General features: G+C 34.7%; 1 protein-coding gene across 1 annotated transcript; it reads right to left on the bottom strand.

Moving 5' to 3' along the window:
* Positions 1-27,539: 27,539 nt before the first annotated feature.
* LOC131858404 (vegetative cell wall protein gp1-like) lies at positions 27,540-65,843 on the bottom strand. Its single transcript, XM_059211636.1, has 2 exons — positions 65,658-65,843; positions 27,540-27,929 (listed from the first exon to the last, which is right to left on the bottom strand). The coding sequence occupies exons 1-2, from the start codon at positions 65,841-65,843 to the stop codon at positions 27,540-27,542; spliced, it is 576 nt and encodes a 191-aa protein (XP_059067619.1).
* Between the last annotated feature and the right edge of the window lie 6,246 nt (positions 65,844-72,089).

Below are 72,089 nucleotides of genomic sequence, written 5' to 3'. Positions count from 1 at the left end.
ACAAGCCTCCAGTAGAAGAGAAGAAAGTGAAACCAAGGAGGAAGCTAGTAAGAAAGGTAACAACAACATCCACACCTCTGGCAAAGAAACCTACTCAAAAGAGGAAGCCTGCTCCATCCGCTCCTGCAACCCCTAGCAAGAAGAAGAGTAAGAGTGATGAAGCAACTGAATCTAGTAATATGACTTATGTAGAGTTATTTGACGAGGTAAGAAAAGATGGAATTTTGAAGAATGTGTCAAATTTATATGAGCATTTAGATGACAATGAACAAAATGAAATAGAAGAAGCATTTTTGTTACATTTAGACATATATAAGAAGGCTTTGGTAGAGATTTTGAATGAAATTCCTTTATCATTGTATAATAAGTTAGATGCAAGGAGATTAGATGCAATCAAGAGGGATAGAGAGATTAAAGAAGTTGAAATTTTGAGTATGTGTGGTTCTATAAATAATGAGGAAATGAAAAGATGTATAGAAGTTACAAATAGAACAATCTTTAGCAGCAAACCCCGACAAATAAGCTTAATGATGGGCATAGTCAATGAAATAATAAATGAGACTAGAGATGGTTGGGCTAAATTCTTCCAAAAGAATCTTGATTTCCTTACTTCTCAAGAAGAATTTTCTAGGGAAACAACTCGCACCATTCTGGATAAATCTAAAGGGAAAGGAATTTTGGAAAGTTTAGATCAGATTTTGATTGAACTGGTAGATAAACCTAAAATTGATGAGAGTGTACAAACTAAATAGATGAAGACAACATTTGTATAGTCTAAGCAAGGTAATATAGGTAATGTACATGATACTGATAATATTGTGGATAATACTCCACCGACAGTAACAGATACTGCACCAAGTGGCGAAGCCACCGGTGCAAAAGAGGATGAGAAAAGAGATACACCAGGAGAGGATAAGGAAAAGGAGACTGATAAGACACCCAGTACCATATCGATAGTTGATTCCCCAACAAAATTTTTAGCAAATGACACTTCTCAAGTTGAGAAGAAATCAATCACAGAGATGAGTCCCACAGAGCTAATGAAGGAGGGATCTACAGACAAAGGAATAATAAACCAATCAATAACAGTTTTGCACAAATTGTTTCTTGATTGTATGATTGAAAATCAAGCAATCCCTTCTGACAAGCTTAAGGTATTGACAGAGAACATATATAAAAACTTTCAATCATTACAATAGATTTCCGACCAGCAAGCACTTGGAAAGATTTACTTTGGCTAAGAAAGCCGCTTTTGACCAGATTATTGCGACATAAAAGAGAAAGGTTGAAGAGAAACTTATACTTATTGAAAATTATTTGAAATAATGTACTAACATCTATAGGGTTTGTTGTAATATAGAGATTATTACAAAAAATGTAGATAAGAGGATAAAGGAGTTACAAGAAAAGATTGCTAATATTGCAAATTATTTTAATGGACTAACTTCACTCACAACATCCATTGATGGATAAATTTTGACTTTGGAGAACCAAATTTTTTCTTTGAAAAGGAAAGAGACAAGATTATTCGGAGAGCAAGAAGTCTCATAGGTTTGGTGAGTCCAAGATTGGATTCACTTGGTGTACATAAGAAGGAATGCATAGATATGCTTGCAAAGTCCACACCGACAAAAGTCACTGAGAAAGAAACACTAGCACATTTACTGAGTGGACTTGTATCCATATCTGAAACATTCAAAACTGTCTAGGATACCTATATATAGTTACTAGAGAAATCTTACCTAGAAATATTGAAATTGGTCAAGCTCCGGTAAAGTAATCTATAATTATTCTTTCAATTCTTTCACTTTTCTTTGGCATTGATGCCAAAGGGGGAGTATATGTATGTGAAAAATATGTATATGTATATAATCCTAGGGAGAGGATATCAGACAGAGAGTATATTCCAAACATAGTCAATCAACTCAGGGGGAGCATGCTTTCGTTGAACCGCCAGGGAATCCATTTTTCACATGAGTGTTGCCATCAATGCCAAAGGGGGAGATTGTTGGCAATTGACACTCATTGGATTCATATGTTATCATTGATGGAAACAAGATTCTATAGAAGTCATACATTGACAGATACTAGCATTGGAGGCATACACCGATAGATATCAGCATTGGAGTAATTAGGGTCAACACCGGCATCCAACACTTCAGTGAAGTCGACATCAGTGTGGGATCTGAAAAATTTTTATTTGTAAAATCATTTTGTAATTATTGTATAGAGCAGACATTGAATAGCTTTTGTATTGTAAGCTGACATAAGGCTTATTGTTTGTAGAGGGTATATAAGTCAGTTTGTTAGGTCATTTTGACATATGACAAGGTAGTAGAATAAAGTGATGCGAAGGGTATGTATGTAGATCATTTGTATGAGAAAGTAATGTTATGCAATGATCAATAGATGGTTTGTAAAGCATTCTTGGAGGAAAGGAGATATCGGTAAAAGGGTTCAAGGTTTATGAACCGGTATAGAACAGATCTATAACAAGAACTCTTTTTGGCATTGCAGATGCATTTTGTGAGTTCACCATTATTGTTTTATCTCAGCAGAACCTTGTAGTCAGTGAGACTCTTTTGTGTTGAGAAGTGTGCTCTAGGAAGTGTGCCTTTTTGCATGTGCAGGCCCCCATGCTATGTAATCTTTCATATGGCCAGTGAATTGATATTGTGGGTCACAAATCCCACCATATTTTTTCCTCTTTGAGGTTTTACACGTATAAAATTCTATGTGTTATGGTGTTCATTCATGTGGCTAGTTTATTTACTTTATGTTATATGTTTCTTCATTTACCGGTTTATATGTGCATGTTATAAAAGGTTAAAATATTATTGTACCAACATAACACTGATTCACCTCCCTCTCAGTGTTCTTGGATTCATTGTATTCAAATAGACCCCACTATATCCATGAACAACTCATGGAGATACAACTTCTCACATCAAGTCTATTCTTGACACCAACTCTCATGCAGTCACCTATAGATAACTTGGATTGCAACACATCCACCATTGTAGAATAGGTATGGACCCTATATAACCTTTTGTATAACCCTAGTAACATTTATTACAACTAAAACAACACCCTTTTGTTTGTACAAATGCAATCAAGATGATTGCCCTCTACAAGGCGCCTACTTTTAGTAGCCCTATTTTGAACTTTTAAGGCAGAACTCGGAAATCCTCCTAATGATACCAAAAAATATTGAAAATTTTTTATGCCTCTAATGATGACACAAAACTCTTCCAAAAATTAGAACCCAACTCTTGCATTAACTGGGTCAAACAATGCTACTACAAGTGGGCTACAGGGACTTTTAGGCCACTTTTACAAAGAAACCCCACTCCAAAGGTCTAATCCAAAGATACCAATGGAATAAAAAGGTATAAACACATCCAAAAACATCAAATCCACCATTATATAGGGTCCAACACACTTATTTTTACCCCTGCATAATTTTTAGTAGTCAAACAATCTAGTCACATGAGGATGCCTAGCCTAGGGCTTGATCCCAAACTCCACCAATTCAACAACCCACTTAGAAACCTCAAGAATATTAAAGTAAATTTTCTCCCCTACCATTCATCATGATTTGAGCCAATTTGGCCAGAGGAATGAAGGGTTAAGAAGAAATTTCCTCAAAAACCCTGGTTTTGGAGGGTTTTCAGACTGCCTATTACAAAAATGCAGAAATGTTGCTTATTACACATAATTTTATTAACAAATAAAATCCAAGTGAATATTAACACATATTAATATTCAAATAAATAATTTAGGCTACACATGGAGTCCGTACAATGGTCATACAAAGCACTGCTACAACAAATTTATGAAACTTTTTGAGTGTTTATTGAATCTGATCACAATCTTACATCCAAACTTCATCATCATCATTCTTCTTGAACTCCAAATATTTAAAGAAGGTTTAACCAACCCCCTCAACTGAATCCAACTGAAATTTGAATTAGGTAGCCATTGGAGGGAGATTAGTTACAATTTGACAACACAGGTTGTCATCAAATTTGACAACTTTGCACAAACTTCACAACCTATGACTTTTACCTATGTAACCTATAAGGACACATCATAAACCTGACAAATAGGCCACATAGAAGCCATAATACATTTCTTGCCTCATTTAGGCATGTTGGATGTCATTTGACCATGGTTGACCAAATTATTAGGACCCGAAAGGCAACTGAGAGGGGGGGTGAATCAGTTGACTATGAATTTCAACCCAAATACAACTTAATCAAACTTGATACTTAATACCAGTAAACAAAAATTCATGATTGTTGAAAAATTAACAGTTAATATCAATACCAGTGAAACTTAATGCATGAAACTGAAAGAGAAACAACATCCACAACACATAACACAAAGATTTTAACGTGGAAACCCTGTAAGGGGAAAAACCACGATGGAAAACCTTACCCACAATCAGATGATACTACTGCAGATAGTATGTGTATACAAACGGAGTTTGTACATGCAAAAAGGCCAACCTCCTAGAGCACACTACTCAAATGGGAGTCACAATGACTACAGTAGGATGGTTAAATCCTAGAATAATGTACTGCTCAAAATAGCATCTCCAATGTTGGATTCAGTACTGGTTAAGCTCTGATAATCACCTTCAAACCTTCCTTGAACCTTCTCTATGGTCTTCTCATATGATCTTCAATATTTGCACATTCCATGTTACAATACCATAAACTTACATACCATGTCCCATCTCCTATATCTCATCAATTGAGATCTTACATATATACAAAACCTAAGACCAAATTTGTAGGTTGGCTCACTAAGAATATTACAATAAAATCAATTACAAAAAAGTTAGGATGTGATGCATCATGTCGGCTCAATACATTTACAACAATATCCAATCAATAAATCATCTCCATAATGTGTCGTGCTGATCTGGAATAGATAATGCATACCGGTCCATAACCTAGACCAATTTTCTGGTAATAGCAAATATGTCAACCCAATTAGACCATTAACCAAAATAGCAAAACCAAGTATCCAAACCATGTCTTCGACATAACCAAGTGATCTCTAGATGATAACAAGTCATCCTTAGTGCCGGTGAACAATATAACCTACCGCTGAACAATATACTGGTGACTGTGCATAAGTCACTGAACATGTCGGTGAACACAATGTGCTGGTTTAACTATTAGTGAACATATTTTGTCTTTCTTTTAATTGAATTAATTCAAAGCTCTGTTACCCTCTTTGAAAAACAAAAGTTCAACTAAACAGTTGGGTAAGTGTGACATACATCACTTCCCTTTGAATTTTAGATAGGTACAACTCCCTCCATTAGTTATTCAGAGAATAACCTAACTAAATAAGACTGATATGCTTTTAACCTGAAAGAATGTAAGCCTGCCTACTTCATTCTTAGATGAGAGGCTGGTAATATGCAAATATTTCTAGAAAAAACAAAAAAAACATTCTTCAAGATGCTTCACCACAAAAATCAGAAGTAATCAAAGCAAAGTTCAATAACACCGATTTCAACACTTCATAAAAATAAACAAGAGAAACAAAGTCTCTTTTCAACCAAATATCTTTCTAAACAACACAGAAAGAAGCTCCAGATTAATAATAGCATTCACCATCAGAAAGATAATCACATATAATTTGATTGCATTAATATTTGCAAAGAAACATTAGTCCATGGATTCAATCTCAAAGATTTAAAACCTCAAAATGTATATGATCTTTATATGTATATTCCATGCAACAAAGACATAAAGATACAAACATAAGTTCCTTCCAATTTTAGATTCTGAAAAAATTGATCACTTCCTTCAGACAAACAAAATTTTCTAATTTCTAAGTCTACTGTTCCAACCCCCTCTAAATCTTTTTCATCTAACTTATAGTAGTCTTTTTGAAGAACAGAGGAGGTCTCCCTGAAAACTCGACCTCCTCCGAAACAGTTATAAAACTAACAGAGTATTTAGGGGACAAATGTCTCGAAGTAATTGCAAGGTTTTTGAAAAGAATTTAAAAATGAAAACAAAGCTTAAGCATCAAATTATGCTTCATCTCCAAGGTCATCTCCTCTACCACTTTTCCAAGCATCATGGGTAGTTGTAAGCTCTTGAATCATAGACTGACTCAGATTCTTCATGGCATTAGTTTTCGCCTTTGCAACTTCCTTTTCCCACCCATGTTTTACCATTTTCTCAGCATGTTTAGGTAACTGATCATTGCTAATGAATGTCATGGATTCAATTCAGGCAATCTGTGTTATATCTTCAGAAGTAAAGTTTCCTTTGGCCCTAATTTTCTCCATGTGCAATTTAAATGCCTTTACCACGTCTTGTGTATTCATCCCATAAAGTCCTAGTTGCCAGTCATGATCTGGGCTAACCACTTTATTATCATTGACCAAGCTATATTGAAGTTCCTGGAGCTCGTAAATGGAGGCTTTGGCATCACAGATTACAGCCTTGAATGTAATTACCTGCCACGCTATGGTTTTCTTTAACACAAAGAGTTGGCACTCATTCATTACAAATTTTATTGAGATTTCTGTTAAAAACTCAGTGGCTCCATATTTTTCTATCTTGGCGTACATGGGTAATATGTTTTCCCACTTATTCTCCTCCTTTTCCCATTGCACAACCTAATTTTGGATCTCTGCAATGAGGTTTTGAATTTCATCGCATAGCTTCCTGGAATCTGTAATATATCTTTCGCCATCCTTGATCACCCCTTCAATCCATTTTTCTATAGCCCCCTACAATGTTCTTGGCTCGCTAAACTTGATTCATCAGTTTCTTGTTCTTCGGTGAAGTGGGATCGAATTTTTCTGAAGCTTGTGATATAGGGAGTGCTCCAAAATAGCCTAGGCTATCAATGAATTGGGCTAAAACTTTGATGTGCTATTTCACTTCCTTTTTCTCTTGTCTTTCTATCTCTGACCTAGTGAGAATTTTCTTAGTTGTCACATTGAAAAGGTGGTTATCAGAGTCCCTGCTCATGTTTCCCATATCTACTTTAGTGACTTCAAAATCTTTTGCATTAATTTCTTTACTTTCATCCTTGGGTTTATATGAAGCAATTTCAGCAACCCATCTCCCGGTCTTTTCATCAGTGCCCAACCTGGTGGTTGTTTTGAACTTCTTGTTTAGGACCTTTTTCCATGTATTTGACCACTATGTCTTGAATTGGGATAGACACTGGGATCGAGCTCCATTTCTTACTTACGGAAGTAGTTAACCATTTGGGAGTTTTGATTGAACTAGCTGTTCCTCCAGTTACTTTAGGTGGCGGTGTCATGGCTACAGTGATTGCATGGGAATCCGTGGTGTTGGCAATATCACTATCAAGGTCCTCAACCTCAAAAATTTGAGGGTCGAGGGTCTTGTCTTTCACCTTTGTGTCTCTGACCAGGTCCATTTTCTTCTGTGCAACGTTCCGTGACCTTGTAAATCAAGGAGCAGGATAGTTCAAAGCAGGATTAGGCTCGTGCTTGGTGTGAGATGACTTCTTATTTTTACCTGCATTAACAGACATAGAAGTGGGGTTAGAAAATATTTTTGAAGAATGTAGAGAAACCACATTATCTGTTGTAGGACTGATCCTGCTTGATTTCATTGCTCTTTTCTTATTAACCCAATCTGCAGTTCTCTCCAAGACTCTTTTTGTTCTGAGCTGTATATCATCTTCTTCTTCCACATCCCAATTAATAGAGAATATTTCAAGTTCAATTTGATCTAGATACCTAGGTTCAAATAGCTGTAGATTATCTTCTTTGATCCCATTTATATCAATTTTCACCTGCAGTAAAACTATCTGTCCTAGAACCATTCTCATATTTTCTCTCCTGAACACTTCGTGTTCATCACAACAATCTTCTCAAAAGTCTTCCAAGTGTGAGGTAGGAAGGTACACCATCAAACCAAGGCCCCGTGAAAAACCTTTATTATCAAAGCCATTCCTTCCTTGATATAGTTTAAAATTAAAATTCTTCAAGTCAGATCCTATACTCAATGCATCTGACATTGAACTACAAGATAAAGCGCCTAATTGAATACATAAATGATCTTCCCATTTATCTTTGGGTTGAGCTTTCTTAATTATAGAAGACAACTATCTACAAATCTCAGCAAGGACAAAGCAATCTAAACAAAAATGAGGAAGTCTAAAAGGTTCTTCTTTGAAACCACCTATCCTTATATAATAGAAATGAGGAAATTGAACAAAGAAGCTACCATATCTTTTCACCAAGGCCCGAGCGTCTTTATTCTTTTTGATTTCATGTTCTTCAATTCATAGCACAAGTCCCCTAGGAAAGTGTTATGCACTCTCCTAAAATCTTGGAATGCATTATCTCTTTGCAGCATGGGGTAAAAGTCATATACAAAAATATCCCCTTTAGCAGGTTGCCTAGGAATTCCCATTATCTCTTTGGTACATGCCAAACAATATATCAAATAAGAAGACATGAAGAAATTTTGTTTGAACTTCTCTGCCATGCTCAGCTGTTCTCTCATAGAGTCAACAATAAGCTCTGCCCAGTAAAGGAACTACTTTCCCTCCAACACCAGTTGCACATAACAGTAAATCCAGTCATCAAGACTATAGGCTTCAGCTGAACCTCTAATTCGGTGTAACAACAACATAACATCATGAATATGGGGAAGAATGTGATTTTTGTTGGGATGTTTAGGTAACCTAGAGCCACCTTTCTGAGGAACTATCAACCAATTCTTCGCTATATTGTTCCGGTGTCCACTCTTGTCTACATTGAACTCGGTGATTGATTGGTCAGGGGAAAAATTTGAGAACTTGTAATCTGGCAATTCGAAAATAGAAGAAATGACTTCCCTATTGATCACGAGGAGGGTTTCACCATCTCCCCTCTTGATAGTTTCAGAAATAGGGTCATATCGCACAATACACTCCTAACTAATTCTGGGCAAGGAATAGCAGGTGGGAAAGCTACTACCTCTATCAAGCCACTACTTAGAATTTATAGACTAAAAGAACTATCGATACCTTTAAACGTCCTTTCCTTCAAGGGTTCCAAATTCTCCCCTTTCAGGTCTGTGTCATTGACAATGGGTTCTATGCAAGCAAGATTGAAAATATTTCCAAAAAGATGCAGAGTGGACTTCATAATTTATAACCAACAACCCTTATCTCTCCAAGTAATTTTATTACAAGAGAGAAAAACAACTAAAAATCACTGAAGAAGATAGGAATCAAAACTCACCTTCACGATTGAAACCAATCGAATGACTACTAGCAGAAAAACCTTCGACTAGACACTCCACAAGAATGAAGAACAGGTTTCAAAAATAAATCACTTCATACCTTATAACAAATGGAGCACCAAAAACTCATTTAGTGCATTAATTTTGGCCATCAACTCAAATGTGTTGAGCATTGGGATTTGACATCATGTGTGTGTATTGAATGCACGATAGCACTTGTTGGCGTAACTACCAATTCCCAAAGATGATTACTTGCCTTCGAAAATCGGCTGGTTGACGTCACCCGAGATATGGCCAGATCTTCATCACACTTAGCAATAAATGCACCATCATGTTGTTTAGTCTTTTCTATGGGACCCACCTGATTTGAACATTCATGAACCATTTGAACTGACTTCATGAGGGTTTAGGTAGTTCAAAGCATATGCTACGCCAAGGAGATTTTCCTTTGGAAAAGATTAACTTTGTTGATTGCCCTTGGTCCTTTGAACTTCATCAAACATTTTGAACATCACTCAACTATTTGAACTAGGTTCAAATGGTTCACAGTCTGGAGAAAGAGTATATGAAACATCATTTGCGGCCATTAAATAGAGCTGTTGCAAAACAGTTGAGTGAACGTTAGCTTGAAAATGTCTTAGACACAACTCAGAACCTGCGGTACCTAAATGAACACTATGAACTCTTTTTAGAATGGTTTGAGGGGTTCATGAGGTTCAAACAGAGCATTGAAGCGTAATGCTAAGGATTTAGAAATGATTTACAGGAGGATTAGAAATTGAACCAATGAACTTTTAACAAGATTTCAGAAAAAGAGGGAGAAAAAGACTCAACTAAAAATTTTGCAAGGCAACTCACTCTTGTTATGAGGGACGAAATGACAAGGTAACATTAACATAACCATAGATTTCCAGAAGGATAAGTGTTGACATCAATGACAAAAGTAATGCAACACATCCATAATACCAATAATATCCCCCTTTGGCATTGATGACAACACTAGATGGAAAAACATATAAGTGCCAAAATAGAATGCCAAAAACCAAAAACCATCAATCTCCAGAATAAATCAATACCAGAAATCAAAATCAAAATGTAGAGAGTATATGTCTCTCCCTCAATGAATAATCTCTCCCCCTAGGATAATTTTTGCTAAATACAAAGTTTTTCCATAGATATCTCTCCCCCTTTGACATCAAATGCCAAAGAAATACAAATATCAAAACATACAATCAACTCATTTAACCAATTATAATAACCAATTGTTATAACCAACTACTCCCCCTGAGAAGTATCTCTCCTCCATCAAAGCCAGAAAAAGGTTTCTCTGTTAATTTTTGCCAGTTTGATGCCAATCTTCAACTATCTAAGTCTCTACCAGTGAGGATATTACCCTAAGCTACTCTCTGAGATATTCAAAAGTTTCCTTAGGCAAAGGCTTAGTAAAGATATCTGCAATCTTCTCTTTAGTATTCACATAAACCAATCTTACTTCTTTTGCTTCAACATTCTCTTTCAAAAAATTATATTTGATAGAAACATGTTTAGTCTTAGAGTGGAATACTGGATTCTTTGATATATCAATTGCTGTTGAATTATCACAATAAATGATTGTAGGTTCTTTGCATTTTACCTTGATGTCCTTCAACATTTTCTTAATCCATAATACCTGAGTACAATTAGTTGCTGCTGCAACATATTCTGATTCTGCTGTTGATAATGATGTACAACTCTCCTTCTTGCTCAACCAAGAAATCAATCTGCTACCAAGAAAGAATGCTTCGCCAGTGGTGCTTTTTCTGTCATCTACATCTCCTGCCCAATTTGCATCAGTATATGCACATAAATCAAAATTTTCATCTTTAGGATACCATAAACCAAGATTTATTGTGCCTTGTAGATACCAGAAAATCCTTTTTACTACTGATTCATGATTTTATTTAGGATTACTTTGAAGTCTTGAAACAATACATACTGCATTCATTATATCAGGTCTTTTTTGTGTCAAATACAATAAACCTCCAATCATAGATTTGTATCTTGTCAGATTAACAGGAGCTGAATCATCCTTCAATGTTAATTTATTAGTTGTAGTCATAGGAGTGCTTACCGGTTTGAAGTTTTTCATACCAAATTTCTTCAATAGTTCCTTCAACTATTTTTTTTGACATATGAATATACCTTTATCAGTCTATGAAATCTGCAATCCTAAAAATAATTTTATCTCCCCAATCATAGACATTTCAAATTCTTCCTGCATCTTATTAGCAAAGTCTTTACACAATCCATCTTCTCCTCCAAAAATGATATCATCAACAAAAACTTCAATAACCAATATGTCATCATGAGTCACCTTTTAATATAAGTTGCTGTTAGCATTACCTTTAGTGTATCCAAGCTTCAAAATATATTTGTCTAATCTAGCATACCAAGTTCTAGGAGACTGCTTCAATCCATACAAAACTTTCCTTAATCTACAAACCATATCTTTATCATTTGTCAATGAAAATCCATCAGGTTGTTCAATGTAAACTTTCTCTTCAAGATCACCATTCAGAAATGCACATTTTACATCCATCTGATATACTTTATAGTTCTTGTGAGCTGCAAATGTAAGAAATAATATGACTGCCTCAATTCTAGCTACAGGTGCAAAGGTTTCATTATAATAAATTCCCTCTTTTTGTGAATATCCTTTACACACTAATCTTTCTTTCTTCCTGATTACCTTACCATCTTCATTAATTTTATTTCTGAATACCTATTTAGTTCCAATTACATTTTTGTCTTTAGGCCAGGGAACTAATATCCATGTATTGTTCTTTTCAATTTGTTCTAGTTCATCTTCCATTGCTTTAATCCAATGTTCATCTTGATAAGCTTCAATAACAGATGCCGGTTCAATTTGAGAAATTAAACATACCTCTTCATTTGCCAGTCTTCCTCTTGTCATAACACTTTGATACTTATTCCCAATTATCTGATTTTCTGAGTGATCCAGTTTTACATACCTGGGTTTATTCACATGCTGTTGTTCTTCAGTCATTATGGAATTCTCTGATGATGTCGGTGTGACTAGATCCACACTCTGTACTGGTGCACTCTGTATAGGTTCATTTATGATCATCTCAACTGCTGGTTCAGAATCTATAGACCTTGAATTTCCTCTAAATTGTTCATCTATCTTCACATTAGCACTCTCAATGATTTTTTGTAATCTTTTATTAAAACATATATATGCCTTTCTCTTAGATTAATAACCAAGATATATTCCTTCATCATTTTAGGATCAAATTTACCAATATACTCATCTCTCCTAATATAACATTTGCTTCCAAAAATTCTGAAGTATTTAAGAGTAGGAGTATTACCAAACCATAGTTTATAAGGGGTCTTACCGGTTTCACCTTTGATGTGAACTCTGTGAAAAGTGTAAACTATTGTATTCACTGCTTCTCTCCAATACACATGAGGTAAATTTTCTTCCAATATCATGCTTCTAGCTACTTCCAGAATAGTTTTGTTCTTCCTTTCCACAATTCCAGTTTGCTGAGGTGTCCGGGGTGCTGATAGTTGTCTTCTGATTCTATTCACTTCACAAAATGTATTAAACTCCTTAGATGTAAATTCTCCTCCTTGATCAGATCTCAAACATTTTATTTTCTTACTGGTTTCATTCTCTACCATTTCCTTGAATAGTTTGAATTTTCCAAAAGCTTCTGATTTCTCCCTGAGAAAACTAACCCAACACATTCTAGAATAATCATCAATGATTAGCATAAAGTATCTATCTCCGTGTAGACTTCTTGTTCTTGTCGGACCACACAAGTCAATATGGATTAAATCAAGAACATTATTGGATTTCTCAGAAATACTCTTAAAAGTTGTTCTAACTTGCTTTCCCATTTGACATTCCTTACATACCAGATTATGAGGTTTCACAATCTTTGTTAAATCCCTTACTGCCTTAGTTGAAGTGATCTTTACAATGCAATCAAAATTTACATGACAAAGTCTCTTATGCCATAACCAACTTTCATCAATATGTGCAATCAAGCATGTCTTATCATTGTTGTTCAAATGAAAGATATTACCTTTAGTCTAATTACCGGTTGCAATCTCCAATCCAATTCTGTTCATGATTTTGCATTTACCATTCTTAAACTGTAACTGAAAACACTTTTCAAGTAATTGACCAACAATTGAAAGATTATGCTTGAAACATTCAACATAATAAACAATATTAGTACTGTGCTTACCATCCAAAGATATAGTGCTTTTTCCTTTGATCAAAAAAGCTTTATCATCCCCAAATCTTACTAAACCTCCACTATATTCTTGAAAAGATAGGAATTTACTTTTATCACCAGTCATATGATGTGAACATCCAAAATCTATGATCCATTCATCCTTTTCTTCAATTTTAGCTGTCAAGGCCTGTTCTACTAGTGGAACAGTAGGTGTCGGTTGATCTTCTTTTATTGCAACAAAATCCCATCCATTGTCTACCGGTTCTTCATCAGAATCATCAGTAACTCCTTCATCAACATAGTAACAAGATTTGTCTCTATTCTTCTTAAATATGTATCTTTGATATTTAGGGTTAGGCTTATATGTTCTTTTGGCTTCCTCTCTCAATATTGCATGTCTGTTAGGACATCTAGATGCCATATGACCAACTTTATTACAATTAAAACATTTGAATGGTTCTTTACCTTCATACTTACTTCCAACTAGACCTTTAGGCATTTTCCTTGCAAATAGTGCTTCAAGTTCTTCCAGTTCTTCATTTTCCCTTCTGATATCTTCAAGTTCTCTTGCATAAAGTGCTTTCCAATCAGATTTGTCAAATGATGATGATGATGCTACAGATGATGATGCTTTGAAGGCCAAATCTATTTTAATTGTAGCAACATGACCAAATTCCTCAAGCTCAAATGCTGAAAGTTTTCCAATCAAGGTATCTCTAGATACTGATGTATTAGGCATTGTTCTCAACTCATTAATAGAAGTTACTTTCATTTTATATGCCCGTGGAAATGCTCTTAAAACTTTAGAAATAATTTCATCTTCACTTAAGGATCCTCCACAACATTGTATTCCTAAAACAATTTCGTTAACTCTTTCCATAAAAGCAGAAATTCTTTCATCTTCTTCCATTTTTACATTTTCATACCTGACCTGGAAACATTCCAGTTTTGCAATTTTCACAGTGGTATCTCCTTCATTCACTGTCTCCAATTTATCCCAAATAGCTTTAGCAGTAGATCAGTCTGATAATCCCATGATTTGCTGATCTGATAATACGCTCAAAAGTGCTTCTCTTGCTTTGCAATCATTTTCTTGATCTTTACCCAATGTTGGTGGATTAGGCTGATTTAGTGTAGGACCAACATAGCCATTCTTTGTAACTTCCCATATGTCTCTTCCAATGCAATTTAGATGTGTCTCCATTCCGATCTTCCATATACCGTAGTTGGTTCCATCAAGTTTCAGACTATCCTTCCCAAAAATGTTAGTCACCATAGGATCTCCTCAAGTTGTTAGGCTTCTGCAAAAAGAGGACTAGGTTTTGATACCAATTGTTAGGACCCAGAAGGCAACTGAGAGGGGGGGGGGGTGAATTAGTTGACTATGAATTTCAACCCAAATACAACTTAATCAAACTTGATACTTAATACTGATAAACCAAACTTAATGCTGGTTGATAGATTAACAGTTAATATCAATACCAGTGAAACTTAATGCATGAAACAGAAAGAGAAACAACATCCACAACACATAACATAGATATTTAACGTGGAAACCCTGTAAGAGGAAAAACCACAATGTGAAACCTTACCCACAATCAGATGATACTACTGCAGATAGTATGTGTATACAAATGGGGTCTGCACATGCAGAAAGGCCAACCTCCTAGAGCACACTGCTCAAAAGGGACTCGCAATGACTACAGTAGGATGGTTAAATCCTAGAATAATGTACTGCTCAAAATAGCATCTCCAATGCTGGATTCAATACTGGTTAAGCTCTAATAATCACCTTCAAACCTTCCTTGAACCTTCTCTATGGTCTGCTCATATGATCTTCAATATTCGCACATACTGTGTTACAATACCATTACCTTACATACCATGTCCCATCTCCTATATCTCATCAATTAAGATCTTACATATATACAAAACCTAAGACCAAATGCGTAGGTCAGCTCACTAAGAATATTACAATAAAATCAATTACAAACAAGTTAAGATGCGATGCATCATGTCGGCTCAATACATTTACAACAATATCCAATGAATAAATCATCTCCATAACGTGTCGTGCTGATCTGGAATAGATAATGCATACCGGTCCATAACCTAGACCAATTTACTAGTAACATCAAATATGTCAACCCAATTAGACCATTAACCAAAATACCAAAACCAAGTATCCAAACCATGTCTTCGACATAACCAAGTGATCTCTAGATGATAACAAGTCATCCTCAGTGGTGGTGAACAATATAACATGTCGGTGAACAATATACCAGTGACTGTGCATAAGTCACTGAACATGTTGGTGAACACAATGTGCCAGTTTAACATAACCATAGATCTCCAGAAGGATAAGTGTTGATATCAATGACAAAACTAATGCAACACATCCATAATACCAACACAAATAGGTCCTAAGAATCTCATAGTACAAAATGGCATCAAATCCTTACATGGGTTATCAAAACAACTCAAATGGTCTCGAAAGACCTTATTAAAACTCAAAAACATTCAAAGAACCTACAAACGCTTCTAAGAGCCTTCATTTCTCAAATGGTCTTCAAATTTTGCAAGGTGCTCCTGCACCACACCACTCCGACCAAGGCTCCCAAATTGAAGTTCACAGTTGGAACTAAGAAAGGGAAAGACCAAGGAGATCCATCGACCTCTAATGTTCATGAGATAGAAGAGTTAGAATTGCTGAATGAACATGTGGAGGGTGAGCATCTTGATGAAGAACCGATTGATATTGATCAATTGGAAGAAGGGCAAGAAGAAGGTGATCAGGGACATGGAGAATTTAATGAAGAAGAATTTCCACAAGATGATAAGTCCTTACCTTGGGTACCTCCTTCTTCATATATGTTACGGGTTCCTATTTCTACCTCTGAGTTGGAGCCCTCGACGATTTCTTGTATTTCTCCTCCAAATGTTATTCATATATCTTCCACCATTCTAGTGAGTTTGCCCTAGATATTCCTCATGATAACTTTGAGAATATCTTCTCAAATTTTCCCACGTTGTCTAAAGTGTATTCAACCATGCTAGATGAATTTGACAAATTCACAAATGAGTTGGCTCCTAGGTCCAACTAATCATCTCTTGAAAATCCCACCAATGTAGTCACCATGACATCTATTGTAATCACAACTGTTTAGGATTATATCAATCTCACTCAGGATGTGCTAGTAGGTGAGGATGATGATTTGACTTTACCACCTTGGTTAAAGTCCAATGTGCCAAAGAGAAAGAAGCAATATGTCTCTCCTAAAGACTTTGATTTTAGTCAACTTGTTCTTGTCAAACCCAAGATTGTCAAAAAAGCTAAAACTTTGTCAAGGGTAAATATTGACAAGAATAAGAACAACTATGTCGAGGTTGTTGTTCCTCCTCTAGATGCAATTATTGGTCAAGTCCAAGATTTAGACTATTTCATTCAGAGGATTGACTTGGGGAAGCAAACTCATGATTCTATGGCACAAGATGCTCAGTTAGCCTTGGAAGCCCTAGTTTCTAGGTATGATGAATACAAAGCCAAAAAGGATCAACTCGAGGCACAAATTAAGAAACTCACCTCAAATCTTATCAAAGTGACGAAGTCTTTAGAAGCTATTGAATCAGTAACCTCATCTTTGGATGAACAGGTTGTCAAAAGGGCTCAACAAGCAACATCACAGAGAAAAGTTGTAGGAGAGTGGATGGATCAGATGTTGAGCCAAGGCACACGACTCATAAGTTCAACCTAAACCATTGTCAACAATCTTGATGTTGTGAGGAAAGAAGTAGATATCACCATAGAGGTCTTCTTCTAGGAACTTGGAACACAAGAACATGATTTTGAAGCCTGGTTGAAATTTGAAGACTATGATCTAGATGATTTAATACAAAATGGTGTTATTCCCTCATGACACATGTAAATTGAGCAACGAGAGGCCTTATAACACCAAATGAATATCCTAGAGTGCATAGTCAATGATACGACGAGGGCTCAAAAAGAATGTGCAGACAAGAAAAAAGAAATTATTGCAAAAATATTTGAAATACCATGTGCTTTTCTCGATGAGAATGAAAAGGTGCTTGATGTGGATGAAATCATTAAAGAGGTCAGCCTGTCGTGATTGTCAAAGTTGATAGGGAGGAATTTTATTTGTCCTCAATTGATAGACTACTTGATCTTCATTTCATCTTCTATTTTTTTTACTCACTTCTAAAGAAACAAAAGAAGTGTTGCATTGAATTAGAAGATTCCATCACCAGGGTCAAGGTCATCATCAACAACACTCAAGGACCTAATGGAGTTCAAATGAAGAATGCTTTGCAAAAATTCAAGGAATTCTAGAAGCGAGATTCAACTTGAGGAAAATGACACTTAGTCATTTTCATGTTTTTCCCAATGGCATTTGATTATGCCAATTGACACCTCAAGTGTCATTTTGTAATTGCTCATATGCACCTTTTGAGTGCACAAGTCCTAAGTCAAATTGAACTCTTCTTTTGACTTAGTCTTAGAATTAGTTATAATTTCCTATTTTCATGTTGCACCCCTCTTCTTTTGAATTTGTTTTGATTACAATCTTTTATGTAGTATGAATGTTCTTATGTAATTGGTATCATATGTTCTTAAATGATTAAAGTTGGATATAGTCGTTGGTGTTGAACGTTGAATAGTTTTTTAATCTTTGCAAGTAATATTTGAGTTACTTAGAAAATTCAGAAATTGGAGATTAGTTGAGAGAAAGTTGCTTTAAGTCTTTGATATTTTACAAGTTATCTCTAGAGTTTTTATTTAAAAGATAAAAAGTAGATTCTTTGTGCTACATGAACTATCTGGTTAGAGTAGAATATCTTTTAATATATTTGTGAGTCTTTGAGCTAACAATATATTTGGGTTATAGTGGTTGATAGGAATTTTAGTATTACAAAAAGAATCTTTGAGTTTTTGGGTGTATGTGATTCCTGTCCCTAAGTCATTTTTAGAAAAGGGGAATTAATGGAAGACTTTGTTTTTTCACAAAAGCTTTACTTCTTAGATAGATTAGTTAGATATTACTGCAAGTTTTCATGTTGTTTAAGTTAAGGAAAACTTTGTTCTTAAAAGAGAATTAGATGTAACTGGTTCTGAAGGAAGAGGACTAAGTATTTATTATACCTTGGATTAGTGAAAAGTTAGTAGGTAGATAAATAGAAAGTAATTACAGTAGAAAGGGGGAGTTGTCCCTAAAAAGTAGGAGGGGTTATATCTTGCCTTCTGAGAGATATCATCCCATGTGTTGTCGTGAAACACACATTTTGTGAACCTTACCAATTTACAAAATTTTTATCCAATAGTGTAACAAGGCTATTTTCATAGAAAACTATAGAACAATGCACTTTTGAGGAACATAATTAATGCCTTTTCACAACATGTTCTTTTAATAGTTAAAATTACACACCCTTTGAAATCTAGACTAATGTATCCATGCACTTAGTGTTATACTTATGTAGCATTGATAACGTATTAATTTTTGTTCAAGACTTCTAGTGACATTGATTGACACTATTCCACTTATAAAAATGAGTTGTATGACATCATACAAGAAATAATATCATTATATTACAATCATGGTGGAGGTTAGTCACTTTGATCATGACTCAAAGAAAATTAAGTGGATCACATGCATATAGGAGTTTCATCTAGATGTCAAACACAAGAAGGGAGACATGAAAGTAGTCTACTACTTCAACAAACCTTGATTCATGTGATCATCACAATTTTGAACTTTCACAACCACAATTCTTTTGATTGAGGGTCACCCTACTTAGTAAACTTATAATTCATATAGACCCATTTTGAGCTCTCAAGAGGAATTTTTTTTGGTTAATTCTAATTCTATGACAAGGTTCTCCATAAACTTAGACATGTGTGTTCCATATGATGCTTCAAACTGATTATTTATTTGGGAAGTGTATTACAACAAAGTAAATATACTTTAGCATTACCCATATATTTATAATGTCAAAATTGTATAGCCAATAATTTTGACACTAAAAATTGTGTCTAGTTTGTCCATTTTTTAGTATATTATGTAGCAGCTAAAGATATGCTCAATACCCAAGACCACCTACAAATACACAAGAAACCTTCTATAAGAGAGTATACGATAAATGAGATTACTTGATATTAAAATTTATGAGATATGATACAAAGTGTACATGAGCCTTTCTTATATAGGCAAGGTGAATGGTAGGATTAAACAATATATTGTCATGTGTCTTAATCCTATGTTATGAGACAACCACTTAGAAAAATATTAAATGAACTGGGACATAAGAAGAAAATGAGATACATAACCCCATTATAACTAAATTTTAGAAATAACACCTAGGACTTAGATACCTAAGACCTAGGTTAACTTAACTTGTGAATAAGTCCACACTAAGTAATTAATTAGGACATGACCTTATTCACTCTAACACCCCATTTAACTGCAACTTAGGGAAGAAAAAAAATAATGCATAGATGCAAGGATACAAAATGGGTCTTGGCTATGAGGTCATTTTTGTTAGGATAACCGGTGAACAACTGAGAGGGGGGGTGGGGGTGAATCAGTTTTTAATAAATTATATCATTTAACCCACTAAATAACCTTTAACCAGATTAAGTACGAGTAAAGCAGAAATAGATACCGGTAAACAATACTACTTAACAATTAAACAAATAGTCAATGCAAAGAAACCATACCACATAACACCATGATTTGTAGACGGAAAACCCGGAAAGGGAAAAACCACGGTGGGAAGCCTACCCACAGTCAGATGATACTTCTATAGAAAGTATATGTTACAATGAGGGGCCTGCACATGCAGGAAGGCACACTGCCTAGAGCATACTTCTCATTACAAAAGAGTCTCATTGACTATAGAGAGGCTACAAACATCTCAAGATAAATGGACAACAATCCAATAGAGTGAACTGCCAGAGATAGCATCTACCATGCCTGATTACAGTCCCGGTTAAGCTCAATACCGAAGGCCTTTGACCTCTTCCTTAATCTCAATTTGATCACCTATGATCGACCAAATCTCCTTTGCATATGATATTGCATTCCACAACCATGACACTTATTCTATTCCCATACCACGATCTACAAAGAGATCTTACATCATTTTATACCAATCCTAAGGCCTAAACCAATTAGGTCAGCCACTTAAAAGATATTACAATAAGATCATTACATAACTCCATATTACAATGATATGCCATGTCGGCTTAAGATGAAAGAAACAATAACAAATCCATAAATCATCTCGAAAAATCTTGGTAACGTGCAGAGAATAGGTTATCATGATACCGGTCCATAACCTAGATAGGTACCGGACCTATTCTAGGTCCACCATACCAAAACAATATCTTCAAGCAGTTGAAGCATGATCAAAGAACATCTTCAACATCCTGAAATCCATCTAGAAGCTGCACCAACACCAATTATATATCCTGTCAAGATTCCTTAGTGAAATCTCTACCGATAGAGCCTTAAACCAATGCCGATAAGGGTTTACCAGAGTGTATGATAGCATCTGATTACCAAGTCAATACCATCTGACCAAGACATGCTCTAGAAGCACATACCACATGTAACCAATCACATTCCATAGATCCAAACATGTCGGAAGTGTCCAACAGATAGTCTCTTCTGCCAGTAACACTAGATCTTCTACCGGTAGCCAAAACCTATCTGTCGGTAACCAACCATAACAGCTAGTGTTGACATCAATGCAACACATAATCAATTCATCCATAATTCCAACAATCTTCCCCTTTAGCATTCATGGCAACACTATATGTGAAAAACATCTAAGTACCAAGAAATGCCAAACAAGTCTCCCCTTGTGGAAGGCAACCAACAATCTCCCGAATATCAATAACTCTCCCCCTAATGTATAAAACTCTTTTTATTTTTTCACATCAATATCTCTCTCCCTTTGACATCAATGCTAGAAATGTGACAAAAATATCAAAAAAAGAATATAAACCTCTATATCTCAAAGCTGACTACTCCCCTTGAGTAGTAGCACGACTCATTAGTACCAGAATGAATAATATCTCCGATAATGCATGCCAGACTGATAACAAACTGCATAAATCAAGTCTCTGTCGGAGGGGCAGAAACCCCTAGCCTGTCTCTCAAAAAATAAAATGATTCCTTAGACAACGGTTTAGTGAATATGTCTGCAATGTGTTCTTTAGTGTTCACATAAACCAATTTGAATTCCTTTGCTTCTACCTTGTCCTTCAGAAAGTTATACTTTATTGATATATGCCTAGTCTTAGAGTGAAATACTAGATTCTTAGACATGTCAATAGATGTAGAGTTATCATAGTAGATAACTACCGGTTCACTACAATTTACCCTGATATCCTTCAACATTTGCTTCATCCACAAGACTTGAGTGCAATTAGTTACTGCTGCAACATACTCAGCTTTTGCAATAGATAAAGAAATGCATGATGATTTTTTGTTGATCCATCAAACCAGTTTCTTTCCAAGAAAGAAAGCTCCACAAGAAGTGCTCTTCCTGTCATCAGTATCTCCTGCCCAATCTGAGTCAGTATATGCACATAAAGTGAAATCATCATTTTTAGAATACCATAAACCATATTTTGTCATTCCTTGCAAATAACAGAATATCCTTTTTACTGCACATTCATGATTTTCTTTAGGATTACTTTGATATCTTGAAATAATACTTAATTCATAATATCCGATCTAGTCCGAGTCAAATATAATAGACCACCAATCATAGACTTATACCTTGTTGGATTACCGGTGTAGAAGTGTCCTTGATAGATAATTTCTCACTTGTCACCATAGGATTACTTATCGGTTTGGAATTATCCATACCAAAATTCTTCTACAATTCATTTAGACACTTAGTTTGATAGATAAAAATGCCTTTGTCAATTTGAATAATCTGCAAACCTAAGAAAAATCTCATCTCACCAATCATGGACATTTCAAATTCATTCTTCCTATTGTTAGCAAATTCCATGCACAATTTATCTTCTCCTCCAAAAATGATATCATCAACAAATAATTAAATAATTAGAATATCATCATCAGTGATCTTATAATATAAATTACTATCAGCACTACCTTTAGTAAAACCAAGCTTCAAAAGATATTTATCCAACCTTGCATACCAAGCTCTAGGAGCTTGTTTCAATCCATATAAAGCTTTCTTCGACTTGTAAACCATATCTTTATTATCTGTCAGTGAAAATCCATTAGGTTTCTCAATGTATACTTCTTCCTCAAGTTCACCATTCAAAAATGCACATTTAACATCCATTTGATAAACCTTATAGTTCTTATAAGCTGCATAGGCAAGAAATAGTCTAACAACTTCAATTCTAGCTACAGGTGCAAATGTCTCACCATAAGCAATTCCTTCCATTTGAGAATATCCTTTACAAACTAGTCTAGCTTTGTTTCTTACAACTTGACCATCCTCATTTAGTTTATTCCTAAAAACCCATTTAGTTCCAATAACATTCTTATTTTTAGGCCGAGGAACTAAAGTCCAAGTTTCATTCTTCTCTATTTGATCTAATTCATCTTCCATAGCCTTTAACCAATGTTTATCCTTACAATCTTCAATAATAGTTGTCGATTCAACTTGAGAAATAAGACATACCTCTTCATTTGCCAGTCTTCTTCTTGTCACAACTCCCTTGTTCCTATCTCCAATAATTTGATCTTCAGAATGATTTAATCTTACATACCTCAGTGTCTTCTAAACTTCAGGTTCATTGCTCTGATCATCAATCACAGTTGAATTTTCTGATTGTACTAGTGTAACTATCTTAGTTTCCTGTACCGGTTGAGGCATTGTCGGTTTAGTTATGATTATTTCCACTATTGGTTCCCTGTCATATGATATAGAATAATTTTTGTATTTCTCATCCACTTTCACATTAATACTCTCCACAATTTTTTGCAATCTTTTGTTATAACATCTATATGCTTTGCTTTGAATTGAATAACCAAGAAATATCCCTTCATCACATCTAGGATCAAACTTTCCAATTGAATCATCTCTTTTGATATAGCATTTACTTCCAAAATTTTTGAAATATTTAACAGTAGGAGTGTGTCCAAACCATAATTCATAAGGGGTCTTACTAGTTTCACCTTTGATGTGAACTCTGTTGAATGTGTAGACTGCTGTACTCACTGCTTCTCTCTAGTAGATATGAGGCAATTTGGCTTCCATCATCATAGATTTTGCTGCATCCAAAATGGTTTTGTTCTTTCTTTCCACCACTCCATTCTGCTGAGGAGTCTGAGTTGCAAATAACTGTCTCCTAATTCCATTTGTTTCATCGTAACTGTTAAATTCATGAGAAGTGAACTCACCACCATGATCTGATCTTAGACATTTGATTTTCAATCTAGTTTCTATTTCAACCTTTTCTTTAAAGATCTTGAATTTCTCAAAGGCTTCAGACTTCTCCTTAAGAAAAGTCACCCACACCATCCTAGAATAGTCATCAATAATTAGCATGAAATACCTATCACCTTGAAAGCTTCTAGTCCTTGCTAGACCACATAATTCAATGTGAATCAAATCAATTACATAATTAGATTTATCATGTATTCTCTTAAAAGAACTTCTAACTTGCTTTCCCAATTGACATTCCTTGCATATCGGATTATGAGGTTTCACAATCTTAGGTATATCTCTAACTGCCTTAGTTGAACTGATCTTAACAACACAATCAAAATTAACATGACACAACCTCTTATACCATAACCAACTCTCATCAATATGAGAAATCAAACATGTCTTATTACCAGTGTTCAAGTGAAAGATATTACCTCCAGTCTGAATACCGGTTGCAATCTCCAAACCAGTCTTGTTAAAGATTTTACATTTTCTATTTTTAAACTGAAGTTGGAAACACTTGTCCACCAATTGACCAACACTCAAAAGATTATGCTTTAAACCTTCTACACAATAGACATTATCAGTGTTATGCTTACCATCCAGAGAAATAATACCTCTACCTTTGATCATACATGCTTTGTCATCTCCAAATCTGACTTGACCACCATTGTATTCTTGCAGTGACATAAATTTCCCTTTATCTCCAATCATATGGTGTGAGCATCCACTATCAATTACCCATTCATCCTTATCTTCAACTTTTTCTGCCAAGGCCTTTTCTTCATTTTTGATAGCCGGTTCCGGTTCATCTTCCTTTAAAGCATAGAACACCCATTCCTTACCATTGCTGGATCCACTAGCAGAGTCTTCTGTCGGTTCATCTCCAGAGTCATTAGTTACTCCTTCCTCATCTGCTATGTAGCATTATTTACTTTTCTTGAATCTATATCTGTTCTGGTTAGGCTTAAATGATTTCTTAACTCTTTCCTCAAACCTTGCATTCTTTTCAGGACATCTAGATGCAAAATGACCAATCTTATTACATGAAAAACATTTAAAAGGTGCTTTTCCTTCATACTTACTTCCCGTCGGACGTTTAGGTACTCTTCTAGCAAATAAGGCTTCAAGTTGCTCAAATTCTTCATCTTCTTTCCTTATGTCTTCCAGTTCTTTTGCATATAAGAATTTCCAATCACTTTTGCTGGTAGATGATGATGATAATGCATGAAAAGATGGTTCAGACTTTACAGCTCCAGAAGATCCAAGTTCTTCAAGCTCAAAAGTAGATAATTTCCCAATCAGAATGTCTCTGTTAACTGAAGAATTTGCCATTATTCTCAACTCATTAATTGCAGTTGCCTTCATCTTGTAAGCCAGTGGAAGGGCTCTCAAAACTTTGGAAACTATTTCATCTTTACTCAGAAATCCTCCACAACATTGAATTCCCATAACAATCTCATTTACACTTTCCACAAACACAACAATTCTTTTATTATCTTCCATCTTCAATTTTTCATATCTTACCCGGTAACCATCAAGTTTAGCAATTTTGAGAGTAGGATCACCTTCATTCAAAGTTTGCAATTTATTTCACATAACCTTTGCCGATGATTTACCAGTCAATCCCATGAGCTACTGATCAGTAAGTGCACACAAGAGGGCTTCTCTAGCTTTGCAATCATTTTCAATATTCTTATCCAAGTCTGCAGGAGTAGGATTGCCAGATGCCGGATCATAAGGTGTATATCCTTTCTCAGTGATCTCCCAAATATCCTTGCCAAGACATCTAAGATGAGTCTCCATTCAAATTTTCCATATCCCATAATTTGTTCCATCAAGCTTAGGGATTTCTCTTCTGAAAATAGTTACCGGTGGATTAGAAGTTTTAGCTGCCATAGGATCCACCTCAAGTGGTTAAACTTCTGCAAAAGAGGACCAAAGCTCTGATACCAATTATTGTTGGTGTTGAGAAAATACAACACCACAGGAGCCCAAATGATCTCTGCAAGCTGAAAAACCTATTACAAGGAGAAGCAAGGAAGCAAATCACAGAAGGAACAAAAACACAAGAAAAATGTGGTCCAAAAGATGAGAGCTCGATAATCTCCAAAAATGTATTTTCAATAATAATCCTTCTTCATACAATGAAAAGAAAGAACTCAACCTTTAATAGGTCAATAAACCCTAAAAGGGAAAACCCTAGGTTTGCACATAATAATTAATAAAAGAATTAATTATTATGCACCTAAAGTTAGCTTAAGTGTAAAAGAGATAAAGGGAACTTAAATAATTAAACAAATATTGTTTAATTAACCAAGTAAATACCCGAATACTCTAACACCCCCCCTTAAGCTAGACTTAGGGAGAAGCTAAAACCTAGAACAACTACTGAAAGCAATAAAGATGGGTCCCGACAATAAGGCCAGATCAAGTACCCAAATACAATGAAATCTCTATGAACTGGAGAAATAGAGAAAACCACATGGGAAAAAAACTCTACTCCAAAAAGAGATGGAAAAGAACACCACTGAAGCATGAAGAACCTGCAAACTCTGTCAAAGAATAACTGCTGATCTGAAGAACCTCCACTGAAATAGAACATGACCAGTAGAGAAGACTATGATCTATATGAGTGCCCTCAAATGACACTACTCGAATCAGAAGGCAAACAAGGCAAACACTGATCTCGAAGATACAGATGGCATGAAAATACCAAAGCCTGAAGAGCTGATCAATCAAACCATGGAAGCATTAGAACCAACAGGACAAACCTCCCCATAATGCGGAAGTGGGAGAGGGATAGGAACACTGAAAAGAACAGCCAAGAAGAACTGTATGACGAAGAACCAGGAACATCAAAGGTGCTGAGGAAAGTACATGGTGTCATGGAAGGAACACTCACTTGACACACATCATGAGGTGAATGTCATGGAAGGAACACTCACTGGACAAAGGTAGATGGCAAACAAGGCAAACATCAACCCCCTCATGGCACTTTATAAGTAGTGCATGTATGACAAGGCGCAAGATGTGCAAGATCCCAAGTAAACAATGCATGATGGCACTTTATCTCAGTGCATTTGCATAAATACAAGCTACAATGATAAGAAGACTGGAAATAGAAATGTGAACCAAAAATAGAGACATCCTACTCAGAGAAGAGACCCCAGGACCTGAAACAACCACGATATCCACCAAAGTGCTGAAAAGCAAAAAATTGAATAAAATATGCATGGAGCAGAATTTGGAAATAAAACTCAGATGGCTGGAAAGTACACAACACATGCTTTCCAAAAATATAAACTTTTCGAAAAACAAAGGTCGGATGCTCATTCTATGGCTCCCAGAGTGCAAAAACAAGACCCCACTTTGATTGGAAAAAAAAACTGTCAAACAACAAAATTGAAAAAAATTACCAACATGACGAGGTTCAGCTCAGAACCATTTTTTCGACACCTATTCATTTTTGGAAAAATGACTCCGTATACCCAAGATAAGGCCAAAGAACCAAACCCCCCCTAAAAGAGGCAAAAAAGGTAGTTTGGTGGCTCTGACAGGCGGAGGTGGCTAGTGAGCGGCACACTGGTGGTGGGATGGTGGTGCTCTAGTGGTGGCCAGTGGGTTGAGCGGTGGTTTTCGATGGGCAGCGGTTGTGGGGCTGGGCGGTGGCCGGAGCAGCGGGGCCACCAGGGTGCTGCTTGGCTGCGCTGGCCGGGGGAGCTGCTGAGAGGTGCAGGCTGGGGAGCTGCTGGGAGGCATAGGCCAGGGTGGCGTTGTAGGCAGCAGAGGCTGGGGAGTAGCTGGGCCACTGGGGAGAGCTGGGCGATGCAGGCTGAGAGGCAACGGTGAGCAGAGGGCCAGGGGCCGGTGGTGGCTGGGGGCCAGGGTGCCAGGGCCGGCGGGGGCCGGAAGGTGAGGCCGGACGACGATGCTGGGCCCGAGGCCTAGAAAAATCTACGGCAGACTTGCAGGGTGTCAGGGGGCCCACGGTACCCTACATACCATGGGAAGCCCCCCAAAAAAACAATCGCCTTTTAGGTTTTTTTTAATTTTTTTTTTTACAAAAAACTCAAATTTCGGCCTGCATGCCGTAAGAAGGCATTTTTTTTTGAATTTTTTTCTTGAACTACATGCCAGGGCCGTATGGCTTGGATCTGGAGAAAAAAAATACTCCTAGAAGCTTAGAAACCAAAACAGGTCAAATTTTATATGACTAGGGGTTTTTGGGCCTTCTGAGCACGATTGTGATGTCCGTTTAGGCCCAAAGTGCTCAGAAAAAAAGGCCAATCCCTAAGTACATAAAAAAACTTTTGAAACCCCACATCTGCTTCCAATACAAAAAATCTCAAAAGAAGAACAGGTAGCTACAGATTTGAAGTTCTGATACCATGTTGGTGTTGAGAAAATACAACACCACAGGAGCCCAAATGATCTCTGCAAGATGAAAAACCTGTTACAAGGAGAAGTAAGGAAGCAAATCACATAAGAAACAAAAACACAGGAAAAATATGCTCCAAAAGATGAGAGCTCAATAATCTCCAAAAATGTATTGTAAATAATAATCCTTCTTCATACAATGAAAAGAAAGAACTCAACCTTTAATAGGTCAAGAAACCCTAAAAGGGAAAACCCTAGGTTTGCACATAATAATTAATAAAAGAATTAATTATTATGCACCTAAAGTTAGCTTAAGTGTAAAAGAGATAAAGGGAACTTAAATAATTAAACAAATATTGTTTAATTAATCAAGTAAATACTTGAATACTCTAACAATTATTAGGATAACTGGTGAACAACTGAGATGGGGGGGGGGGGTGATTCAGTTTTTAACAGATTATATCATTTAATCCTCTAAATAACCTTTAACCAGATTAAGTACTGATAAAGAAGAAACATATACCGGTAAACAATGCTACTTAACAATTAAATAGATAATCAATGCAAAGAAACCATACCACATAACACCATGATTTTTACATGGAAAACCTAGAAAGGGAAAAACCACGATGGGAAGCCTACCCACAGTCAGATGATACTTCTGGAGAAAGTATGTGTTACAATGAGGGGCCTGCACATGTAGGAAGGCACACTGCCTAGAGCGTACTCCTCATTACAAAAGAGTCTCACCAACTGCAGAGAGACTACAACCATCTCAAGATAAATGGACAACAATCCAATAGAGTGAACTGCTAGAGATAACATCTACCATGCCTAATTACAGTCCCGGTTAAGCTCAATACCAGAGGCCTTTGACCTCTTCCTTAATCCCAATTCGATCACCTATGATCGACCAAATCTCATTCACATGTGATATTGCATTCCAAGACCATGCCACTTATTCCATTCCCATACCACGATCTATAATGAGATCTTACATCATTTTATACCAACCCTAAGGCCTAAACCAATTAGGTCAGCCACCTAAAAGATATTACAATAAGATCATTACATAAATCCATATTACAATGATATGCCATGTCATCTTAAGACCAAAATAATAATAACAAATCCATAAATCATCTTGAAACATCTTGGTAATGTGTAGAGAACACGTTATCATGAAACCGGTCCATAACCTAGATAGGTACGAGACCTATTCTATGTCCACCATGCCAAAGAAATATCTTCAAGTAGTTGAAGAATGATCAAAGAACATCTTCAACATCCTGAAATCCATCTAGAAGCTGCACCAACACCAATTATGCATCCTATCAAGATTCCTCAGTGAAAGCTCTTAGCTCTGTCAGTAGAGCCTTAAACCAATTTTGGTAAGGGTTTACCAGAGTGTATGATAGCATCCGATTACCGAGTCAATACCATCTGACCAAGACATGCTCCAGAAGCAAGTACCACATGTAACCAATCACATTCCATAGATCCAAACATGCCGGAAGTGTCCAACAGATAGTCTCTTCTATCGGTAACACGGTCTTCTACCAGTAACCAAAACCTGTCTGCCAGTAACCAACCATAATAGCTAGTGTTGACATCAATGACAAAACATCAATGCAACACATAATCAATTCATCCATAATGCCAACAATTTTAGGTGCCCATATACAAAATATCTCACACAAGTGGAGTAAAGGAGAAAAAACAATTTGGAAAAAACCCCTTTCCAAAAGAGAGAATATTAAAATAAATCATGTAGAAGTGATGAAATGAGTGATGTATGGAAGACTCATCGGTAGCCCCCAAGAAATACAACCATTATGAAGACACATTACAAAAGTCTCTCCATGGAAGAGAAAGATGGAGACTACAAAGCCCCATAATGAAGTATCTCTAAGGAAACTAAAGAATGTCTAAACAAAAAAGAGAATATAATGCCTACAAACAAAAAGTCTCCCCTTATGAAGAAAGAAGTCCATTGGTGGATGTTGGATAAACTTTTATCTCCATAAAGAATCAAGAGGGAATAAGCCTCAAAAATTGTATATGTAAAAAGTGATCAAGTGCCTTTAAGTATGTCTTAATAGATCAAGTTGGAACACAATCAAGGAAGAACACAAAAGATATAGAAAATCAGATAAATCTCCAAATAAGATGAGTCATAAAAGAGGAGAGAGATAACCTCAAACATGCCCTCTATATATGCAAAATAAGAATGACAAAACAAATATTATATACTTGTCATGAACTTGTCCCTCAAACACAAATCTGGAAAACAAAAAGTGTCTTTCTCAAGTGAAGTTTTGGAAACCAAGTCAATGTTGAAGTATAAAGAAGTGGGAGATGTTAGAACCTCACCAAAGGGTTGATAAACAACAAGGTTCAAAAAACTAATATGACCTTATGAATTACTGCCCATACTATTTCTAGGAGAATCCACCTTACAACATTCACCATTAGAAACAAAATGGGAAAATGTGCATAGTTGAGCATCATGATCAACCTTACTCATTGTACCAAGTTGGTTTCTATGCAAATCATGAGTGAAAACTAAATCTAGAGTAAACTCAATGGATTTACCACTCTATTCTATTATAAATAGAAAGAATTTGTTGTGAATATAGAGAATGCAAAGAACTTTATGAAAACAATCATTAGGGACATCAACAACTCCTTTACCAAAAACATCCAAGTAAACACCATTATCCATCAAGATATTCATTATAGAAGTATTTTTCAAGGACAAGAACCTATTTTGTGATCATGCCATAGGATATGAATCCCTAGGGTCAAGAATACATCCTATAGACTCTACAACACACATTAAAACAAAAGCATGATATTTCATCTTATTATCTCCATTAGTAATACCCATTGAACCTATGTGTGTAGAAGATGAAGAGTGTGTAGAAGAAGAGAGCGTAATAGTAGAATGAAAAGGAAAAATAATATTGTGTTCCTTAAGAAGCTACTTAATCTCTTCTAATTGTTTCATAGAACATCCATATTTACCATGCCCAGATTTATTACAATATCTACTCTTGGGTTCCTCCTTCTTAGGTTATCATTTTTAGAAGAGGTGGAAGTATCGTTATATTTTAATAGGTTTATTCTTCTTCTTTTCTTTACCCTTAGATGATTATACAATTAATGTCTAATTCTTAGGAAGTGCATCAAGTTGACTAAGCTTAGCTTGTTCTCTAGTCAATCTATTATGAAATGTCTCAAAAGAAGCCATAGCAAATGAATCACCTAATCCATCCATTATAGAATAAAAGGAAGTAGAGAAGTATGAAAATGGACCTTTCAAGTAGACAAAGTTAGAAATGTGTATTTAGGTGTCTAGGTTAAAAATGGAATTAGGTAGTTTTAGGGCTTAATCCCACTTTCATCTAGATATTGGAACACAAAAGAACCTAAAGGAGTGATCTTCTTTGACCAACTCTTGTGAAAGGGAGTCAAGGGATATTTTTAGGGTTTTTATTCCTTCACTGCTATGAAAGTGAATATGCTCAATGTAGGAGAATGCAAAGATATGCTAATATGATAAATGAAAGAAACTATAACAATAGTGTTAATAGACTGATAATGTAGTAGAACTGAGATAGAAAGTACATATCTAAAAATAAGGATCTAAAATGCACTTGTGATACAAAACTGGGCCTGATCTAATAGGACTAGGGTATTGTACACCCTGGTCTCAAAGATTGGGCTAAGATGCAAATTGGAGAACCGGTTTATGAGTTTGTCTAAGCCAAATTGCTAAAATCTAGAGACAACTGAAGAGGACCAAGGTGTGGAGAGCCCTCGTCCTTGAGATCTAGGTACAAATTGTGATGATGGGTCTATGTTTGTCTGTTAAGATATCTCAAAAATTGGACTCTCTGACGGAAACCTATAACTGTACCCGCAAGCTGGAAAATGGTGTGATTGTGTCTATGTAGGGTTTTGCCTTATTCAAACTCCTTGTTTTGGTGATTTTCACCTCCACAAATAGTTTATATTGTATTGAAAAGTGTGTGTGCCCTAGAATCTCATGTGTTTGTAATATTCCTATGAGCTAAATGTAAACTAGATTTCTATCCTATTTTTTGAGAAAAACCCTAAATGAGTGTAATGTAAATGCTTCAAATCGCAAATGCAATGTGAAAATATAAAGAAATAATGCAAATTTGAAATTTAGTGCTATGTAGATTTTAAACTCAATATAGAGATATGAAAATTACACAAAATCCTACCCAATCCTAAGGAAGAGGTACAAGCCAATCAACAGTCGATGATTCCCTTATTATTCTTCAATATCTCCTAAATATTCCATAATTAATGAAAATGGTGATGAAAACTTGATTGATGGATGAATTTTTTGATTTGAGACTTCACACAAAGTTGCCCTTTTACTTCACAAGGATCTCCTTTCAAATTGCTAGATTAGGATCCTCCAATGAGGGAAAGAAAGGCTTTATATATGAAACCTTAATTTTAATTTTAATAAAAGACTGACTTAGAATTGATAAAAATTGACACCAAATGGGATTTGAATATTATAATACCACCAAATTAAACTCTAGAAATTCAAGGAAAAATGTTCGAGATCGAGTAGTATACTACCTGGTCCTACCAACTTTTTTTTATTTTCTAGGGATGCAAGATATCGTGATTCTAAAGTTAAATCCAACAAAGTGGGTCAATCTAAAATGTGTAGATATGTGAAAATGTGCCTTGAAGATTGAAATTAGGACATTATTAGGATTAATGTAATAACCCACTTAATCTAATCCAAAAATCTCAACTGTTTTACTTTATATATATATAATTATTGTTTTCTTATTCTTGCTTATTCTTAATTGTGTTTGATTTAATCACATACTCTGGGCATTTGCCCAATGGATAGGCAATAATCCATCTGGAATGAGGCTCTAACCATATGGGTTAGGCATATGTCCATATGGGACAAGAGATTCCATCTATCCAATTCAGGATAGGCATCTACCCAAATGGGGTAGGCATCTATTCAAAGCATAGGAAATGCTTTGGCAAGAGACTTTAGACTCATCGGGACCATCCGGTGTTGGCATTATAATAGACAAGGGGAGATTGTTGGCATTTCAATAAGGATACTGAGAAGGTTGTTGATGATTATGTATATAACTGATCAAGGATGTTTACTATCTTAATATTATTATTTTGTCATTGATGTCAAGAAATTGATTTTCTAATTCAGTATAATGTTGCCATATCTTAAGAAGTATGATTTGATGAGTATAAAGATGTTGGTAAAAGACACAGATAAAATGTGATGAATAAGGGGAGGAATAAGTTATTCAATGGGCAACTATTACTGAGTTAGACAATGATGAGATCATGATGTTTAGATTGTTTTGATATTCTACATATGTTGTTAATTGTAAGGTTAATACTATACTATGTTACTGAGCAAAGAACCTAGTCGGTAAACCCTAAGGAACCTAGTCGGTAAACCCTAAGGTTATTGCTATCAGTTAATGAAGGCAGAATGTCTACCGAGTGAAGTTTAGTATTTACCGAGTTGCAACCGAGTAGTAATAGAATGCATTGAATGAATAAAAACATTTTTTAATGAAGAAAGCTGATGAGTTGGAACTGATTAAATGAGTGGTATGACGTGCATGAAGTTTGTTAAAGAATCTATGGTAAAGGAAAATTGACAAGAAGACCTACAGCTCATATTGAACCACAATACCCTAGCACAAGTTCCAAGAAATGTATGCAAGTTCCAAGGTGGGGTAATACATTTTTCAGATTGAAGGATACATTGAACCTAGTCAAGATTGAAGATCTGATGGCTATGATTGATCATGGGAAATGTGATCAAGGAGATTAAGCATTTGGCAAATTGTTTATAAATAAGGAACTGTTGATAAACAATGGATGTGGGCAAGTGTATGCACAGGGATGCTACATAGTGATTACCGAGCATAGAAGCTTGAAGACCTGTTTGAATAATAGAGTATAGAGCCTAGTAGATGGACAAGATAAAGTTCTATGTCTAGATTGTATTGAGCAAATAAGAATCTGCTTTAGCATTTTAGATGTGAAGCTGCAGATAGATTTTTATTAATGTTATTTTGTGAAGTGACAGAAAATCTCTTAACCGAGTGGACTTAATAGTCTTATTTGTAAACTCCTCTAGCAAGGTGACATTCTGATTGAGTGTTTGAAATCCTTTAACAAGGTCACTTCTAACAAGGTGAAGATCCTAACAGATCTGAGGGAAATCCCTTAACCGGGTCACATCTAGCAATGTGTTTGTAATCTTTAACATGATTTTCTTTTAACTGAGCATACTCTAGAAGAGTATATTTCTTAGTGGGTCTAAAATCCCATAGTGGTTTTTCCCTATTTGGGTTTCCACATTAAATCGGGTGTTATGAGTTTTATGATGTTTATATGCTTTTGAGTTTGCATGTTAGCAGTTTTGGTTATATTACTGAAGTATATGTTACCGAGGTTGAATCTGTTGTTTTTATGGAAGGTTAAGGTTGTATGATTCACCCCCACTCTTATCTTATTAGCTTGGCATCTGTACTTAACTTTAAGTATCAGATCTATCAATTGGTATCAAAGCTTTGGACTCTGAAAGAAAAGTTTAAAGGTACTTGAGGCAAAGATCCAAAGATGTATAAGAGGGATGCACCGAAGCTGAACAAGTCAAGTTTCTCTATATGGCAGAAAAGGATGAAGCTGCACCTATCAAGAGTTGGAGAATATGCTGTATATTATCTAGAGAATGATTTCATTACATCGAGCACCTATCCATTGACAATGGAAGAGATAAAGGCAAAGCAAGAACATATCCAAGCAATGATTGAAATAACATCTACATTGACTGACTCAGAGTTTAATGATCTAGAAGGCTGCAATGATGCAAAGGCAATGTGGGACAAGCTCATATCTGTGTATGGTGGAGATGAACATGTTCAAAGAGAAAAAGTGGATAGTCTAAGAGGACAACTTGAATCTATGAGGATGAATGAAGGTGAGAACATAACCCAGTACAATACAAGACTAAAGATGATTGTCAATCAAATCCAAGGAGCAGGTGGAACTATTGAAGAAAAGTTTAGAACAAGTAAGTTGTTAAGAACCCTTCTACCAGCTTATGCAATCCGAGTCTCTACAATCAATGAATTGAGGTCTATACCCAATATGCCAATTTCTTTAGATGCTACTATTGGTAAGCTACATGCATTTGAGTTAAGTAATTTTGATAACAGTGGGTCATCGGTAAATAAAGTTGAATTTGTAGTTAGTTCTTTTCATATTGGTGAATCTGATGATTACAATGATAGAATGAGTAAGTACACTAAAGGGGATCATAGTGGAGCAAGTGAAAGATTTTGCAAGAACATGGAAGAAGTACACAAACTATATGAGGAAATCAGAAAGCAAGAAGAGTTTGAAGCACTATTAGCCAGAAGGTTACCGAGAGGCAAAGGTAAGTATAAAGGAAAACTACCTTTGAAATGTTTCAATTGTGATAAGATAGGACATATGGCTTCTAACTGTCCTGACAAAGAATCTACTAAAAAGAGAGATTACCGAGATGACAGACAGAAAGATAATCATTACAGAGGACACAGAGACCTCAGAAGAAGAGATAGAAAGTCATGCTCAATAGCTGATGAGGAATCCAATGATGATAAATCAGATGAAACTGATACAGAGGAAGTAGTTTATGTGGCTATCAAAGATGGATTAGATGAAGAAAGGTATGAAGAAAAAGCCCTAATATCTCACATAAATACTAATGATTCTTGGATCATAGATAGTGAATGCTCACATCACATGACAGGTGATAAATACAAGTTTGTTATGTTAGAAGATTATGATGGAGAATATGTAAGATTTGGTAATGATGCACCATGTCTGGTAAAAGGTAAAGGATCTATAACACTTCTTGACAATGCAAGATGAAATGATGTTTATTGGGTTGAAGGATTGAAATACAATTTGTTGAGTGTAGCACAGCTAAACAATACAGGTTACCGAATAGTATTTTAGAAGGAATTGTCAAAGTTCATGACAAGCATGGAAAGTTAGCTACTACCGAGACACAAACAAAAGGTAACACATTTCACCTTCACTCAACTTGGAACAAGTGTCTATATGAAAAGATAGATGATACCTGGTTATGGCATAAGAGGTTTTGTCATGTAAATTTTGATAATCTGATCAAAATAAGCAAGAAGCACCGAGTAAGAGGTCTATCGAGTCTTGAGAAACCTGAGAATGCTATGTGCCAAGGATGCTAGATGGGTAAAATGACAAGATCAAGCTTCACAAGTAAGTCTTACACTTCTAAGGGAATTTTAGATCTAGTGCACACTGATCTTTGTGGTCCTATGAAAGCTCAAAGTTATTATGGTGATAAATATTTCATATTATTTGTGGATGACTATTCAAGGATGATGTCTGTAATGTTTTTAAGAGAAAAATCAGAAGCTTTTCAAATCTTTAAATGGTACAAGGCAAGAGTTGAAAATGAAATAGGAAGACAACTGAAATGTCTTAGATTAGATAGAGGAGGAGAGTTCACATCTGATGAGTTCAACTTATTTTGCAATGATCATGGTATTAAAAGACAAGTCTCTGCACCGAGAACTCCATAACAAAATGGAATAGCTAAGAGAAGAAACAAATCTATTGTGGATTGTGCTAGAACACTGATGATTGAAAAGGAGGTGCCACAAACATTTTGGAGAGAAGCAATAAGCACAACAGTTTACACCTTGAACCGAGTTCAATTGAAGAAAGGTACTTTGAAGACACCATATGAAATCTGGTATGATAAGAAACCTAATGTAAGTTATTTTAAAATCTTTGGAAGTAGATGCTATGTTCACAAAGATGATAGAAATGGCAAGTTTGATTAGAAAAGTGAAGAAGGAACATTTCTAGGTTATTCTTCTAGAAGCAAAGCATTTAAATGTCTGATCAGATCATCTAACAAAGTAGTAGAATTGCAAATGTGAAAATTGATGAATTTGTAGAAAGAAATGATGAAGGAAACTCCAAAGAACCAGAAGATTATGATGAATTTGTCTATGTTCAACTGACAAGTCTTACCGAGAGAACTGTAGAAGAAAATGAAGAGAATATCTAGTTACCGAGTTATGAAGAAGATCATACAGAGCCTACTAAGCCTATTTTAGCCAAGTATGTCAGAAGACATCATGCATCAAGTTAGATTATAGGAGATAAGGATGATCCAGTAATAACAAGGAACAAACTGAGATAGAATACATGTCTGATATCTGAATTTGAACCAAGAATAGTGAAAGAGGCATTCAACAGTGAAGTTTGGATAAATGCTATGATAGAAGAGATTGATCAAATCAAGAGGAATGACACATGGACACTGGTCCCAAGACCAAAGGACAAAAATGTAATCAGTACAAATTGGATTTTCAGAAACAAGCTGAATGAAAAAGGTGAGGTCATTCAAAATAAAGCAAGACTAGTTTGCAAAGGTTATGGCCAAGAAGAAGGAATTGACTATGGTGAGACTTTTGCACCTGTGGCTAGACTTGAAGGAGTAAGAACATTGTTGGCATATGCTGCTTTCAAAAATTTCAGGGTATATCAAATGGATGTCAAATTTGCATTTCTGAATGGTATAGTAGAAGAAGAAATTTTTATTGAACAACCTGAAGGATTTGTTGAAGACAAGAATAAAGATCAGGTATGTAAATTGAATAAAGCTTTATATAGTCTCTAAAACAAGCACCTAGAGCATGGTATGAAAGATTGCACTCTTAATTAATCAAGATTAGTTTTATAAGAACAAGTGAAAACATCAATATGTACATGAAGAATGATGAAAATGGAATACTGATCTCAGCCATATTTGTTGATGATATTATATTTTGTGGAAATGACTCTCTATGCAAGAACTTTGGAAATGAAATGAGCAAAGAATTTGAGATGTCATTAATCAGTGAGATAAAGTATTTTATAAGTTTACAAATACTGCAAATGAAAGATGAGATTTTCATTACTCAATCCAAGTACATAAAGGAAATCTTGAAGAAATTTGGAATGGAGGATTCAAAACCAATAAGTACTCCTATGACTACCAACTGTAAATTATCAAAGAATGATGAATCTGTATCTATTGATGAGACACTTTACTGATCCATTATTGGAAAGCTACAATATGTTGTTCATATCAGGCCAGACATAGCACATGTAGTAGGTATAGTTGTAAGATTCTCTACAGATCCTAAGGAAACACACATGACAACAATCAAGAGAATTTTCAGATACTTGAAAGGCACTAAGGATTATGGCTTAGTATATCAGAAAGGAAATGATTTTGATTTAAAAGTTTATACTGATGTTGATTGGGCAGGCAACATTGATGACAAAAAAAGCACAAGTGGAGGAGCTTTCTTTTTGGGAGAAAGACTAGTGAGTTGGCTTAGCAAGAAACAAGGATGTGTTTCACAGTCAACAAAAAAAGCTGAATATGTTGCTGCAACATTGAATTGTACCAATATAGCATGGATCAAACAACTGTTGGAAGGTATAAATGAAAAAGTTACCGAGCCAGTAACTATATTCTGTGACAATACTAGTGCCATTAACATTTCAAAGAATCCTATTATGCACTCTAAGACAAAGTACATCTCTATCAAATATCATTATCTTAGAGAAGAAGCTCAAGAGAAGAAAGTGGTGTTGGAGTATGTTAGCACAAAGGAACAAATAGTAGATATCTTTACCAAGCCACTACCAAGGGACACTTTTGAGTATCTCAGAAGTAAGTTAGGGGTCCTACCCCTATCTTCCATTCACTGACCGAGTTCGGTGAATGCATCAATTCGATGACTCTACAGAATATCTTTTAGGAGTTGATGCTAATTTACACACTTTAGGATGTTTTCTAAAGATGTGTAGGAAACAATAACAGGGAACAGGAATTGAAGACAAAATGCTCTGACCGAGACTAAGTTGACACATAATAGCAGGAAATCACTTCATATAGGAAGAAATTATGTTTTAGTTCTTTACTTGTTGGCATTGTTGTCAAAGGGGGAGAAGACTGAAGAAAAGAGGAGAAGACTAATGTATGGGGGAGAAGACTGATGACATGGGGAGAGCATTTCAGCATTTCAAAAATCTCACAGCAATCTGAATCAGTTAGGTCAAATAAATTGGTTTTGCCATCAATGCCATAGGGGGAGATTGTTGGCATTATAACAAACAAGGGGAGATTGTTGGCATTTCAATTTGGATATTGAGAAGGTTGTTGATGATTATGGATATAACTGATCAAGGATGTTTACTGTCTTAATATTATTATTTTGTCATTGATGTCAAGAAATTGATTTTCTAATTCAGTATCATATTGCCATATCTTAAGAAGTATGATTTGATGAGTATAAAGATGTCAGTAAAAGACACAGACAGATTGTGATGAATAAGGGGAGGAATAAGTTATTCAATGGGAAACTATTACCGAGTTAGACAATGATGAGATCATGATGTTTAGATTGTTTTGATATCCTACATATGTTGTTAATTGTAAGATTAATACTTTACTATGTTACTGAGCAAAGAACCTAGTCGGTAAACCCTAAGGAACCTAGTTGGTAAACCCTAAGGTTATCGCTATCGGTTAATGAAGGTAGAATGTCTATCGAGTGAAGTTTAGTATTTACTGAGTTGCAATCGAGTAGTAATAGAATGCATTGAATGAATAAAAGCATTATTTAATGAAGAAAGCTGATGAGCTGGAACTGATTAAATGATTGGTATGTTGTGCATGAAGTTTGTTATAGAATCTATGGTAAAGGAAAATCTGCAGGAAGATCTACAACTTAGATTGAACCACAATACCCTAGCACAAGTTCCAAGAAATGTATGCGAGTTCCAAGGTAGGGTAAAACATTTTTTAGATCGAAGGATACATTGAACCCAGTCAAGATTGAAGATCTAATGGCTATGATTGATCATGGGAAATGTGATCAAAGAGATTAAGCAGTTGGCAAATTGTTTATAAATAAGGAATTGTTGATAAACAATGGATGCGGGCAAGTGTATGCATAGGGATGCTACATAGTGATTATCGAGCATAGAAGCTTGAAGACCTATTTGAATAATAGTGTATAGAGCCTAGCAGATGGACAAGATAAAGTTCTATGTCTAGATTGTATTGAGCAAATAAGAATCCGCTTTAGCATTTTAGATGTGAAGTTGCAAATAGATTTTTATCACTGTTATTTTGTGAAGTGACAGAAAATCTCTTAACCAAGTGGACTTAACAGTCTTATTTGTAAAATCCTCTAGCAAGGTGACATTCTGATTGAGTGTTTGAAATCCTTTGACAAGGTCACTTCTAACAAGGTGAATATCCTAACAGATCTGAGGGAAATCCCTTAACCGGGTCACATCTAGCAATGTGTTTGTAATCTTTAACAAGATTTTATTTTAACCGAGCATACTCTAGAAGAGTATATTTCTTAGTGGGTCCAAAATCCCACAGTGGTTTTTCCCTATTTGGGTTTCCATGTTAAATCTAGTGTTATGAGTTTTATGATGTTTATATGCTTTTGAGTTTGCATGTTTAGCAGTTTTGGTTATATTACTGAAGTATATGTTACCGAGGTTGAATCTGTTGTTTTTATGGAAGATTAAGGTTGTATGATTCACCCCCCCTCTCATCTTATTAGCTTGGCACCTGTACTTAACATTAAGTATCAGATCTATCATCCGGGTCCTGATTCACTCTCTAAAGACTACACTCCCCTACGAGAAGTGCACCAAGGTCATCATCCTTAGAAGTAAATGAAACAACATATAAGCTTGAGTTTCGCCTTGGGAAGTCACGCGAATCCATACGGGATTCCTTCCTTGTATCCCCTAAAATATTTTTAACCTTTCAATTAGTATTTGTACCATTTGATTTAAAAGACCAAGAAGCTTCTAGAACCAACTACTCACCCATAACCAAACTCAATTCACCATCCTTGAATGCTTGAGTACAAGGGACAACTCTGTCCCTAGACTACCTACATACCCGTTTTGACAAGGGATCAAGGCGTAAAGTATATAGTTTTGATTTCAAACTATGGTTTACTGTAAAATATTTGGTGGGTATGCAACCCTTTCTAGGGTCAATGTCCTAGACAGTTTCTCCGCGGTTACTACCCATGATGGTAGCTCGATAGCAAAAAGGCTCAAGGTGACCTCATGCTTGTGGCCTAAAACAACTAGGTCCTATTTCCTATTAAATACGTCACCCTTAACCCATTATCATCCACTGAAATCCATCAAGATAAATAAATTCCAAACATCACATGGAACCAAACCCTAATTGGGTTTTCTAAGGTTTAACTGAGCAAATGTAAATTCATTTTAAAATTAATCTTTTTAGATTATCGATCCAAGGGGGATTACCTGCCCCTTGGATTTTAACTTCCAAATGACCCTCATTTCTCCCCGACGATTTACAAGGACGATGCCACAGACACCGTTGTTTCAGCTTTATTAGGCATTAAGTGCAGTAGTTCAACATGATGACATTACCTATAAGCATGACCTAGAGGTACCATAGATACCAAAAGATGCTAGGTTTTTTTTCCTTCACCTCTTGTTTAGTTATCTATCTAATTAATTATGATGCTTATGCAACACTAAGCTTAACTAACTATAAAATGAAACCATTATATTACTGAAAAATTAAATAAACATTATCCTAATGCAAATTGTAAATGAGATCATTACTTGCAAAGACTTGAGAATAAACTAATTCTATGAAAATGAGGAACCATTTGAAAATACCAGCCCAGTTACTACTAGAAGACTAATATTTGAATTGAGAAGAACTAACACAACGATTATATAATATGCATGAAATCATGTAGTTTGCATAATATTAGATGATAATAATGAAATGTTAATAATGAAGATCAACAAATATCCATTTTCTTAAATGAGGATAATATTTAATCCTTTACTTGATATAACAATCAGTTAGGGAGACTATGAATCTAACATGATTACTCAGAAAAAAGGTCTTTTAAGGCATCAGACAATTTAATTAATAGATTGATTATAATCAACGATTATAATAATATAAATTAGTAATTTAAATAGCTCAATAAATCTTAAATTATTTAAGTAATTCCCAATTATAAAATCAGTTATATATTAATCTACAATTATAAATTTTCTTTAAAAGAAAGTAATAATAATTGAGAAGTACAAACCTAGAATTTAAACTAGAAAGTGTCAACAAATTCAATTTTGAAAATTAATCTAAATATAAATTTACTAAACTAAAAATTTAGGTTATAAGATTTTAATTATCAATAATTCCAAATTACAAATTAATGTAAATAATTTTACTTATGAATTTACTAAACTAAAAATTTAGGTTATAAGGTTTTAATTATCAATAATTCCAAATTACAAATTAATGTAAATATAACTTTACCTAGTCAAAGAGGTTAGTTAAGGGGAAGGTTGTGGGGTAGTAGACCCCCATCCCACGTTTTCACGGAAACAACTTATTTAAAAAAAAACCTTCCTTTCTTTTTGCAATATTAAAAATATTGATTATATATATATAAATTTCTTTATTTATATAAAAAAATCTAGTGTTTAATAGATCATCTAATTTAAATACACAGAGGGAAAAAATTTCTTAGCACGAAATAAGCACATGAAGATAAGTTATCCTTGGGGGAATAATTGATACAAAGAAGAAAGATAGGATTTATTCACCAATGAACAACATATGCTCCGAGGGAGATAAAATTATTCTTAAAGAATATTGAATAGAAAAACATTAAAATTAATTCACAGAGAAAGAGAGAGTAAAATTTATTTACAGGGAAGGAAAAATTCTATATGCACATTATTTGCTCATAGAGATTAAATTATGCACATGGAAATAAGTAAAATAAGATTAGAAAAATTATTCATGAGGATACACAGGTAATCAAACATATGCTCACAAAATAAGTTTATTCACAGGGAAGTAATTAAAAAGGAAAAACAAGATTTATACACGGATGATCAACATATATTCACATAAAGATAAGTTTATCCACGAAAACAATTAAGTATGGAAAATAAGATTTTTACACAGTTCCTTTATCTAGATTTTAAAATTCATGAAAGCAAAAGCAAAAATCTAATTTTTCTTTCTTTTTCTCTGAAAAAATAGATTAAATAAAAAAGAAATCTTCATATGCATCTTTGAAAAGAACTTTTACCAATGCGTTTCTCTAATGAAAATAGATTTTCTTTTGATTAATCTTTCTAAATAATTAAGATGAGCAAATTTTTAAATAAATGAAAATTTGAGAGAGATAAATGCTATATAATGAAAATATAAATTTTACACATGTAAATTGTTGGCAATATTGCATTATAACAAACAATGAAAGATTGTTGGCATTTCATAAGGATATTGAGAAGGTTGTTGATGATTATGGATAAAACTTATTAAAGATGTTTACTGTCTTGATATTATTATTTTGTTATTGATGTCAAGAAATTGATTTTCTAATTCTGTATGATGTTGCCATATCTTGAGAAGTATGATTTAAAGAATATAAAGATGTCGATAAAATACACAGGAAAGAATATGATGAATAAGGGGATGAATAAAGTATTCAATGGGCAACTACTACCAAGTCAGACAATGATGAGATCATAATGTTTAGATTGTTTTAACATCATACATATGTTGTAAATTGTAAAGGTTAATACTATACTATGTTACCAAGCAAAGAACCTAGTCGGTAAACCCTAAGGTTATTGCTATCAGTTAATGAAGGCGAAATGTCTACCGAGTGAAGTTTAGTATTTACCGAGTTATAACCGAGTTGCTATCGAGTTGTAACCGAGCTATAACAGAATGCATTAAATGTTTGCATGCATTATTTAATGAAGGAAGCTGATGAGCTGGAACTGATTAATTGATTGGTGAGCCATGGATGAAGTTTGTTAATGAATCTAAGGCAATGGAAAGTCGGCCTGAAGATCTACAATGCAGATTGAACCGCAATACCCTGGCACAAGTTCCAAGACTAATATACAAGTTCCAAGGCAGTGTAAAACATTTTCAGATCGAAAGATGCATTGAACCTGGATAAGATTGAAGATCTGATGGCTATGATTGATCATGGGAAATGTGATCAAGGAGATTAAGCGGTTACCTAATTGTTTATAAATAGGAAATTGTTGATAAAAAATGAATGCGGGCAAGTGTATGCACAAGGATGCTACATAGTGATTACCGAGCACAGAAGCTTGAAGACCTGTTTGAATAACAGAGTATAGAAGCCCAGTAGATAGACAAGATTAGTTCTATGTCTAGATTGTATTGAACAAATAGGAATCTGCTTTAGCATTTTAGATGTGAAGTTGCAGATAGAGTTTTATTGCTGTTATTTTGTGAAAGTGATAGAAAATCTCTTAACCGAGTGGACTTAACAGTCTTATTTGTAAAACCCTCTAGCAAGGTGACATTCTGATTGAGTGTTTGAAATCCTTTAACAAGGTCACTTCTAACAAGGTGAAGATCCTAACAGATCTGAGGGAAATCCCTTAACTGGGTCACATCTAGCAATGTGTTTGTAATCTTTAACAGGATTTGCTTTTAACCGAGCATATTCTAGAAGAGTATATTTCTTAGTGGGTCCGAAATCCCACAATGGTTTTTCCCTATTTGGGTTTCCACGTTAAATCTGGTGTTATGAGGTTTATGATGTTTATATGCTTTTGAGTTTGCATGTTTGACAGTTTTGGTTATATTACTGATATATATGTTTCCGAGGTTGAATTTGATGTTTTTATGGAAGATTAAGTTTGTATGATTCACCCCCCCCCCTCTCATCTTATTGGCTATGGATCTATACTTATATTAAGTATCAGAACTATCAATTGGTATCAGAGCTTTGGACTCCAGAAGGAAAAGTTTAAAGGCACTTGAGTTAAACATCCAAAGATGTATAAGAGGGATGCACCAAAGTTGAACAAGTCAAGTTTCTCTACATGGCAGAAAAGGATGAAGCTAAATCTATCAGGACTTGGAGAATATGTTGTATACTATCTGGAGAATGATTTTGTTACACCGAGCACCTATACATTGACTATGGAAGAGATAAAGGCAAAGCAAGAACATATTCAAGCAATGATTGAAATAACATCTGCATTGACCGATTTAAAGTTTAATGATCTAGAAGGCTGCAATGATGCAAATGCTATGTAGGATAAGCTCATATCAGTATATGGAGGAGATGAACATGTTCAAAGAGAAAAAGTAGATAGTCTACGAGGACAACTTGAATCTATGAGGATGAATGAAGGTGAGAACATAACTCAGTACAATACAAGACTAAAGGAGATTGTCAATCAAATCAAAGGAGTAGGTGGAACTATTGAAGAAAAGGATATAACAAGTAAGTTGTTGAGAACCCTTCTACCAACTTATGCAATCAGAGTCTCTGTAATCAATGAATTGAGGTTTGTACCTAATATGCCAATTTCTTTAAATGCTACTATTGGTAAGCTACATGCATTTGAGTTAAGTAATTTTGATAACAGTGGATTTTCAGTACATAAAGTTGAATTTGCATTTAGTTCTTTTCATCTTGATGAATCTAATGATTACAATGAAAGTAAGTATAAGTACTCTGAAGGAGATCACAGTGGAGCAAGTGAAAGATCTCTTAAGAACATGGAGGAAGTACACAAACTATATGAGCAAATCAGAAAGCAAGAAGAGTTTGAAGCACTACTAACCAAAAGGTTACCGAGAGGCAAAGGTAAGTATAAAGGAAAACTACCTTTGAAATGTTTCAATTGTGATAAGATAGGACATATGGCTTCTAACTGTCCTAACAAAGAATCTACTGAAAAGAGAGATTACCGAGATGACACACAGAAAGATAATCATTACAGAGGACACTGAGACTTTAGAAGAAGAGATAGAAAGACATGCTTAATAGCTGATGAGGAATCCAATAATGATAAATCAGATGATATAGATACAGAGGAAGTACGTTATGTGGCTATCAAAGATGGATTAGATGAAGAAAGGTATGAAGAAAAAGCCCTAATATCTCACATAAACACTAATGATTCTTGGATTATAGATAGTGGATACTCACATCATATGACAGGAGATAAACACAAGTTTGTTATATTAGAAGATTATGATGGAGGCTATGTTAGATTTGGTAATGATGTACCATGTCTGGTGAAAGGTAAAGGATCTATAACACTTCTTGACAATGCAAGATGCAATGATGTTTATTGGGTTGAAGGTTTGAAATACAATTTGTTGAGTGTAGAACAACTAAACAACACAGGTTACCAAATAGAATTTTAGAAAGGAATTGTCAAAGTTCATGACAAGAATGGAAAGTTAGTGGCTACTGGGACACAAACAAAAGGTAACACATTTCACCTTGACTCAACTCATAACAAGTGTTTGTATGCAAAGATAGATGATACCTGGTTATGGCATAAAAGGTTTTGTCATGTCAATTTTGATAATCTGATCAAAATAAGCAAAAAGCACCGAGTAAGAGGTCTTCCGAGTCTTGAAAAACTTGAGAATGCTATGTGCCGAGGATGCCAGATGGGTAAGATGACAAGATCAAGCTTTACAAGTAAGTCTTACACTTCTAAGGGAATTTTAGATCTAGTGCACACTGATCTTTGTGGTCCTATGAAAGTTCAAAGTTATTATGGTGATAAATATTTCATATTATTTGTGGATGACTATTCAAGGATGATGTCAGTAATGTTTTTAAAAAAAAAATCAAGAACTTTTCAAATGTTTAAATGGTACAAGGCAAGAGTTGAAAATAAAATAGGAAGACAACTGAAATGTCTTAGATCAGATAGAGGAGGAGAGTTCACATCTGATGAGTTCAACTTATTTTGCAATGATCATGGTATTAAAAGACAAGTCTCTGCACCGAGAACTCCACAGCAGAATGGAATAGCTAAGAGAAGAAACAAATCTATTGTGGATTGTGCTAGAACACTGATGATTGAAAAGGAGGTGCCACAAACATTTTGGAGAGAAGCAATAAGCACAATAGTTTACACCTTGAACCGAGTTCAATTGAAGAAAGGTACTTTGAAGACACCATATGAAATCTGGTATGATAAGAAACCTAATGTAAGTTATTTTAAAATCTTTGGAAGTAGATGCTATGTTCACAAAGATGATAGAAATGGCAAGTTTGATTAGAAAAGTGAAGAAGGAACATTTCTAGGTTATTCTTCTAGAAGCAAAGCATTTAAATGTCTGATCAAATCATCTAACAAAATAGTAGAAAGTTCAAATGTGAAAATTGATGAATTTGCAAAAAGAAATGATGAAGGAAATTCCAAGGAACTAGAAGACTATGATGAATTTGTCTATGTTCAACTGAGAATTCTTACTGAGAAGACTGTTGAAGAAAATGAAGAGAATATCTAGTTACCGAGTGATGAAGAAGATCATACAGAGCCTACCGAGCCTGTATTAGCCAAGTATGTCAGAGGACACCATGCACCAAGTTAGATTCTAGGAGATAAGGATGATCCAGTGATGACAAGGAACAAACTGAGACAGAATACATGTTTGATATCTGAATTTGAACTGAGAATAGTGAAAGAGGCGTTTAACAGTGAAGATTGGATAAATGCTATGATAGAAGAGATTGATCAAATCAAGAAGAATGACACATGGACACTAATCCCAAGACTAAAGGACAAAAATATAATTGGTACAAAGTGGATTTTCAAAAACAAGCTAAATGAAAAAGGAGAAGTCATTCGAAACAAAGCAAGACTAGTTTGCAAAGGTTATGCTCAAGAAGAAGGAATTGATTATGGTGAAACTTTTGCACCTGTTGCTAGACTTTAAGGAGTAAGAACATTGTTGGCCTATGATGCTTTCAAAAATTTCAAGGTATACCAAATGAATGTCAAATTTGCATTTTTGAATGGAATATTAGAAGAAGAAGTTTTTATTGAACAACCTGAAGGATTTGTTGAAGACAATAATAAAGATCAGGTATGTAAATTGAACAGAGCTTTATATGGTTTGAAACAAGCACCTAGAGCATGGTATGAAAGATTGCACTCTTATTTGATTAAGATTGGATTTATAAGGACAAGTGAGAATAGCAACATGTACATGAAGAATGATGAAAATGGAATACTGATCTCAGCCATATTTGTTGATGATATTATATTTTGTGGAAATGACTCTTTATGCAAGAACTTTGGAAATGAAATGAGCAAAGAATTTGAGATGTCATTAATCGGTGAGATAAAGTATTTTATAGGTTTACAGATACCGCAAGTGAAAAATGAGATTTTCATTACTCAATCCAAGTACATAAAGGAAATCTTGAAGAAATTTGGAATGGAAGATTCAAAACCAGTAAGTACTCCTATGACTACCAACTGTAAATTATCAAAGAATGATGAATCTGCATCTATTGCTGAGACACTTTACTGATCCATGATTGGAAAGCTACAATATGTTGTTCACAGCAGACCAGACATAGCACATGCAGTAGGTATAGTTACAAGATTCTCTGCAGATCCTAAGGAAACACACATGACAACAATCAAAAGAATTTTTAGATACTTGAAAGGCACTGAGGATTATGGCTTAGTATATCAGAAAGGAAATGATTTTGATTTAAAAGTTTATACTGATGCTGATTGGGCAGGCAACATTGATGACAGAAAAAGCACAAGTGAAGGAGCTTTCTTTTTAGGAGAAAGACTAGTGAGTTGGCTTAGCAAGAAACAAGGATGTGTTTCACAGTCAAGAACAAAAACTGAATATGTTGTTGCAACACTGAATTGTACCAACATTGTATGGATCAAACAACTGTTGGAAGGTATAAATGAGAAAGTTACCGAGCCAGTAACTATATTCTGTGACAATACTAGTGCCATTAATATTTCAAAAAACCTTATTATGCACTCTAAGACAAAGCACATCTCTATCAAATATCATTATCTTAGAGAAGAAGCTCAAGAGAAGAAAGTGGTGTTGGAGTATGTTAGTACAAAGGAACAAATAGCAGATATCTTCACCAAGCCACTACCAAGGGACACTTTTGAATATCTCAGAAGTAAGTTAGGGGTCCTACCCCTATCTTCTACTCACTGATTGAGTTCGGTGAAAGCATCAATCCGATGACTCTATTTGAATATATTTTAGGAGTTGATGCTGCATTACACACTTTAGGATTTTTTCTAAAGGTGTACAGGAATTATTATAAGATATTATACAGGGAACATGAATTAAAGACAAAATACTCTGACCAAGACTTAGTTGATACACAATAGTAGGATATCACTTCACACAGAAAGAAATTATGTTTTAGTTCTTTACTTTTTGGCATTGTTATCAAAGGGGGAGAAGACTAATATCAGGGGAGAAGACTGAGAGAAGACTGACTGAAGATTGGAAAGAAGACTAAAGAAAGAGGAGACATCTAATGTATGGGGGAGAGCATTTCAGCATTTCAGAATCACAGCAATCCGAATCTTTTAAGGTCAAATCAATTGGTTTTGCCATCAATGCCAAAGGGGGAGATTGTTGGCAATATTGCATTATAACAGACAATGAAAGATTGTTGGCATTTCATAAGGATATTGAGAAGGTTGTTGATGATTATGGATAAAACTGATTAAAGATGTTTACTGTCTTGATATTATTATTTTGTCATTGATGTCAAGAAATTGATTTTCTAATTCAGTATGATGTTGCCATATCTTGAGAAGTATGATTTAAAGAATATAAAGATGTCGGTAAAAGACACAGGAAAGAATATGATGAATAAGGGGATGAATAAGGTATTCAATGGGAAACTACTACCGAGTCAGACAATGATGAGATCATGATGTTTATATTGTTTTAACATCATACATATGTTGTAAATTGTAAAAGTTAATACTATACTATGTTACCAAGCAAAGAACCTAGTCGGTAAACCCTAAGGTTATCGCTATTGGTTAATGAAGGTGGAATGTCTACTGAGTGAAGTTTAGTATTTACCGAGTTATAACCGAGTTGCTACCGAGTTGTAACCGAGCTATAACAAAATGCATTAAATGTTTGCATGCATTATTTAATGAAGGATGCTGATGAGCTGGAGTTGATTAAATGATTGGTGAGTCGTGGATGAAGTTTGTTAATGAATCTAAGGCAATGGAAAGTCGGCCTGAAGATCTACAACACAGATTGAACTGCAATATCCTAGCACAAGTTCCAAGACTAATATGCAAGTTCCAAGGCAGTGTAAAACATTTTCAGATCGAAAGATGCATTGAACCTGGATAAGATTGAAGATCTGATGGCTATGATTGATCATGGGAAATGTGATCAAGGAGATTAAGCGGTTACCTAATTGTTTATAAATAGGAAACTGTTGATAAACAATGAATGCAGGCAAGTGTATGCACAAGGATGCTACATAGTGATTACTGAGCACAGAAGCTTGACGACGTATTTGAATAACAGAGTATAGAAGCCCAGCAGATAGACAAGATTAGTTCTATGTCTAGATTGTATTGAACAAATAGGAATCTACTTTAGCATTTTAGATGTGAAGTTGCAGATAGAGTTTTATTACTGTTATTTTGTGAAAGTGACAGAAAATCTCTTAATCGAGTGGACTTAACAGTCTTATTTGTAAAACCCTCTAGCAAGGTGACATTCTGATTGAGTGTTTGAAATCCTTTAACAAGGTCACTTCTTACAAGGTGAAGATCCTAACAGATCTGAGGGAAATCCCTTAACCGGGTCACATCTAGCAATGTGTTTGTAATCTTTAACAAGATTTTCTTTTAACCGAGCATACTCTAGAAGAGTATATTTCTTAGTGGGTCCGAAATCCCATAGTGGTTTTTCCCTATTTGGGTTTCCATGTTAAATCTGGTGTTATGAGGTTTATGATGTTTATATGCTTTTGAGTTTGCATGTTTGACAGTTTTGGTTATATTACTAATATATATGTTACCGAGGTTGAATCTGATGTTTTTATTGAAGATTAAGTTTGTATGATTCACCCCCCTCTCATCTTATTGGCTATGGATCTATACTTATATTAAGTATCAGAACTATCAGTAAATGAGAGAGTACGTGCAAGAGAGGAGAACCTAGATTGTCGAAGCTTGATGTTGAATCCTCTCCAATCTTCTAGCTATCCTTCTTAGATCATTCCTTGCAACTTGGTGAGAGTCCTTCAAGAGCAACTTAACAATTCTACAAATGAAAAGTGACTACAAAGAAGATCCTACCACTATTAACAAGAACTTGAGAAAATTTGCTCTACACAAAAACAATCTACCCCCTTTTCGAAAGCTTGCATACCTTATATAGTAAAGACGCTTCAATTCCATTATGAAGAGTATTAATTAAAAAATGGAGGTTTCTTTCCAAGATTGGGTTCATGCAAAATTGATTGATGAGATAGTGGAGGAGTTGCATGCAAAAATATGGGATTTGAAAATTCCCTCTAGAAGCTTCCAATTTCTCCTACGTCATGTGCTCAATTGAAATTTGAGTAATTAAATAATTTTTCATTTAAAATGTGTGTGTGTGTGTGTCCACTATTTAATCTTTTTTATTAAAATAACTTTCAATCATATTCAATAAATCATTTCTAACTAACAAAAATCACAAAATGATATGAATGGTAATAATAACAATAATAGTAGTAAGTTTTTATTAGAATAGAGAAAGAGGGTTATGGAAATTAAATTAAGATAAAATAAAAAAGGGCACACATAGGGTTAAAAGCCCAATTTTATAATGTGTAAATTGATGAGAGAGGACTTTATATTTAATTAAATTAATATTTAAATGCCTAAAGAATCCATAATAATTTAAGATACAATGGGAAACACTAAGGTGAGTGCTAACCTAATCGTGGAATTGGATAACCTTAATTAAGGGTGTACAATTTATGACACTACATTTAGCCCCCACTTTAGTTGTCATATGACACTACGTGCATATGTGAGCTAAAGTATAAAAAAGTAAATATTCATGGGGAAAAGGATATGTCCATAAGATTTCAATCAAACTCCCCAACGATATATGCAATACAACATTAGGAACCACATCCTACAAAACCACATTGTTAGTTGAAATAAAAAAATCACCTAAAATGCTTCCTAAGAATGATGAAATTCGAGGGTAGTTATATGCCCCTTTGTTTCGGCTTTCTAATTAGTATGTTGAAACATGGTATCATGTTTACCACATCAAAATGTGAAGGAAATTGATGAAAAATTCTCACAACAAGGTCTGATACAAGATCAAAATTAATTGAAGATAATTTAGTAAGAAAAAGAACTAAAACACGATTCTAACAAACCAATGGTATGAAAATTGGTGTTTTCTAGCTTAAGATGTAAAAGATTAAGTGTAAAATGTAAAATTAGGGTTTAGGGAAGAGATTACCTTAAATAGTGAAAGTGACATTATTCATTTCTTTTTCAATTTTTTTCTCATAGTGCAGAGGAGGAGCCCACGTAGTAGAAAATGTCATGTTGATGACTCAAAGTGCCTACCTAGATTGAGATTTTGAGGGAATCAATCATCAAGGATGTTCCACTGGATGAGGGAGGCCCACGAAAACTACATACTAGTGATTTGTTGTGTTTTGGTTGATAGATTAGCTGTCAAAACCTTAATTTTGACAAGGGCCACTCAGAATGGGTGTCATGGTCCCATCTAGGAACCATGTTCCCCTAGGGATGCCATGTTCCCATCAGGGTGCCATGGTCCCCTCTAGGCGCCATGGTCCTAGACAAGGGGCACTAGGTGGCACTCGTGGGGTTAAGATAGGTTTTTGATGATTTTGATGACTTTTATGTTAAGGATACCAATACATGATGTTTGATTTTACAAAAGTTACTGTATCTACGAGAACATACCTCGGGTCACACATACAACCATTTACGAAGATAGATTCCTTATTTGTCGTTAGAGGATTAGAGACTTCTTCATGTAGTAGGCTTGTGGTGGGTATGTTGCATGCTTGCTATCAAGTTTCATGGGCCAATGCTAATGTCCTTAATGGAGAGGTGGGACCTAGATACATCCACCTTCTTCATTCTAGTTGGGGAGATGACAATTATGTTGGAGGAAGTATACCACATCCTGCAATTACTAGTGAGGGATGTCTATGCGATATTAGTCACATTTCCCATGAGAAGAGAGGAGAGAGAGGATATATTATATTGGCAGACCCACACTCAAAGAGACAAGAGGTCAGATACTCATCGGATGGCTACTTCATTTGATAGGTTCTATCTTGTTAGTGAGGAGATTGATGATTGCCACAATGGTGTTGGTCACGTGTCTCAATGAGTGAGATAGTCATATGCATGTAGGACTGACATATGCCATTCACAAGATGGAGGAGCACCATATTGTGTTTGCATGGGGACAGAGTATGCTAACACATCTCTACCATGACTTGGGATATTATGTATATGGCGAGGGGAAGAATTTGTTGACCTACACCCTACTCTAGTATGTTGATATTAATGAGCCTCAGGCTCATGCGTATCCATGCATGAAATCTTGGCAAAGTGGTGATTTAATATATTAGAGAGTTGTGATTGATCATCTATGATAATATGATATCATATGGAGACCATATAGATGAATGGTTATTTAGCTAGGTCAAGAGGTATAGCTTCAACACATGAAGTGGAACCAATTTCTAGAGGGTCATCATAGCTACATCAAACAAAATTTGAGGTCAAATTTAGTTAACATCATAACCCATTTTTCTAAGAATATTGAAAGATTATTTTTAGAAAAGAGATATTTTAAAGGATTAAATTTGATGATAACATGTATATTGACATTCAAAAGATAATGTCTCAACTTTTGAGTTGTGAAAACAAGAGCAAGACATTTCATCTCTATCGCAGTATATCAAACTTCATAATCGAGTAAAGTGTGGCTTATTTAATAAACCGGACATTATTTACCATCACTATTATGTTGTGCAATAAAGCTATGAGAGCATGAGGAAAAGCAGTTGTATAAAGAATGAAAGATTGAGCAGGAATAGCAGGTTGGAAGATAGGAGGATTAGCCAAATAAGATTTCAGATCCTCAAAATATTTTTGACAATCCACATTCCCTCAAAAGGTAGTATCTTTCTTAAGCAATTGAGTAAAAGGAAAAGTATAATACACAAGTTGTGATACAAACCCGCAAATAGCTTGAATTTTTCCTTGTAAGATTCATAATTCAAAAATATTTTGAGGGGGTGGCATGCTCACAATGGTATTTATTTTCTTCATATCCACCTCGATACCATGATGTGACACTATGAATCCTAATAGTTTTCCACTATCCACACCAAAACCACATTTTCGGGGATTTAAGCGCATGTTGTATTTACAAATTTATTCAAAGATTTGGCAAAGGATCCTAACATGGTCTTGACAAGAGATAGAATTAGCTAGGTTTTCATCAATGTAATCTTCTAAGATTTTATGCATGTAATCATGATAGATAAGAGCCATAGGATGTTGATAGGTGACACTAGCATTTTTAAGCCCAAAAGGCATCACCATCCAAAAAAACATACCCCAAGGAGTTGTAAAAGCGGTTTTGAATTGATATTTGAGGATTAATAAATATTTGATTGTATCCAGAGAAACCATTTATAAAGGATAACAAAGCATGACCAGTAGTAGAATCTACTTTCATATTAATGTTAGAAAGCGGAGAATCATCCTTCAAAGAAGCTTTATTGAGATCACAAAAAATGAGAACACATTCTAATCTTGTTATTAGGTTTAGAAACAACAACAATATTTAAAATCCAAGGGGAATAATCAATAGAGCGAATAAAGCTAACTTCTTGAAGTTTTTCGATTTCAGCCTTAACAAGCAAAGCTATTTTAGGATTTATTTTCCTAATCTTCCACTTCATGGGTTTAGCAACAAGAATCAACACAATGTTATGAGCCATAATCTTAGGATCAATGCCAGGCATATCAAAATAAATCCAAAAATTATTTTAGGAAACTCATGCAATAAGAGAGAGATCACTTAAGCACTTCTTGATCTTTATGATTTTCTCTTCATTGTGAGGATCCATTTTAACATCAATGGTATCACTCACAAGAAGATTACTTTGTTGGGGAAAATCCATTAGTTGTGGAAATTCATGAATCGTCTCTTTGTTATCATCTCCTAATTCAGTGTCTTTCCCAAAGTATGCTTCAATATTTAAACAATAAGGGAACCCACAATTATGGTGATGGCGAGGGAGATTGTCATAAACTCCTAAAAGCTTAGCTAAGGAATCATCAGTAGAAAATACATCAAGGGAAGAATCAATGAATTCATGACGTATTAAAGAAAGAGAATTGGAAGAGAAAATGAAATTAACATTAATAGATGGTCTCTTAGAGGCTTTGATGGGCTTAAAATGATTATATCCAAGTCCAAAAGATGTTTCATGAACTTGATTCTCTAAAGGAACCTATATCACTTATTCATGTTCACCACAACCATTTCTATTAGATCTACTCTTAGCTAAGATGTGAAAGCATGACCATAAAGAGCAGCCATTTCCATAAGGAAAGGCAAGGCCTCATATGTCTCAATGTCATAATCAGTTGAAGTAGAAGAAGTTTTGGATTTTGAAGTAGCCACAAAGTTGTTACTTTGTTGTTTAGACAAAGTGGGTTGCTTTTTATATTCAACCATATCATTGTTCTTTTTAGTCTTAGGTTCTATTGGAGGGATTTTATATTCTCTTATGAACGAAGGTGAAAAATCTAAGGACCCCCAATGATCACCTAAGAGTACCTCCTTAGATGAAGAAGTAACCTCAGGAGAAGAGGATGTTTCATTTTGAATGGAAGAAGAATCAGGAGTACTCAAAGAATAAGTAGGAGTACTTGGAGAAGAAGTAGGAGTACTTGAAGAATATTTGGAAGATTATGTTTTCAAACATGCTTGTAAGTTGGTATCAACATGAAAAGTACACATCTTGTTGTCATAAATGAGTTTAAATTGTTTATAAAGAGTAGATGGAAAAACTTGCATACAATTTATACAGGATCATCCTAACAAAAGATTGTAGGTAAGACTATTAGGCATGACTTGAATAGGTGTAGGTAAAATAACAAGTCCCACCTTAATATGCAAGGTTATAATACCTAAAGAAGTTCTAGCAATGTTGTCAAAACCATGAATAGAAAGAGATTCTGGTTTAATAAGAGAAATATCCATATTTATCTTACATAATAGATAAATGCTACAAACATTAAAGCCAAATCCATTATCTAGAAGGGTTTGTCTTATAGAATTACCATTAATAAGGACTACAATCATACGATGATCATATTGATGTTGAATCTTTTGAGAGGGTAACTTTTGAAAATACAATTTAAGCTTTATAAGTTTTCATGGAGTCAATCAAAGAAGCCAAATTATTAGGTGTCACTATGGGTGGGACATCTAAAGTCTTTAAATCATCTTGTAACATTCCATGATGTGTGGATTAAGTTTGAATCGAATCCTACCAGAGAGATATGTTGGCAAGAGTAGCTTTAAGTTGTTTAATAAGATCATACTCTTTACCAAGATGTTGTGATATATGAGGTGCCGGTGGAAGAATAGGTTTAGAAGTAGGAAAATAAGAAGGAATAACTAGATGAGGATTAGGTTGCCTATTGTTTCTTGTATTATATGTGCGAGCAACCAAATTATAACTCTCTTGAGTATTTTGTTTAGCATACTCATAGGGGGTCTTAGTGGTATATCCTCCTTGCACAATAATAATTGGTTTGTTAGGAGTGCAAAAGGAATCATTAGTACCTTGAACCACAAAGAGAGGCTTGATAAGAGGTTGAGAACTTGGAGAAGGACTAGCATCTTGAATCACAAAGAGGGGTTTATTAGAAGTTGTCTGAAAGTTAAGTTCATTCACATTTATAATGTTAATCAATCTTTTAGATGTTTAAATATTATTTGAAGAAGTGTTAGTAGAAATGAAATAATTAAAAACATCATCTAGAATAGCATAGTCATGACTAATAAATGGTCTATGTTTCAATTAGAAAGGAGGCAAATCATCATAAAAAGGATTGTCATAAATCACCATGTTACTAGATTTGGAGGATGACTTGATAGGAATGTCTTCATGACAAGAGTCATCCATCTTATCAAAATCATCACTACGAAATGGCATAGTAACAATGTTGATTAGCCTTTGGCTAAATGTTTGTTTAGAAGGTTTGGGATAAAGAAACTCATCAAGATCCTCGTCAAGTTCTTCCTTACTAAAACTATAATCATCATAAGCAAATGCATTATCATATGAATACAAATCTTGAAAATAAAGATCTGACATGATTGAAAACAAACTTTAGAAATGAAAAATGCATATAAAACTTAAAAAAACACAATGCATATAACAATATTTTTGAGATTTTTATGTTTTTGATATAATAGCAACATGAAATAACAAGATCTAATAAAAAATGGTAAATATAAGAAGGTTGGGGTTTACCAAATTATTTAGGGTATAAATGGAATTGAGTAGTTTTAGGGCCTAATCCGACTTTCATCCAAACAATGGAATATGAAAGAACCTAAAGGAGTGATCCTCTTTGACTAAATCTTGTGAAAAAGAGTCGAGGGATAATTTTAAGGTTTCTATTGCTTTGCTGCTATGAAAAGGAATATGCTCAATGTAGGAGAATGCAAAGCTATGCTAATAGGATCAATGAAAGAAAATATAACAACAATGCTAATAGACTAATAAAGTAGCAGAATTGAGATAGAAATTATAGATCCAAAAATAAGGATCTAAGGTGCACCTGTAATACAAAAAAGGGCCTGATTTGATAGGACTAGGGCATTGTATGCCTTGGTCTTAGAGACTAGGTTGAGCTGCAAATTGGAGAACTAGTTTCTGAGTCTATCTAAGCTAATTCACTGAAATTTGGAGCCAAATAAAGTGGACCAAGGTGTTAGGGCATAGGATACCCTGGTCCTTGAGATCTACGTCCAAATTTTGATGATGGGTCTATGTTTGTCTACTGAGATCTCCCAAAAATTGACCACTCTGACGAAAACCTATAACTACACCTACAAGTTGGAAAATGGTATGGTTGTGGCTACATAGGGTTTTTCCTTAGTCAAACCCCTTGTTTTGGTGATTTTCACCTCCACAAATAGTCGATTTTGTATTGAAAAGTGTGTGTGCCCTAGAATCTCTTGTGTTTGTATGATTCCTATGAGCTAAATGTAAAGTAGAGTTCTACCCTATGTTTTGAGAAAAACCCTAAAATGAATTTAATGTAAACGTTTCAAATCATAAATGCAATGCAAATTTGAAACTTAGTTTTATGTATATTTGAAACTCAATATAGAGATATGAAAATAACATGAAATCATACCCAATCCTAAGGAAGAGGTACACACCGATCGATACTCAGTGATTCCCTTATTATTCTTCAATATCTCCTAAAGCGTCCATAATTGATGAAAATGTCGATGAAGACTTGATTGATGGATGAATTTGTTGATTTGAGACTTCACACAAAGTTGCCCTTTCACTTCACAAGGATCTCCTTTCAAATTGCTAGATTAGGATCCTCAAATGAGGGAAAGAAAGGCTTTATGTATGAAACCTTAATTTTAATTTTGATAAAAGGCCAACTTAGAATTGATAAAAATTGACACCAAGCAGGATTTGAATATTATAATATCACAAAATTAAGCTCTCAAAATTCAGGGAAAAAAGTTCAGGGCTAGGTAGTATACTACCTAGTCCCACCAACTGTTTTTTGATTTTCTAGGAATGCGAGATATTGTGATTCTAAAGTTATATCCAACATGGTAGGTAAATCTAAGATGTGTTGATATGTGAAAATGTACCTTGGAAATCAAAATTAGGATATTATTAGGATTAAATTAAGATAAAATAAAAAGGGGTGCACCTAGGTTTAAGGGCCCAATTTTATAATGTGTGAATTGATAAGAGAGGAATTTAGATTAAATTAATAATTGAATTCCTAAAGAAGCCCTATTAATGCAAGATACAATGGGACACAATAAGGAAGGTGTTAACTTAAGCGTGGAACTAGACAATCTTGATTAAGGGTGTACAATTTATGACACTACATCAGGTTATCAATTTAATCTTTCCTATAACTAGTCAATTCAGATCTTAAATATTTGAATTTTACCAAATAATCTTCAATGGTAGGAAAAGTGTTATTGGAAAGAGATGCCAAATATGATTCCAATTCCATAACATATACCTCAGTAACCGAACCAAAAAAATCCTTATACTTATCCCATACATGTTTGGTAGTAGTACACTCCTAAATATAGAAGAACAAGCTATTAGAATCATGCATAGTTATCAAGCCCATATCCTCATTGCAATTATTCCTGTGAGAAAATCCCTTATATTCTCTAGAAAAATTATGTTGATGGTTACTTAAGGTTGACCACAAAACCTTAGACCAATGAAAATGTTGCATTATAACCTTCCATGTACAATGATTATCAGGAGTAAGAACCTCAAACCTTGGTTCAACCATTAACGAAAACCAAGAAAGTAAAATTGACATATATTTGATAAAATCTATTCTGAAACATCACAAATATTAATCAAGATTAAAAATTAAGCCCCCCACAAAACAAAACTTCTCCAAGAAATAGTGTGTCCAAGTAATTAGTGATTATGCTAATTTTACAAAAAAAAGAATAAAATATACCTGAGGCTGAGTTTATAAAAATTGCACGGACAAAATGATTGAGCTCTTAAATACCTTTCAAATATCATTGAACCATGAAATTTGGCTAATCTAGAAAAATGTTATGATCTCATAGGTCCAAAAGGGGAAAAATCACTCCAATTTGCAATAAAATTCACTTGTAAAAAATTTGATAAAAATCACATGTACTACTATGAATTATGCAAAACTAGCTTTCTAGTGATATCTCATTTGTAATATTTTGATATCCTATTTAAAAGTTATGCATCATGAAATAAATGCCCTTCTAGGGCTTTGGAGGGGCAAAAAATGTACCCACCAATCATTGGCACTTGGTAACCAGTGCGACCATAGATGGGCTCTACAGAAAAAAGAAAAGAAAAGAGCATCACCCTTGGTGGTGGTAGACAAGAGAGGTGGCAATCTAATGGTGCTCAGACTTCCCCATAAATAACATATGAATCCATTAATTATTCTACATGACTAGGCACCTAAAGTGCTAGAAAATAAATGACCAAAAAAATACTATATATACATATTTTTAAAAAAAAATTGACAATTGTGCCTATGATGCAAGCTTATGTCTATCAAGTCATAGTAGGTTGCATAAATTGTGCAAGTTGACACAATAAATTCTACAATGCTGGCATAGGGTAGAATTTTCTATAGAATATATTTTGAGAAATCAACCCAACTATACCAACAATGCCAAGGACGATGCTAGTGTTGTATGGCCAAGTATGGATTCATATGACCATACAAAAATGATAACTAGTAAATTTTTTTTATAGGTCTGTAGCAAAATCTTTGATTTTCACAGTTTGACCATTGATCTTTGGGGTTTTGGGCCTTCCAAATGAAATGGTCTATTTGGCCCAAAGTTGTTTGAAAATTTAACAACCTTTTGGATCTAGCAACCTCCTCCCAACTTCAAATCCTTGTAGATCTACCCAAACCCAATTTGGGAAAAAAAGGAAAAACCAACTATCAGTGACTTCTTTAACTTAATGAAGAACTCATATTTTCTCCAAAATTATCTAATATGAACTTGCAATGAAAACCCACAAAAGAGGAAACCCTAAATCTAGTGTTTTTTTGAAGCTACCTTTTAGATCTAGCAACCTCCTCCCAACTTCAAATCCTTGTAGATATAGACTCCCAAGCCTAATTTGGTAGAAAAAAAGGAAAAACCAACTATATTTGACTCCTTAAACTTAATTAAAAACTCATATATTCTCCAAAATTCTCCAATATGAACTTTTAATGAAAACCCACAAAAGAGGAAACCCTAAATCTAGTGTTTTTTCAAGCTTCTTTATTCTCAAGATCACCATATGATTCAAGAGAAGAGAATGCTCAACATTACTTAAAAAAATAAGATCTCTCATCTAGAAATAGCTCTACCATAAAATTTGAGAAGGGTTTTGCTGATACCATGTAGGAGTTGAAGATAAGCTCAACACCCAATTGCACCTACAAAAACACAAGAAACCTTCTACAAGAGAGTATGCAAGAAATGAGCTTTCTTGATATTAAGATCTATGAGAGATGATACAAAGTGTACATTTGCCTTTCTAATATAGGAAAGATGAGCGGTAAGATTAAACAAGATGTTGACATGTGTCTTAATCCTATGTTATGAGACAACCACTTAGAACAAATATTAAATGACCTAGGACACAAGAAGTAAATGAGATGCATGACCCCATTATAACCAACTTCTAGAAATAACACCTAGGGCCTTAGTTAACTTATCTTGTGAATAGGTCAACACTAAGTAATTAATTGTGACATGTCCTTATTCACTCTAACATATTCTAATACAAATTTAGTCTATCCTAAGTCTTTTTCCTATTTTGAATGCCAAGTGTTTTTTATGTGATAATGTTCTCTTTTCATGACAGTTTAGCATTCATTTTTATTTGTTGTAACCTTTGTGTAATGTTCTAAATTTGAATCTTTAAATATTAAAACACCCTTGCATATGTATAAAGTTATGATTTCATCTCAAAGTAGTAAAGCCATATAAACATCATTAATTGATAAAATTGCAAATTTTTGAATTCCTTTTGTTTTGTAACTACCAATCACCTACTTTTATCATATTTAACAATATTCCCTAACCCCTTATCAAGAATGACAATTAGATGAAATTGAATGTAAAAAAAAAATAGAGATTCTTTTTGACAATCTCTTATGCTATAGAATACCTTTGTTCTTGGCTTCCCAAATAGTTTATGATTTTTCTCATGTAATATCAGTTTCATTAAAAATCCTATTATGTCAATATCATAGTGATGATTTTATTTTAAAATGATCATTTTTTATTTGGTTGTAGTTATTGGACAAAGAGTTTAAATTTGTGGGATTCTTCTTGGGAATTCTTCTACATTACTACTTGTTGGATTTCTTTTAGGAGGCATTCTTTCTTGAACAATAATAGTTATATTCATCTATCTTAAAATCTCTTCTCTTTGTAATTTTCATGATACGGTGATATGATTATCTATTTATTCTTATCTCTCCATCTACTACTATCTTTATATCATTTATGAGTTTATGTGGCAATGCTATATATTCAAGTTCTTTTTATAAGCATATTTCTCTTAACTAAATTGAGAGCATTTAACATCTTGAGATTTTTATTGCACTCTTCACTTCTTGGATAGTCAGTATAAATTTTTCTATCCATAATACTTTTAATATTGTTTTTTAAAATTTATGTTATAATTTATAGATTCTTACTCCATCTCTCATTTTTTTCTTTTGTACACATTAGGATAGTAATAGACATAATTGTTACTATATATGGTGAAAATGGATAGTGAAAAACAACAATATTGAAAGACTAACAAGGATCCAACCACAAAACCCTAGCCTAACAATGAAAGCAATCCACCATACACAAATGAAGATACCTAAGACCGCACAAATAAATAAATAAACCAAATATACCATTCACATGTCAAGTAGGGTTTCAATCTCCATTGATCTTGTTTGATATATTTGCTCTCAGATTTTATGTGTGCATAAGAGCTCAACAAAGAATGGAAATGTGGTTGATAGCTTGGTTGCAAAAAGACTTGATTGCATAAGATCGATTAGATAATTAGACGATTAGGGTTGATAATGAAAGAGAGTATCCTCTTATATAGAAGACACTTTAGAAAATGGAGGGATAAGATTAAGAGGTGTAAAAATAAATAGTCGGCTAGGATTAAAGGGTAGGTAGAAGAAATAATTAAATAATAAAGGGGGTAGGTAAGAGAAGAATTAAGAGATGAATGAAATGTGTCATGGGTAGAAAAGGCTAATGAATTAATTAAATAAATAGATTTATTTAATTAATATAGGAAGTGAGATCAATTAAATAAATAAAATATTTATTTAATTTAGGAAAAGGATTATTTAAATAAATAAAAGTATTTATTTAAATGAGGAAAGGCTTAGAAGAGGATAAACAAATTAATTAAATAAATAAGAATTTATTTAATTAATAGAAGATTTAGAATAAAATAAATAAATAAAATATTTATTTAATTAGACAGGACAATTTTAGGTGTCTACATTTTGCCCCTCTTTGAGACAATGCAGCTTGTCGCCTTGGCTCAAAGAAGATAAACTGATACAAAGTTTCCCTAGGATGTAATGCCCCACCACGAAACCCTAAAGGATCACACTAAATCATATGAATAAAAGCGGTAATAATTTTTTTTTTTAAACATAACATATCATTAGGGTACATTAAGTTATAACATTGCACTAATTAATCACACAAGCGAAAGACTTAACCATATTCCTAAAGGGTTTCCAATGAAGATTACTTTAAAAAAGAAACTGAAAGTATAAGGTTCACTTATCCACCTATAATGCATGTTAACTATCCCTAATACATTGCAATGATATTCATATAAACAACTGAATTAGACATGCTTAAAATTACATACTTGCATTTGATTTCATTACATACTAATGATTACATACATCACGTTTACTACAATAATTCATTCAATAACCCCATATTTACCATTACAAAATATAACAACTTATAATATCTCAATTACATTGCATTTAAATTACATGATAACATTTAAATAGAAGATCATAAAATGAGTTACATAGTTTACAACATGCCAAGAAGGCATAATAATACAAATGATACAACTAAACTCATAAGGTTTAGATAGGTACAATAATGAATCCAAGGAGTACAAAGGAATCCAAATAGAACAAGAAGATGATCAAGACCAAAGAGAAACTGGAACACCTACAAAGTCAACCCTCGCAAGAAGGAAGCGAACATGATATCGCTGGAAAGTGGCACTACCACCCGACCATGTGGCTCAAAAGAACTACCCCTTCGTGCTAGGAGATAGCACTAAGACCCACTAGAAAAAAAAGGAAAGAATACATGGTCTAACGAAACATCAGATCAACTCACAAGAAGAATACTCACAGATCATGACTCCACATCAAAATAGGGGAAATCAACAAGACTATACACTAGTGACCATAAGGGAAGAGTTTCACCATATAGCTTGATATGGTTATCCTGGCAGGCCTCCATAGGTCCCGACCCCCATCATGGGTTATCCGGGTAACATCTCCCGAACCCTCGGCCCCATCCAAGTCTCATGTGGACCCAAACAATCCTTTCGTGAGGACAAGGTTGTTGGTTTTCCATTCCAGGCCTTCTCGCTGCATCCTGAGTCTGTACTAGCATTCAACCATGAGCGAGGCATAATTATCTTAATTAGTGTTTCATCTACCAAGCCCCCTAAATATTATTAAGTTACCACTTACTTAAACAAACTTTCGATGGGTTATCCTCCAACCACTTTGGGCCCGACCCCCAATTGAAAGCCACTCTCCCATATGACACTTAACCAAGGTACACACATGAACTCCCAAAACCAAGGTACACACATGAACTCCCAAAACCAAGGTATACGCATGAAAGAGTACATAGAGTTCAATACCCTAGAAAACCACTTGGCTGAAATCAACCCTCCCATAAGGTTAACCAATTGACAAAACATGAACACGAGAAATACACAACCATGAAAACCACCATATGACCACATTTAATAAATTGACCAAAGACTTGCAGTTTTGAAAATAAATGCGACTACAGTAATTCAACACACATATCTATTTTTAATTTTGTTCTAAAAAAAAATGCCAATCGACCAAGATTTTCTAATTCCTCTATTTTTCCAAAATACCACATTTTAAAGAAAATCACCATTCGCAATAGATAAAAATAAATATATCATTTATACAATTATACATATAAAAATATAAATAAACTTATTTATTTATTAATCTAACATTAATATTTTTCCCAAACTAAAACAATCAATTTCTATTTTTCCAATAAAATATCTATTCTCATTTTCCAAATCAATTATATTTTTTTAATTTCATTATGAAATAAAAAAACTATATATATATATATATATAAATATATTTTAATCATTTAAAATAATTTTAAAATTATAAATTTAAAACAAAAAAAAATTAAAACTTGTAAATTCCCCACGTATGGGGGAGGCACTGCTTGCACAGCACTCCCCACATATAGTGGGGATAACACTGTGCAAAAAGCGCTCCCCATTGTAGGTGGGGACTGCGCTTTGCAAACAACGCTCCCCACATACAGTGGGGATAGCGTTGTGCAAACAACGCTCCCCACTGTATGTGGGGATTGCATTGTGCAACAACACTCCCACATACATTGGGGTAGGTGATGCACAACGCTTCCCCACCGTGGTGCCGTGGGGTCGAGCCCATGGCTCCCCCACACACCACGATAATTAAATAAAAAAATGTTTATAATTTTTTTTTAAACTAAACAAAATATCATTCTCTGTAAAAACAGGGAACTCAGAAATAAAACTTTTGAGAAATAAATTACATAGCAAAACTAAAATCCCTTTAAAAAAAAAAACAAACTCAAATATCAAAACAAGCATACTCAAATTTTTTTTCTGAGACCAATTTAATAGAGGGAGGATAAATTTTAAAACAACATTTCCACTCCAAACAACCAAATTTGGCAAAATTTGAGCAACAGAACCCCACATAGGGTAAGATTGAACAAAGTTTTTTACTAAAACCCAATTGAATTTCATAAATACAAAACTAATCTTCATTTCATACCCAAATTGAATGTTTCAAATAGAAATTTTGCTGATTTTTCAAACACCCAGAATACACCCAATTTTTCTAAAATTTCAAAGATTCAACAATCTAGAAATTGACTTAAAAAAAAGAAAACAAGGAGGATTTAATTTCCAAATAGATTCAACTTCTACTCCTTTCAACATAAATATAATTTGGTTGCAAAACACAATTTTCAAACACAAACACACAGGGATATAATTTCTCAAACAAAGAAAGAAGAACTTGAAACAAATATTTTCACAACCAACCTCAATAGTTATCCTAGATTACCAATTGAGAAGAGCTGATTCTTGCAGTTGAGCAAATTCCTCCACCAGGGTGAAAACCGATTTTTCAATTCCAAAAAGCTTCCTCCCATTCCCGTGAAGAACAAGGTAGAAATAGAAAAGATTTAACCTAAAACTATTTCAGGGTTGAAATTTTTTTCAACCAATCAAATTCATTCATCATAAAGTAAATTTAAAAAAAGAAGTCTTTCCTCTCCAAATTTTTATTTTCCAAATAAATTAAAACTCAAATTTCTATTCTAAAAGTCAATGAGAAAAAAAAGATTTTATCTATTTATTTTTACTTTCAAATAAACTTTTCCCAATAAAACACATTTAATTTACAATTTGGAAATGATTATTTAATCCAACTTGCTAAGTTAATAAATTAAACAAATCAATTTAACGACTAATCAAAAGAAGGGTTACTATTTAATTTAATCTCTTTTATTTACCAATGGATAAAAGCACATTTAATCTAACTAAATACTTTAGGATTTAATAATCAATTTTACCAAAAGCATAATACGCAACTAAAATAACTCAAATAAACACACGACTCACATGCCAAACAAAGAGAAACTGACAAACGATAGGGATGCTCACTTTGAGCACAACTAGTGTAAAATGTAGGTCTTAGGACTATCTCCTCCACTTCCATTGGATCAGTAAGGTACACTCATACCTGTGAAGACAGGTGGAGACGTACCTCGTACCTACACAGTACTTGTACATGCAATTCCCTACATCAATGAACCACACATGCATATCTATGCAAACACAACAAACACACCAATGAAGGAGAATCGTGACGTTTCCTGTCTCACCAAAGTGGGTGAAGGAAAATCATCTCCTCGCACCCCATACACTTACAAAAATGAAACATGTATATAACTCATCGTATGCCTAAAATGAATGTATCAGTGCATGTTAGTAATCCAATAAAATTACAATTAAACATCAATAAGGAAATATTGCATGAACAACATACACTGCAACTCAAATTAAAGCATATCACAACATCGCATAATGTCTAAGTAAAATATCATCATATAATATATCCACTGAAAAAGTCAACTGAAGTCAAACATGAGTCTAAAAATTTTGATCGAGGAAGGGGGTACTACATAGGATGGGAATGATATGGCCCCTCGAGAGATTGGATGAAAATGTTTGAAAAGATCAAAAACAATCTCTTGATAAGAAAGAAAGGCTAGAAAGGACCGACAAGATAGGGTGACAAGGTCACACAAGAAAAAGAGGCTGACATGGGAAAGAAAGTTGATACCAAAGGCTAGGGTTAAGTAGCCTATAAGATAATGCCACAAGGAAAACATCTGCATTTGCATCAACACACTTAAGAGATCAGAGTGCAAAGAGAAATCTTAGAGTAGTCAGAGTAGTCAACAACGATGGATAGAGTTCATAGGTTTGATCGAGTCTGGCGATATCAGAGACCAGATGACATGGGTGAGCTGGTAAGTACCTTAAAGCCACTTTGTACATTTTTGCATTTATTTCTATCATTAATTCATTTTAGGGTAGATAAACGAGAATGCAAAATCGGTGTTTTACACTAGAAACACATTTGGGTTAGTGCCCAACATGTCTAGGATGGATAGTTGCATCTAGGTCAAGTATGGTTGTGTTTATGAATGTAATCACATCTATGTTCAGTAAGGACAAGTCTATGTGAAGAAAAAATGTATGTGTCACAAAGATGCATCTGTGTAGGATAGTGACGCGTCTATGCCATTTAAGCGCATCTAGGGCAGGAAAGCACGTTTAGGTTGATAAAAACCACGTTTGCATTGTAAAAACAGGTTTGTGTCTAAGTGGGCACAAGTCGGCAGTTCTGTGATGAACATACGCTGTCGATTGGATAAAATACTGAGAGGATACACTCAAGAAGGTTCCCTAGGAAGACAAAGTGAAAGACATACTAGAATTGACAATTTTGTGATAAACATATGTTGCCAATTGGATAAGTTGTTGAGAGGATACACTCAAATAGGTGCCATAGAGAAGATAATTCAAGATATAGGCTAGAATTGATAATTTCGTGATGAACATATGTTGCCAATTGGATAAGATGCTAAGAGAATACACTCAATAGGGCCTCTAAATAGAGTCAAGTGCAATGTGACGAACATATACACTAGATGCAACACCATGTGATAAACATGAGCACTAGGATTGACATGATTGGTTTGGTTGGATGTAGGAGTTTTTGCCCCAGATAGAGTCATGGGAGAGATTCCCTGTGACACAGAGGTTGCGACTGGAGTTGACCTTTGAAGAGCGGGTAGCTATCAAGGGCATGGGTTTGAGACACATCATGTATTTGCTTGAGATTCAGGCAAAGAGAGGAATAATGACTACTCTAATAGAGAGATGGAACTCTGAGACTTGTTTGTTTCATTTGCCGACTGGCAAGATGTCAATCACTCTAGAGGATGTTTATAGGATTCTGAGGATACCTATCCATAATGAGTTGGTGTTGTATGATAAAGAGGGAGATAAGGATGTACTGAGATGAGTCTTTGGAGACCTAGAGTTGGAGATGAGATCGGGTCATGTCAGTTGGGATGTGATGCTAGATACTGGACATAGACTACTGACAATAGTCACAGGAGTGATTAGTGGTTACCTTTGTCTAGATAGGGCGACACAGGGTATGGCTATTGGCTGGGGGAGGACTCCAGAGACACTAGTGACACAACACACGAGGTATGCATGGGGTCCATGTGTACTAGCACATTTATATCATGAGCTTCACTAGTTTGTGTATCTCGATGGTTGCGAGTTATGTTGCAGGGTGACTCTATTACAGGTATGGTCATATGAGCACATGGCAGGTACTAGATTTGTTCACTTCAGAGGGAGAGGGCATGGATAGTCCTACACACAATTATATAGTATGATTACTTCCCAGCCATGGATTGGGAAGGTGAACTATTGGATATGGGTTATAGATGACATAGATAGTGTCATATGGAGACCCTATCTAGACTGCGAGGATTGGGAGGAGGAGGCCACAAAGCTACCATATGTGTTCAAGAGCAGGTATCTGATCAGGAAGCTGCCTTATATACTTGATAGACATCTGATTGATAGGGTACATAGATAGTTTGGATGACAACAAAGGATGTCTCGGGGTTCAGAAGAGTTTGCACGGACAGTGCGAGAGTAGGCTCACTTGGGGCTGATTTTGTCTTATGATGTTGCAATGACATAGTTTGAGTAGATGGTTTTGATGCCTTGGGATCTATTGAGGTATGTTTTTAATGCAAGTATAAATGTGGAGTATGATGCCCATTTTGCAACACATATGATACCCAGGTTGACAAATCCAGATGAGCCTGTGGTAGCAGAGGATGATGATTATGATAGGGGTGGTGGGAGATGAAGGAGGTGGAGGAGAGGAGAAGCGAGGAGGGTGGTGAGGGGCAGGGGTGGACAGAGAGATGTCAGAGAGAGGGCTAAGGAGAGACAGGATCCACAAGGAGGGAGACCACCAAGACCACCGAGGGGTAGAGGAGGATAGGTCTTATAGGTTGGTGGATAGGTACAGGGAGAGGTATGAAGGAGAGATGCCCAGGGACAGGTACAAGGATAGGCTATAGATGTAGTGGGTGCTTAGGGTGGGGATGAGGAGGAAGATGAGCTGCTAGCGCTATGAGAGATTGCAGTAGGACAGGTTGATGAGATTGAGGATCTCAAGAGATATGTGACTCGATTGAGGCGACAGTTAGCAGAGATGTAGAGGGAGAGGGATTAGGACATCTAGTGGTATACTGAGGCTGAGGAGGCATTGAGGGAAGGTAGGAGAGTAGCTGAGGACACAAGAGTTGGATATGCATATGTCCTATGGGCAGGGGAGGAGATAGCCTATTAGAGAGACTTATACTATGCAACTATTCCTCTAGAGCTGAGGGATATGAGCTTTAGGAGAGCTTCCAAGACTACTACCACAAGGGGGAGATAGATGATAGGCTACTAGTGGCAGAGTTATGGTTCCACCCACACCACCAGGAGGAGGAGACAAAGGAGGTGATCCTAGAGTAGGGACTTTGAGAGCTCAGAGTCCTTCAAGGCTAGCTGGCTCTGAGGGAGGGTCCTCATCATAGCTCTCTTGGATGCCATTTTGTATCAGTTTTTTGTACAATGATGTAGACACCTTTGGGTGATTTTGTAGCCTTATGAGATATTGACATCATTGTATTATGGCACATGATTTTTTAATATATATGAGATGGCTCATTCGTTGCGGCAGCTATATGCATGTGTACCTATATGATGTTCTATATGATTTATGATGATGTAGTCTATATATGCATGTTCCTATAATTATTCTATGATTCTCAAGATGATGTTATGATGTTTATGATCTTATATGATGATCTTATGTTATGGATGCAAATATGTACATGATGATATGCAATATATTTTTGTTCTTTTCTATTTTTATATGACATGGATGATGCAAATGCGAATGTACTAAATGTAAATGAATGTATGATAATTGACATGCTATTATTGTAATACACTAAAAATGGTCATCTAAACCATGAGCCCCTAATCTTGACAACATCACCAAGGTCCTAACCAAAGGCAATTAAATAAATCTTGAGAACATAATTAATTCTTTAATCATCAAATGTCACATGGCAAATCAATAAGTCAATATTAATTAAATACTTATTTAACTAATTAAATCATTCCAGGTAAATCATTTTAAAACAATTATCCTATTTATTTTATTAAATATCCTAGCATATTTAATTAAATAAATCAATTTACCATTAAATCATCAAAAAAAGGAATTAATAGCACTAAAGCTCTAGATGTTGAGAAGAGGGGAGCTTCGACCTCCCCTCGAGGACTATGAAGATTATCTCTTGGAATGTTAGGGGCTTAAATGCCCCTAACAAGAACAGCTTGATTAAATCCCAGATGGATTTAATTAAGTGTGATATCTTTATGTTGCAAGAGACTAAATTATCTCAGGTTTGTACTGATGTGCTTTTTTCATCTTGGAAAAGGTGGAATTTTGTTTCTCACCCAGCCACTGGAGCTTCTGGAGGCCTAGAATTACTATGGAATAATTTTAATATAGATGTGCAGTTAGTAACTTTGGCTGCAAACTGGATGTTGTTTTTGATTCTTAGCAAGATTTCTACAGTTAAGATTTGGTTATTTAATGTTTATGCTCCTTCTGCGATTTAGGCAAAATCCAAGTTATGGGGTGATTTGAAAAGGATTGCTTCTCCCTTGAGGTAGGGGCCCTTAGTCATATTTGGGGGAGATTTTAATGCAATCATAGACTCAAGTGAAAAGAGAGGAGGCATTTAACCGACTAAGAAAGCTATGGTTGATTTTGGGAAATTTATTTTTGACATGAACCTCTTTGATTGTAAATTTCAAAATGGGGTTTTTACTTGGACAAATATGAGAAGGGATTTTTCTCAAATAGTAGAGAGGCTAGACCATTTCTTGCTTTCAGA

Source organism: Cryptomeria japonica, chromosome 9 (assembly GCF_030272615.1).
Source record: "Cryptomeria japonica chromosome 9, Sugi_1.0, whole genome shotgun sequence".
Lineage (NCBI taxonomy): Eukaryota > Viridiplantae > Streptophyta > Pinopsida > Cupressales > Cupressaceae > Cryptomeria > Cryptomeria japonica.
Note: the sequence above shows the minus strand (reverse complement) of the source record. Positions and strands in the feature narration are given on the sequence as shown.

Coding starts and splice junctions, on each gene's coding strand:
- LOC131858404 (XM_059211636.1), bottom strand. CDS start 65,843: ATGCAATCCCCACATACAGTGGGGAGCGTTGTTTGCACAACGCTATCC. Junction 27,930..65,657: donor CATACGTGGGGAATTTACAA/GTTTTAATTTTT, acceptor CATGGTATGTAG/GGTACCGTGGGCCCCCTGAC.